This window comes from Erythrolamprus reginae, chromosome 3, assembly GCF_031021105.1.
Source record: "Erythrolamprus reginae isolate rEryReg1 chromosome 3, rEryReg1.hap1, whole genome shotgun sequence".
Classification (NCBI taxonomy): domain Eukaryota; kingdom Metazoa; phylum Chordata; class Lepidosauria; order Squamata; family Dipsadidae; genus Erythrolamprus; species Erythrolamprus reginae.
The window spans coordinates 228,321,493-228,393,581 of record NC_091952.1 but is presented as its reverse complement, the minus strand read 5'-3'; the positions used below and the strand labels follow the sequence as shown (position 1 = coordinate 228,393,581).

At 40.7% G+C, this 72,089-nt stretch overlaps 1 protein-coding gene across 2 annotated transcripts; it reads left to right on the top strand.

Moving 5' to 3' along the window:
* Positions 1-13,439: 13,439 nt before the first annotated feature.
* On the top strand, positions 13,440-70,016 carry NIPAL2 (NIPA like domain containing 2). 2 transcript variants are annotated; one of them, XM_070748087.1, is made up of 11 exons: positions 13,440-13,678; positions 22,750-22,818; positions 24,980-25,151; positions 32,250-32,309; positions 37,334-37,455; positions 50,342-50,438; positions 54,112-54,247; positions 57,626-57,714; positions 65,520-65,583; positions 69,466-69,560; positions 69,895-70,016. In XM_070748087.1, the coding sequence occupies exons 1-11, from the start codon at positions 13,547-13,549 to the stop codon at positions 69,996-69,998; spliced, it is 1,140 nt and encodes a 379-aa protein (XP_070604188.1). In that variant the 5' UTR covers positions 13,440-13,546; the 3' UTR covers positions 69,999-70,016. The 2 variants fall into 2 exon arrangements, with proteins under 2 accessions (XP_070604188.1, XP_070604187.1); XM_070748086.1 differs by lacking the exon at positions 32,250-32,309 and having other exon boundaries at positions 13,456-13,678.
* Positions 70,017-72,089: the final 2,073 nt, after the last annotated feature.

The following is a 72,089-nucleotide window of genomic DNA, read 5'->3' as shown; positions in this document are numbered from 1 at the left end:
CTCCTTGCCTTTTGTAAGCTACTTAAAACCCACCTATGTCGCCAGGATATGGGGTAACTGAGTTACTCCTAGGCTATGTTAGATTTGTGTATGGTATGACTGAGTTGTATGGTTTTAATAATAGGGTTTTTAATGTGTTTTTTAATATATTGGATTTGTGACTTTGTATTCTGTTGTGAGCTGCTCCGAGTCCTCAGAGAGGGGCGGCATACAAATCTAATGAATAATAATAATAATAATAATAATAATAATAATAATAATAATAATAATAATTATTATTATTATTATTATTATTATTATTATTATTATTATTATTATTATTACAGCATATTAGAAATCTACATAAAAAACAGTATTCTAAAAAACCCAGTTAAAATTAAGCAAGCAGATTCACACATCACACATCCAACATTCATTCATTGGGCAGGGCAAGATGTCAAAGTTTCAATGGCCCCAAGCCTGCCGGCGGACGTAGCTTTTCAAACCTTTGCAGAAGGCAAGTAGAGTGGTGGCAGTACAGATCTCTGTGGGGAGCTTGTTGCAAAGGGCCGGGGCAGCCACAGAGAAGGCTCTTCCCCTAGGCCCCACCAGACGATATTGTCTGACTGACAGGACCTGGAGAAGGCCAACTCTGTGGGACCTGACTGACCACTGGGATGTATGAGGCAGAAGATGGTCCCATAAGTAATCTGGTCAGATGCTTTTATAGGTCATAACCAACACTTTGAATTGTGTTCGGAGCTCAATCGGCAACCAGTGCAGGACACAGAGTGCTATAGAGACACGGGCATATCTCAGAAGGCCCATGATTGTCGCATGACTGCATTCTGTATTACCTGTAGTCTCTGAACACTCTTCAAAGGTAGCTCCATGTAGAGAGCATCCTGGGCATCATTTGCCGTGATCAACAATCCCTCCCTTTTTAAAAATGCCATTTACTGCATCTGTGGGTACTGAAAGTCAAGGGACAAATTATATAGTGGATTTATTTTTCTGAAAGCAAACACAGGGATTGCTGGACCGAACAAGGATGTCAAATTATCTGGAGCCGAATGCCAGCCTTTCCAAACCTGGGGCCAATCTATATCATTTCAGATTACCGCTGAAACCAAATCATACGATTTGTATGAAAAACAAACATTCTCCTTGTCCACAGAACTTTCATGGGAACATGCAACTCAAAATGATAAAACGAATAACCAGTAACAAAGTTAAGAAGAATTTGTTATGCAAGGCTTATGTTCAACATATTTAAAAACGACTTGGATGTGGATTTAGAAAATACGATATGCAAACGTGCAGATGACAGGAACATTGGGAGATGGCAAAGACTTCAGAAGACAGCATCAGGGTCAGGAGAATCTTGACAAGCTGAAACATTGGCAGAAATCAGGAAGATGGATTTCAACAGCAACAAATGCTAAATGCTACTTTGGGTAGGAAAAAGGCAGCAGATGTGGGATAGAACCTTCCTGCACATGCAAACAGGATGTGAGTGTATCATAAGTTGAACATCAGCCAACAATATGATGCAGCCTAGAACAGCATCCACATTTTTTTTTACAGCTGCAGTCAAGATCAATAAACATTATCATTCTTCTCTGTATTGCATTATTTAAACTAGGGGTCTCCAAGCTTGGTAACTTTAAGACTTGTGGACTTCAACTCCTAGAGTTCCACAACCAGCTTTTTTTATTTATTTATTTATTTATTTATTTATTTATTTATTTATTTATTTATTTATTTATTTATTTATTTATTTATTTATTTATTTATTTATTTATTTATTCATTCATTCATTCATTTTGTCCAATACACAATGAGGGTTTTAGTGGGTATATATGTGTGTGTGTGTGTGTGTGTGTGTGTGTGTGTTTTCGTAGATTTTCACGGGTACAGGTATGATGGTCTTGGTATATTCGGGTTTCTTCCCGTGTAGGATTTGGAACTACACAGTTTCTACACAACAGGCAATTGCTGAGCCATCAAACCACACCCAGCCACCAGTATTTATAGAAGGAAGGCAGCTCAGGTCTCGCTGTGTTCGCCCTAGAACAAGGACAGAAACACCAGCCTGAAGATGACTAGTTAGACCCTTGTCGAAACGTCGCCAGAAATTTCCAAATCCTACACGGGAAGAAACCCTCTTCAGGCTGGTGTTTCTGTCCTTGTGCTAAGGCGAACACTGCGAGACCTAAGCTGCCTTCCTTCTATAAATACTGGTGGCTGGGGGTGGTTTGATGGCTCAGCAATTGCCTGCTGTGTAGAAACTTCCTGGTGAGTCAGTGGGGTAACATCTGGGGTCGTTGATGTAGCTGAAGTATGCTGATTAGTTAATGGTTGTTGATTAGGCGTGATATCCTGAGTAGTAATAGTAGTAGTAGTAGTAGTAGTAGTAGTAGTAGTAGTTTTAAAAAAAACATATAGCCCCTCCCTGGTACAGAGCTGGAGGGATCAAGGTCTGGTGGCTCAACTGCTCATTCTCTGCCTTACAAGGCAGAGGCTGCCAGATCAAATCCCAGTAAGGAAGGGTGTGGCTAGCTGATGAGGCCAGAACAAGGCTGAAATGGTACCATCCTAGTCTCCCTTAATTTTAAAATTTCAGCTAAAAACATTTGATACATACATACATACATACATACATACATACATACATACATATATATGTTTTCGTAGATTTTCACGGGTACAGGTATGACGGTCTTGGTATATTCGGGTTTCTTCCCATGTAGGATTTGGAAATTTCTGGCGACGTTTCGACGAGGTCCCACTCATCATCTTCAGGCTGGTGTTTCTGTCCTTGTTCTAAGGCGAACACTGCGAGACCTGAGCTGCCTTCCTTCTATAAATACTGGTGGCTGGGTGTGGTTTGATGGCTCAGCAATTGCCTGCTGTGTAGAAGCTTCCTGGTGAGTCAGTGGGGTAACAATTGGGGTCGTTGATGTAGCTGAGGTATGCTGATTAGTTAATGGTTGTCCAACTATTCAGGATATCACGCCGAATCTACAACCATTAACTAATCAGCATACCTCAGCTACATCAACGACCCCAATTGTCACCCCACTGACTCACCAGGAAGCAGGCAATTGCTGAACCATCAAACCACACCCAGCCACCAGTATTTATAGAAGGCACTGATTTAAGTGATAGTGCCTGCTTAAAATGAATCAGATTAAAGAGGGGGGGAAATTGCACCAAATTGTAATTAATGTTTCAATGCCTTCTCTCTCTTTAATGTTTCAATCTCTTCTCTGCCATGGATGCTTATTAAACAGATATCTTGACATAATTCAGGAATCAGTGACTCCATTCATAATAAATGCTATTTCAGGTTTTTTAATCACTTTGTCAAGCAAATCAATATTGCCTGGTGGACCCATAACCTGAAACCATATCTCCGAGACCGCCTTCTGATGCACGAATCCCAGCGACCGATTAGGTCCCACAGAGTCAGCCTTCTCCGGGTCCCGTCAACTAAACAACGTCGGTTGGCGGGCCCCAGTGGAAGACCCTTCTCTGTGGCGGCTCCGACTCTCTGGAACCAGCTCCCCCCAGAGATTAGAACTGCCCCTACCCTCCTTGCCTTTCGTAAACTCCTCAAAACCCACCTTTGTCGTCAGGCATGGGGGAATTGAGATATCTCCCCCGGGCCTATACAATTTATGTATGGTATGTTTGTAGGTATGCCTGCTTAAAATGGTTTTTTTTTAACTATTTTAAATTGTAAATTATTAGATTTGTCATGAACTGTTTTATTGTGTTGTGAGCCGCCCCGAGTCTATGGAAAGGGGCGGAATACAAATCTAATAAATAAATAAATATGAATTTAAATATGAATTTAAATCCAGCACAAACAAATCACACTTTAAGGCTTTGTATTATATGTGAACAAGAGGCAAACAAAAGAAATTACGATATTGTCCTATGTGTCATGACATCATCAAGCCAACGACATGAATTATGTAATTTGTGCCAACCATATCATAATGCTACACATTATGTAAAGACAGAGTTTAGGAGTGACATAATTTCAGATCAGATCAAAGCCCCAGAATTTGTTTATTAATAAACATGTCTACCACGTAGAGAAGTCGATACGAAAAATCTTCCTTTAAGCCTAATCTTTTCTCTGACATCTAGTTTCGGTGTTCAAAGACATGTTCAGTACAAAACAATCATAATTTATATTCATTTACTTACAGTATGACATACAGCATAGCCAAGCAAAATGACATTGGCTTTGCAGTTACAGCTCAATTAGCCCTTGATTTTAACAAAAGAGCTTGTTTGACAGTCAGCTGTCAAGGTTTAAAAGAGGTCCATTATATGATTGTTCCTTGCATTAAATTCTGGATTAAAATTACATTTAAATTTCACTTCCTTTACTCCATCCTGCTTTTGATTATCTTTAAGAATAGTTGATGGTCTTGTGACTTGGACCTTTTCAAAAATGTAATATTTTGTGTACATGGACTGGAATTTTATATGAAATTGTGGGTTTGATCTTTGACCTCTGTTTACTATAATACTGATTTCTCTCTAATTTGATAGCATAGCGTCCCTACTAGTACAGTGGTTTACTGTAAACAAGCTGCTCACTTTACATAGCTATGTTTGGTGAGCTCTTAAGTGAAGAAGTATGCATGGTGTATACTTTGGATGCTGTAGTATACCATAGGAATAATAAAACCCACATAATAACTGTTCAGCTTCACAGGTAACATACACATTTGAAAAAATGTGATTGCACGCCTATTACGAGGGGTGGGGGGAACCCACAGTTCAGTGGGAGGTTACCTTCATGCAGCTCTACACAGAACTAGGAGAATTTTAAATTTTATTTTAGAGCCAGCTTGGTCTACCAATATTGGTTAAAGCATCAGGCTAGAAACTGTGAGTTCTAGTTCCGCCTTAGGTCTGAAAATTGGCTTTGTGATTTTGGGCTGGTCACTGTCTCTCAGCCCAACTCAACTCACAGTTGTGGTGGTGGTGGGGAATAGCAGGAGAAAGGAGTATGAGCTATGTTCACTCTTTTGAGTTATTCAAAAAATAATAAATATATATATATAAATGTACCCTAATGAATTTGATGGGGGCATCTCCCAGATAAATATATAGCCTTCTGCCGCATGAATCCCAGTGACCAGTTAGGTCCCACAGAGTGGGCCTTCTCCGGGTCCCCTCAACTAAGCAATGTTGTTTGGCGGGACCCAGGGGAAGAGCCTTCTCTGTGGCGGCCCCGGCCCTCTGGAACCAACTCCCCCCAGAGATTAGAATAACCCCCACTCTCCTTGCCTTTTGTAAGCTCCTTAAAACCCACCTCTGCCGTCAGACATGGGGGAACTGAGATATTCTTTCTCCCTAGGCTTCTACAATTTATGCATGGTATGTTTGTATGTATTATTGGTTTTATAACAAGGGTTTTTAGCTGTTTTAGTATTGGATTGTCATATGCTGTTTTTACCACTGTTGTTAGCCGCCCCGAATCCACGGAGAGGGGCGGCATACAAATCAAATAAATAAATAAATAAATAAATAAATAAATAAATAAATAAATAAATAAATAAATAAATAAATAAATAAATAAATAAATAAATAAATAAATAAATAAATAAATAAATAAATAAATAAATAAATAAATAAATAAATAAATAAATAAATAAATAGATAAATAGATAAATAGATAAATAGATAAATAAATAGATAAATAAATAGATAAATAGATAAATAGATAAATAGATAAATAGATAAATAAATAAATAAATAAATAAACAAACAAACAAACAAACAAACAAACAAACAAACAAACAAGTTGCTGCCCCCACGGAGGGGACAGCGGACACAGTGGGGGTTGTAGGTTTATGCACTATTTATTGAATACTTAATCATTTTTTATTGTCCTTCCTTCTCTAGTACCTTAGTATGATCCTTAATTTCTTTAGGAGATATTATATAGGAAATAATTAAACAGTATGTAAGAACATAAGAACATAAAAAGAGCCATGTTGAATCAGGCCAAAGCCCATCGAGTCCAGCAGTCTGTGCCACCAATTGTCCATGGGGATCTTGAGCAGAAAGAGAAGGCAAAACCCTCCCTTTCCCTTGACCCCCAACAAATGGTACCCAAGGGAATCCTGCCTGCCTCAAACAACATAGAGGCGACACATGGACATCTGTTTCAATAACCACTGATACACTTGGTATCCATGAATCTGTCTAATCTTGCCTTGAAACTATCCACGACCTCTTCTGGAAGTGAATTCCATAAACCAACGACCCTCTGGGTGAAGAAATATTTTCCTTTATTTGTCCTCACTTTCTTACCTATGAGATTTAGGGAGTGCCCCCTCATCCTAGTATTGTGTGATAGAGAAAATATTTTTTCTCTATCCACCTTTTCTATCCCATGCACGATTTTATACACTTTTATACATTTTATACACTTCAATCAAGTCAAGGGTTTTTACCCATAAAAGCTTTAATCATTTTAATCATTATCTAGAACTGAACTTTTATAGCAATTAAAGAAAATTGAGCTGCTTGCCTAATCTGTTATCATCCTGAACCTGGTGGGCTCAGTACAAAACCTTAAAACATTACTGTGCTCTTCAATACATAATGCAGTCTATCATTATTCCTTTTTGTGGCTATTCAAATAAGGTGACTTAATCAACTGAAAAAGAGTCCAAGGACCTACAGTACAGTAATACCTCATGATACGAACTTAATTGGTGCAAGGAGGAGGTTCGTATGATGAAAGGTTCATAAGACGAAACATTGTTTCCCATAGGAAACAATGTAAAGTCAATTAATCCGTGCAACCAAAAAAACCTCCGCAAAAAAACGGCTTTCGGCGACTGCTGGGAAGCGGCGCGGCTGTTTTAAAAGGTGACAGCCGGCCTGGGGGGCTTCCCAGCACCCCCCCGAACCCGGGTTCGGGGTTCGGGGGGTGCTGGGAAGCCCCCCAGGCCGGCTGCGACCTTTTAAAACAGCCGCGCGGCTTCCCAGCTGTCTCCGAACGCCGAACGCGGAAATTCGGCTTTGGCGTTCGGCTTCAGGAGACAGCTGGGAAGTGGCACGGCTGTTTTAAAAGGTCGCAGCCGGCCTGGGGGGCTTCCCAGCACCCCCCGAACCCCGAACCCGGGGTTCAGAAAAATTTTGCCTCTTCTTACGAACTTTGTTCGAGTTACGAAGCGGCGTTCGGGAGGCTTCTGGGAAGCCCCGCCGCCCGGCTGTCACCTTTTAAAACAGCCGCGCGGCTTCCCAGCAGTCTCCGAACGCCGGTTCGTAACTCGAAAAAAGTTCGTAAGAAGAGGCAAAATTTTTCTGAACTCCGGGTTCGTATCACGAGTTGTTCGTAAGACGAGGGGTTCGTATCTTGAGGTACCACTGTATTTGAAAATTTATCTTGGTTGGTAAGCCACTCCCACCCAGTCACATGACTTTTAAGCCACTACCACCCCGATTACATGATTGTCAAGCCACTCCCACCTGTCACATGGCTGGCAAGCCACTCCTACCCGATCCCATGACCATCAAGCCACACCCACAAAATAAGCCACACCCACAACGTGGCAGTAAAATTTTTTGGCAGCCCATCACTGTATGTACCGGATTATAGATTTAATCGATGTTTTATCACTTTACATTATTCAGAACATGAAAAATCTATAATTTCCTCATTTTATTACCAACCCAAATCTCTGTTAGAACAGCTTCATCATTCAAGACATGAAGAGAATGTGTTTGAAATATGTTGGACAATACAGAAAACACAAACATGGAAAGAAATGGCAGTTGTGATACTGTTGTGGATTTTTGCTGTCTTTTCTCATTTATTGATTGTAAACCTTTTTGTCAGGTAATGCAAAATAGATTCCATTTACAAATGAGGCTGTCTCCACTGGTTTGCAATTTGACACAGCTTTACACAGTTTAGACAGCAAATAGCTATAATATTTGTATGCGGAGTTTTCCTATTTTTCCTATTTGTAACCACCGCAGCAGTAATACAATATGAACCATGAAGAATCTAACCAAACAGGTCTTTCAACTTGATATATATTGACATAGTCTAAATGTTTTGATTTCAATAATCATTCACTTTTTTAAAAAAAAAAAATGTTCTTTTCATTAAGTTTACTCCAGTTCCCATTCTGTTCTCCAGTCATCACATTTTTTTGTTGTTGCATTTATTACATGCATTCAAGTATTCATGGAGAAAGCCCTTGCTATCCTGTGCAGGGGTGGGTTCCCATTGGTTCAGACCAGAAGTGACATGCTGATGACATCACAATAGCATCACGGATTTGATTCAATTGATCCCCGTCCGTGGGCGGCGCCATCTTTTTTTTCCAGAATGTTTTACTGTTTTGAAGGTTTTTACTCTACTGCTGCTTGAAAAAGGGCCTCCCTGTCTGCCCCCAGGTTTATTTTTACCTTTATTCCTGCACCTGAAGCAAAGCTGATCAGCTCTTCAGCTGTGTTTTGTATTTATTATTTATTTGTTTGTTTGTTTGCTTGCTTGCTTGCTTGCTTGCTTGCTTGCTTGCTTGCTTGCTTGCTTGCTTGCTTGCTTGCTTGCTTGCTTGCTTGCTTGCTTGCTTGCTTATTTATTTATTTATTTATTTATAGATTTGTATGCCGCCCCTCTCCGTAGACTCGGGGCGGCTCACGGCAACAATAAAACAATGTACAACAAACCTAATAATTTAAAAAACAGTAAAAACCCTTTTATTAAAAGCAGAAATACACACAAACATACCATGCACAAACTGTATAGGCCCGGGGGAGATGTCTTTTAAGGAGTTTATTAAATTTGGCGGGACCCAGGGGAAGAGCCTTCTCTGTGGCGGCCCCGACCCTCTGGAACCAACTCCCCACAGAGATCAGAATTGCCCCCACCCTCCTCGCCTTTCGTAAGCTCCTTAAAACCCACCTCTGTCGTCAGGCATGGGGGAACTGAGATATTCCCTTCCCCCTAGGCCTATACAATTTGTGCATAGCAAGGTATAGCAAGGGACTACTGTAAACCAATAAATCAATAAATCAATAAATCAATAAATCAATAAATCAATAAATCAATAAATCAATAAATCAATAAATCAATAAATCAATAAATCAATAAATCAATAAATCAATAAATCAATAAATCAATAAATCAATAAATCAATACATCAATACATCAATACATCAATACATCAATACATCAATACATCAATAAATCAATAAATAATTGTAGCTACTGAGCATGCGCGGAGCGAGTGAGCGCAAAACATTGCAACCAGGCAGGGGTTGCCGCTCCCGCCACTCCAGTGCACAGTGCATGCAGCTCCCCATCTCCGTCATGCCACATGTGTGCGTCGTGAGATTTTACTTCTGTGCATGCGCAGGAAGAAAAATCTTGTGAGGGGTCGTGCACATGCATGAGATTCCGGTGGTTTGTTTGCTTCTGCGCATGCACAGAAACAGAAAACCAGCGAAATCTCACACACGCATGCGCATATCCTCATGAGATTTTTCTTCCTGCGCATGAAGAAAAATGTCCACGCAAAATCTTGCTCGGACATTCATGAACACATGCTAGATCCACGAAACTGCACATGCAGCTCAATGTTCACTATCGGCAGGATGGTGTTGACTGTACCAGCAGTAACCTGCTACTGGTCGCAATGCGAACTGGTGGCAAAAGTAAGTAAGGGAGTCGGGGTGGCGCAGAAGGTAGAATGCTGTACTGCAGGCCACTGAAGCTGACTGTAGATCTGCAGGTCAGCGGTTCAAATCTCATCACCGGCTCAAGGTTGACTCAGCCTTCCATCCTTCCGAGGTGGGTAAAATGAGGACCCGGATTGTGGGGGCAATATGCTGGCTATTGCTAACATGTTGTAAGCCGCCCTGAGTCTAAGAAGAAGGGCGACATACAAATTATTATTATTATTATTATTATTATTATTATTATTATTATTATTAATTCCGACTTCAGACTGACCGAATTCTGAAGTATAACACACCAGACATTGTGATTGTGGAGAAAAAGAAAGTATGGATCATCGACCTCGCCATCCCGGGGGACAGCAGAATTGAGGAGAAGCAGCTAGAGAAATTAGTGAAATACGAAGATCTAAAAATCGAGCTGCAACGACTCTGGCATAAGCCAGTGAAAGTGGTCCTAGTGGTACTGCATGTTGGGCGCAGTACCAAAGGATCTCAGCGGACATTTGAAAACCATTGGAATTGACAAAATCTCCATCTGTCAATTGCAAAAGGCCGCTTTACTGGGATCGGCAAACATAATTCGCCGCTACATCACGCAGTCCCAGGTGCTTGAGAAGCGCCCGACTGGTGGTGAAATATGAAATCCAGCATAGTGATCTCGTTTGCTGTGTTGTACTGACATAATAATAATAATAATAATAATAATAATAATAATAATAATAATAATAATAATAATAATTCAATGGATGGATGGATGGGTGGATGGATGGATGGATAGATAGATAGATAGATAGATAGATAGATAGATAGATAGATAGATAGATAGATAGATAAATGGAACCCACCCCTGATCCTGCACATGGCTCAACTGCTTAAATCACACCACATCATTGCATTTCCTTGCCTTTGCTCTCTTTCCTCATACTTCCCCTTCTAATTACGGTTATAAATATTTCTCAGTAGTAATACGAGTGCTTCCTGCCAAAGGAGCCATGAGTTCTTTCTCACAGTCAATGAGCTGAGATGCATTAAAAGAGACTGCCGCTATTATTATGGCTGGATGGCTTGTGTTTCTGGGATTCTTGCCCAGTAATAATAACCGAGCCTGGAGGAGAGCAAAGATTGGCTGCCAATCTCATTACTCAAAGAGTTTTGCCTGACAATATGGTCTCCCTGTGCCCCTGCGTAAGCAAGGGGCAGCTGCTTTGTAGCCATGGGGTATGGGCAGTATTAAGTCTCAGAGCATGAAGTCTCAAAGAAATGACATTATTTTCTAAATGTTACTGGCATTTTTCCCCCCTTTAATTTTTATTCCTAAATGATAGCTAATTTCCCAATGACAGAAAACTAGCATTCTGCAGGCCCACAGCTATTTATTAAGCATCTGCTCCCATCCTCCTAGGCCAAAGGCCAATGGACCATGTTGTCTGAAGAAATTCCATATAGTAGCCCTTCAGGGATTCCTATCGTATCAAGTCTTCTTGGATTGGATGACACCAAGACCCAGTTTTGTTGTACTGTCATGAATTGCGGACTGGGTTTGAACAACTCGTCCAATCTTCTGTAACTGTGTTCAACATAGTATACTAAATAGGAATGATCAGTACTGCTGAAATGAATGAATGGTAATGTTAAGAGGAATGTGAGGTTCTGCTCTTCTTATATGATCCCAATATACAGTCCACCCAAACGTTTCCCAAAGGGAGGAGTGTTCTGTGCATGGCCCTCGGAGCGAACCCATCGATTCAAAAGTCCCTTATTTCATGGTAAAATCAAACTCTTTATTGATAAAATCACACATAGCGAAAACAGATTTGATTACAACAAGGAAAGGGAGTGATTTTTCTCTCCAGAGCTAAGCATCAACAATTTGTTTGTTTGTTTGTTTGTTTGTTGATTTGATTTGATTTGATTTGATTTGATTTGATTTGATTTGATTTGATTTGATTTGATTTGATTTGATTTGATTTGATTTGATTTGATTTGATTTGATTTGATTTGATTTGATTTGATTTGATTTGATTTGATTTGATTTGATTTGATTTGATTTGATTCGATTCGATTCGATTCGATTCGATTTGAATGCCGCCCTCTCCGGAGACTCAGAGTGGCTTACAACAACAATACATGGTACAAATCTAATGGTTAAAAAACAATTTAACAATGTCTGGAAAACTTTGTCTAATCAGCATTCCTTAGATAACGTCCATTTATCATTCAAGAATATGAATGAGTCCTCGGAGAAGAGCAGTATAGAAATCAAATCAAATCAAATCATGCCCCAGGGAATGGGGAGGTGGATGCAGGGGAAACTTCAACATGTTACAGGCCTGAGTTATTGCCGACAGAGTCAGTTCAGAGTTTAGTTTCCTCTGGCGAAGAAGAAGGTGGGAGTGACTCAGCAGAGGAGGGCTTGGCACACAGCCCAGGCAGTCAATCTCCCTTATCTTTCATTGATTCGGATGAAGACGTCTTGGACCCACACAAGCGCAGAATTATGCGTAGAAGAGATCAAGTAAGGACATATTACAGGAGATAAGAGCGGCCACCTGTGTTTGGGTGGGGCTCCAGTAATTAGGGCTGCTGCTATAAATAGCAGCATGTGGGTTTGGCCGTTGTGGAAGAGTATCTGATCGCAGTTCGTCAGGAATCCTGTGTTGCTGGTTTCTGGACTTTGTTTGTTGATTTTTCACGCCTTTGAAAACAAAGCAGAGCAATGTGTGTGTGTCTCACTTCGTTGGAAGAAGAAGGGGTGTGAAGTTTCTTCACAGCTGCTAGCTAAGTACTTAATGACTGCTTAAGGTTAATTGTACAGACTACCCGGTTGTTTTGGGACGAGTGCTCTTTGCAATACAAAAAGTGTGCTTAGTTTATTTTGAATTTTGGGATAAAGAACATTGTTTTGAATTTTCAAACATGTGTGTGTCTGAAATTTGTACCCTTGAATTTTCGGGAGGCTCCTACCAGAGAGCCCGGCAGAACAGAATATAGGAGAGACAATAGGACAGGGGTCAGAAGGCACTCTAGTGCACTTATGCACACCCCTTATTGACCTCTTAGGAATCTGGAGAGGTCAACTGTGGATGGTCTAAGGGTAAAATGTTGGGGGTTAGGGGATGACACTACAGAGTCCGGTAATGAGTTCCATGCTTCAACAACTCTATTATTATTACTATTATTATTATTATTATTATTATTATTATTATTATTATTATTATTATTATTAATTAGATTTGTATGCCACCCCTCTCTGTGGACTCAGGGCTATTACTACACTCGTATTTTTTACAGTCACTTTTAGAGCATTTAATATTGAGCTTGAATCTGTTATGCGCTCTTGTGTTGTTGTAGTTGAAGCTGAAGTAGTCGTTGATAGGCAGGACGTTGCAACATATGATCTTGTAGGCAATACTTAGATCATGTTTAAGGCGGCGTAGTTCTAAGCTTTCTAGGCCCAGGATTGTACGGTATTCTGTTACTTACAAGGTCCCTTCCAACTCTGTTAATCTGTATTTGTATCTACTCATTTAACAGAAGTCAGACAGGTTTATCCTCTGTAGCTATTCAAAGATTAGTAAAATTCACCTGCCAAAACAAACATTTCCTGTTGCAGCAAAGCGTCTCGTCTTGCTTTGCTGGCATTCTGCTTTCTCCCAGATTCACGCCCCTTCCAGTCCCTGATTCTCTTTTGGATCAACCCCACCCCGTGTACAAACACCTGCTGCGAAAACATCCGTCCCACGAAGGCAAGATCCCATCGCCCCGGTCCCAGGAAGTTCACCTGGGCTTAAAAACTGGTTTCTTCGGCTTCCAGCGTCGTTTTGGGGAGTTCATGCAGCTGAAGAGCCCAGGGGCCGAAGGAGAGACTATGGGATTGTCTCACTTTCTCCAAAACACCAGTCTGGGAGGGAGGACCAGCAGGCGTGAGTTTCTCTCTCAAGGCTGGTATTTTGAAAATGAACAGGTAAGGAGAAGAGGGGCTGGTACGGAGGGCTTCCTCTCGATCTCTCTCTAAGGGCAGAGTTTCTCAACCCCGGAAAATGTAAGAGGGGTGGGCTTTATCTCACAGAAATCCCTGCTGGCTGAAGAATTCTGAGATTTGAAGCCACCTGTCTTAACGTAGCTGAGGTTGAGAAATATTGCTTAGAGCAGGGGGTCTCCAACCTTGGCAACTTGAAGACTTGTGGACTTCAACTCCCAGAATTCCTCAGCCATCAAAGCTTGAAGTGCACAAGTCTTAAAGTTTCCAAGGTTGGAGACCTCTGGCATAAAGATCTCTGAAGTAAGAGCCATTAAAGACCCTCCCCAGGAAGGGGCTTTCTTCAAGTAAGGTGAGAACCAGTGGTGGGTTCCTATGAGTACGAACCAGTAGAAAAAATTTGAATTTCTTTCTTTTTTTCCTTTTAAGACCACGCACGAATCCCAGCGACCAGTTAGGCCTTCTCTGGGTCCCGTCGACTAAACAATGTCTTCGGAGAGGGGCGGCATACAAATCTAATAAATTATTATTATTATTATTATTATTATTATTATTATTATTATTATTATTATTATAAGAGCCTTCTCTGTGGCGGCCCCGACCCTCTGGAACCAACTCCCCCCAGAGATCAGAATTGCCCCCACCCTCCTCGCCTTTCGCAAGCTCCTTAAAACCCACCTCTGTCATCAGGCATGGGGGAACTGAGATATGCCCTTCCCCCTAGGCCTATACAATTTATGCATGGTATGTTTGTGTGTGTGTTTGGTTTTTTTAAATTAGGGTTTTTAAAATTATTTTAAATATTAGATTTGTTATATGTTGTTTCACTATTGTTGTTAGTCGCCCCAAGTCTGCGGAGAGGGGTGGCATACAAATCTAATTAATAAATAAGTAATAAATAAAATAAATTGCTATGTGCTCAAATAAACCCAGTATAATTTACCAATTGGATCCTGTTCTTCACTCCATATCCCCCATCCCATATTTTGAGCATGTCCGGGTTCTTATTTCGAATTTGAATCCAGGCACCATTATAATCAAAGGAACAGAAAGGAGTTTGCTCCTGTGGTTAAGCATGTCTATTGGGGATTAAGCACGAGCCTTTGTAGAAAAACAAAACATGCATTACACCAATAAGAAATTTAAAATGGTAGATAAAATGACAATTTACCAACATGCTTTTTAGTCCAAATTTGCTGAAAATCTTAAATTTAAACAGAGAGGACTTCTTTTGGGAGCTCCTGAACTGGAGAATGTCCATTTTTAGAGACATAGAAACATAGAAGACTGACGGCAGAAAAAGACCTCATGATTCATCTAGTCTGCCCTTATACTATTTCCTGTATTTTTATCTTAGGATGGATATATGTTTATCCCAGGCATGTTTAAATTCAGTTACTGTGGATTTACCAACCACGTCTGCTGGAAGTTTGTTCCAAGGATCTACTACTCTTTCAGTAAAATAATATTTTCTCATGTTGCTTTTGATCTTTTCCCCAACTAACTTCAGATTGTGTCCCCTTGTTCTTGTGTTCACTTTCCTATTAAAAACATTTCTCTCCTGAACCTTATTTAACCCTTTGACATATTTAAATGTTTCGATCATGTCCCCCCTTTTCCTCCTGTCCCCCAGACCAGTGTTTTTCAACCAGTGTGCCGTGGCACACTAGTGTGCCGCGAGACATGGTCAGGTGTGCCGCGAAAAAGGAAGCTCAGGTTCCAGTCTTGCAACTTTTTGCTGAGAGAGAGACACAGAGAGAGAAAGAAAGCAAGAGAGAGGGAGAAAGTGATAGAGAAAGAGTGAGAGAGAGAGAGAGAAAGCAAGAGAGAGAGAGAGAGCAAAAGGGGAGGAAAAAAAGAGAAATGAGAAAATGATTGAGACAGAGAATGAGAGGAAAGAGAGAAACAAAAGAGAGAGAGAAGTGACTCTTGATTTAAAGCATATGATAAAAAGCACCTAAAGAATAAGAGAGAGAAAAACCCCAGTCCTCACCTGTTTCTGGAAATGGTTCAAGAGTGTGTACACACACACACACACACACACACACACACACACACACACACACACAAGGGTGGGGAGGAGACAGGGATGGAAAAAGAGAGGAAAGTGTCTTAGGGTGTCATTTTGTGTCATTTTGGTTGGTGGTGTGCCCCAGGATTTTAAAATGTAAAAAATGTGCCGCGGCTCAAAAAAGGTTGAAAATCACCGCTCCAGACTATACAGATTGAGTTCATTAAGTCTTTCCTGATACGTTTTATGCTTAAGACCTTCCACCATTCTTGTAGCCCGTCTTTGGACCCGTTCAATTTTGTCAATATCTTTTTGTAGGTGAGGTCGTAATCTAGGACTGGGTAAATTATCATCTGTTGTTTATTGTTTTAATATTCCAGTTTAAGCATGGTTTTAAAAATTATTTTTAGTGTGAGCTTTGGTGTTAATGAACAATTGTCAATTTACCGAGGTATAAGACAAATCCTTAATGCTTCCCTACTATAACTGGACTTAAATTTGCCATAAGTCTTCAATAGTAAAATATAGTCTTCCATAGAGTTGGAAAAGACCTTTTAGGAAACTGAGTGTAACCTTCTGCTGTTTATTGTTTTAACATTCCAGTTCAAGCCTGGGTTTAAAAATTGCATTTATTTTATACGTTGTAATGATTGTTTTCAGGTGGGGAATGGAGGGAGGTGGGTTTGTTGGTACTGCATCTGTTGAGATGAGATTCAGTGATTTCTGATGGTCTAGAGCAGTGATTTTCAAACTTTTTTGAGCCGCGGCACATTTTTTACATTTACAAAACCATGGGGCACATTGAGGGGGGAGGGGGGGTGCTAAAAAAGTTTGGACAAAAAAATCCTCTCTCTTCCTCCCTTTCGCTCTATTTCTCTCTCCCTCTTTCTCTCCCTTCCTCTTTTTTCCTCTCTTCCTTCTTTCCTCTTTTTTGCTCTTTTTCTCTCTCCCTACCTCCCTGTCTTTCTCTCTCTCTCTCTCTCTTGCTTTCTTTCTCTCTTGTTCTCTTTCTCTCTTGCTTTCTTTCTCTCTTGCTCTTTCTTTCTTTCTCTTGTTTTCTTTCTCTCTTGTTCTCTTTCTCTCTTGCTTTCTTTCTCTCTCTTGCTGGCTTTCTCTCATTTTCTTTCTCTCTTGCTCTTTCTTTCTTTCTCTTGTTTTCTTTCTCTCTTGTTCTCTTTCTCTCTTGCTTGCTTTCTCTCTCTTGCTTGCTTTCTCTCTTGCTTTCTTTCTCTCTTGCTCTTGCTTTCTCTCTTTCTCTTTCTTTCTTTCTTTCTCTTGTTTTCTTTCTCTCTCTGAGCTTCGCGGCACACCTGACCATGTCTCGCGGCACACTAGTGTGCCACGGCACACTGGCTGAAAAACACTGGTCTAGAGCAGTGTTTGCCAACCTTGGCAACTTGAAGATATTTGGACTTCAACTCCCAGAATTCCCCAGCCAGCAGTCCCTGGCTGGGGAATTCTGGGAGTTGAAGTCCAAATATCTTCAAGTTGCCAAGGTTGGCAAACACTGGTCTAGAGACGTCTGTTCAGGATCCACGTATCTTTTGTGCTGCTAAGAGAATGGTTCATATTCATTGCCCTATTCATATTCCAGTTTTGCATAAGAGCCAACTTTTCTCTTTTGAAAATTCAGGGTTATTTCAAAAGATGTTGCACAGTTTTTAAACACCATTTATAGAAGTTTAGTTTAAAATAATGTAACTTTGAATGTTTCTGCTCAGTCCTCTGGAGACTTAAGGCAGCGGCTCCCAGCCTTTTGGGCACCAGGGATCAGTTCCATGGAGCAAGATTTTGCCATGGACTGAATGGGGGTTTTGCAGATGGGGCTTTTCTTGTTTGCACAGCCCAGTTCCTGACATGCTGCGGATCGATGCCAGTCCATGGATCAGGGATTGTAGACCCCCCTGCCTTATGGCACATTAAAAGAAAAACCTATCATACAGATTATTTATTATAGAAACGTAGAAGACTGACAGCATAAAAAGACCTCATGATCCATCTAGTCTGCCCTTATACTATTTTCTGTATTTTATCTTAGGATGCATATATGTTTATCCCAGGCATGTTTAAATTCAGTTACTGTGGATTTATCTACCACGTCTGCTGGAAGTTTGTTCCAAGGATCTACTACTCTTTCAGTAAAATAATATTTTCTCATGTTGCTTTTGATCTTTCCCCCAACTAAATTCAGATTGTGCCCCCTTGTTCTTGTGTTCACTTTCCTATTAAAAACACTTCCCTCCTGGACCTTATTTAACCCTTTAACATATTTAAATGTTTCTATCATGTCCCCCCTTTTCCTTCTGTCCTCCAGACTATACAGATTGAGTTCATTAAGTCTTTCCTGATACGTTTTATGCTTAAGACCTTCCACCATTCTTGTAGCCCGTCTTTGGACCCGTTCAATTTTGTCAATATCTTTTTGTAGGTGAAGTCTCCAGAACATAACACAGTATTCCAAATGTGGTCTCACCAGCACTCTATATAGCGGGACCATAATCTCCCTCTTCCTGCTTGTTATACCTCTCGCTATGCAGCCAAGCATCCTACTTGCTTTCCCTACTACCTGCCTGCACTGTTCACCGATTTTGAGACTGTCAGAAATCACTACCCCTAAATCCTTTTCTTCTGAAGTTTTTGCTAACACAGAACTGCCAATACAATACTCAGATTGAGGATTCCTTTTCCCCAAGTACATTATTTTACATTTGGAAACATTAAACTGAAGTTTCCATTGCTTTGACCATTTATCTAGTAAAGCTAAATCGTTTACCATATTACAGACGCCTCCAGGAATATCAACCCTATTGCACACTTTAGAGTCATCGGCAAATAGGCAAACCTTCCCTACCAAACCTTCCCCTATGTCACTCACAAACATATTAAAAAGAATAGGACCCAGAAAAGACCCTTGTGGCACACCACTTGTAACCTGTCTCTGCTCAGAATACTCGCCATTAACAATAACTCTCTGATGTCTACGCTTCAGCCAGCTGCAAATCCATTGAACCATCCAGGGATTAAGTCCAATCTTCACTAATTTATCTATCAGCTCTTTATGTGGAACCGTATCAAAGGCTTTGCTGAAGTCCAGATAGGCAATATCCATGGCACCACCTTGATCCAACACCTTTGTGATTTATTATTTATTTATTATTTGGATTTATTTGCCGCCCCTCTCCGAGGACTCGGGGTGGCTTCCAACATATAAAAAGGCAATATACATCAAAATCCTATAAATTAACATTAGAAGTTACATCTAAAAACCAAGGAACCAATTAAAATACACACATGTCCATTCAATCAACAAACCCACTATACATTCATTGACTAGGGGGCAGAATCTAATGACCCCAAGCTTAGCGGCATAGGTGAGTCTTTAGACTCTTACAAAAGGCAAGGAGGGTGGGGGCAGTACAAATCTCTGGGAGGAGCTGATTCCAGAGGGCCTGGCCCCCCACAGAGAACGCTCTTCCCCTAGGTCCCGTGAAGCGATATTTTTCTAGTTGACGAGAGCTGTAGAAGGCCAACTCTATGAGACCTAGCTGCTGGGATTCATGCAGCAGGAGGTGTCCCGTAAGATTAACCGCTTTTATCTGTTTATCTCTTTCCCTTTTATTCTAGTTCTGGTGTATAAGATTTTTCAATAGCTGCAGCCTGATTGCCAATCAGATTTGCTATTTGATTATTATCCAAATGAGTTTGTACAATGTCAGGAAACACTCTTGGTCATATTTTTTCCCCTACTGGCATAGTGCCATTTGACACTTTTTTCCAGAGAGTATACACAGTTCTTGGAATTGTTATTTGGAATAATGCTCTCTTCCCAAGTCCTTTCTTCTTTAGGGACAAATAAAGCTTTATAACAAGGCAGGCAGACACACACATGTAGTCAAAGAGCGCTGGCTATTTTAGTAGCAACCCCAGAGCTTGTTTAAAATTTGATGTCACTTGTGCGTCTTCCCAAGTCAATTCATAAAATAATGTGATCTAAGAAAAATTTAAAAATCAAATGATTTTATTTTAAAAAAATAGAAGTACACTATAGGTAGTCCTCAGCTGACAAACACCATTGAGTCCAAAAGTTATGTTGTTAAGTGAGAAATTGGTTAAATGAGTTTGCATGGATATAGACACCAGAAATCTTATTGAATTGAATACAGTTCATCTGTCTGGAACTCACACCGCATTTCGGACATAAACACTCTAGAAAATGTCCAGAGATACTTTACTAGAAGAGCCCTCCACTCCTCCACTTGCAACAGAATACCCTACGCAACTGGACTTACAATCCTAGGTTTAGAAAACTTAGAACTACTGTATGTCGCCTTAAACAAGACTTAGACTAACAATACTGGGTCTAGAAAGTTTAGAACTACGACGCCTAAAACACGATCTAAGTATTGCCCATAAGATCATATGCTGCAATGTCCTGCCTGTCAATGACTATTTCACCTTCAACCGCAACAACACAAGAGCACACAACAGATTCAAACTTAATGTTAACCACTCCAAACTTGACTGTAAAAAATATGACTTTAACAATCGAGTTGTCGAAGCGTGGAACTCATTACTGGCCTCGGTAGGGTTAACCCCTAACCCCCAACATTTTTCCCTTAGACCTCTCCAGGTTCCTAAAAGGTCAGTAAGGGGCATACATAAGTGCACCAGTGTGCCTTTCGTCCCCTGTCCAATTGTCTCTCGTTTATCTCATATATCTTTTCTTCCTTTCATATATCTTTTCCTCTATTTTTATAACTTTTCTTCTATTCTTTTCTTTATATATATTACTACATGTCTATTCTCTTCAATATGTATTGTGTATTGGACAAATAAATAAATAAAAATAAAAATAAATAAGCATAGCCCATAAAATCATCTGCTACAACGTCCTTCCTGTCAATGACTACTTCAGCTTCAACCACAATAACACACGAGCACACAACACATAAAAGCTTAAAGTAAACCGCTCCAAACTGCATGAATTACGACTTTTGTAACAGAGTAGTTGATGCATGGAACTGACTACCTGACTCTGTAGTATCATCACCTAACTACGAAAACTTTATCCTTAGACTATCTCCTGATTCCTAAGTGGTCAGTAAGGGGCGTGCATAAGTGCACCAGCATGCCTACTGTCCCCTGTCCTAATGCTTCTTTCTTACTAACATGTATATAAACATTGTTATATTTTTGTATACTACCAGTACGTACTGGACAAAACAAATAAATACATAAATAAATCTTCTCCCTTGGGAGGCTGCCACAGAGAGAAGGGGGGTCAAGCTATTTTCCAAACCACCTGAAGGCCAGACAGGGAATAATGGATGGAAACTGAACAAGAGATATTCAACCTGGAAATAAGGATACATTTTATGACAGAGCCAGCAACCAATGGAACAGCTTGCCTTCAGAAATGGTGGGAGCTTCATCATTGGAAGCTTTCAGGAAGAGACTGGGCTGCCATTTGTCAAAAATGGTGCAGATGACTTACAAGCAGTGATGGGCTCCTACGGGTACGGTCAAGTACGCAGTACCGGTAGCAAAATTTGGAGCTCCACCCCAGAGCACCCAATTTGCACTGAAAGAGGTTGAAACATAGAAACATAGAAGACTGACGGCAGAAAAAGACCTCATGGTCCATCTAGTCTGCCCTTATACTATTTCCTGTATTTTATCTTACAACATCCCAGGGATGTTTAAATTCAGTTATTGTGGATTTATCTACCACATCTGCTGGAAGTTTGTTTCAAGGATCTACTACTCTTTCAGTAAAATAATATTTTCTCACGTTGCTTTTGATCTTTCCCCCAACTAACTTCAGATTGTGTCCCCTTGTTCTTTTGTTCACTTTCCTATTAAAAACAGTTCCCTCCTGAACCTTATTTAACCCTTTAACATATTTAAATGTTTCTATCATGTCCCTCCTTTTCCTTCTGTCCTCCAGACTATACAGATTGAGTTCATTAAGTATTTCCTGATACTTTCCTGAAACAAAGTGCATAAGCCACACCCACAGTGTGGCAGTAAAAGTTTTGGTAGCCCATCACTGATCTGTAGCTACAGAAGTTAGACAAGTGTATCCTATATATCCTATGTAGCTATTCAAAGATTACCGAAGTTCACCTGCCTAAACAAACAGTTTACGACTTTTGCTTGTTAAGTGATTCACTGCGGTTCTTAAGTTAGTAACAGCGTTGTTGGGTGACTCTCCTTCTCCCCCACTGACTTTGCTTTCAGCAGGTCGCAAAAGGAGATCACACAACTCTGGGACACTGCAATTGTTATAAATGTGAATCCGTTGTCAAGCATCAGAATGTAAATCACATGACTATGGTGATGCTGCAGCGGTCATAAGTGTGAAAAATGGTCGTAAATCACTTTTTTCCAGTGCTGTTGTAACTTTGAATGGTCACTAAATGAATTATTATAAGTGTATAGGAATAGATACCAGAAAGGCATCTATTCTATTGCTGCTGTGAGCCGCCCCGAGTCTGCAGAGAGGGGCGGCATACAAATTTAATTAATAAATTAATAATAATAATAATAATAATAATAATAATAATAATAATAATAATAATTGAGCAGAATTGAGGAGAAGCAGCTAGAGAAATTAGTGAAATATGAAGATCTAAAAATCGAGCTGCAACGACTCTGGCATAAGTCCGTGAAAGTGGTCCCAGTGGTACTTGGCACGCTGGGCGCAGTGCCAAAGGATCTCAGCGGACATTTGAAAACCATTGGAATTGACAAAATCTCCATCTGTCAATTGCAAAAGGCCGCTTTACTGGGATCGGCAAACATAATTCGCCACTACATCACGCAGTCCTAGGTGCTTAGGAAACGCCCAACTGGTGATGAAATACGAAATCCAGCATAATGATCTCGTTTGCTGTGTTGTATTGACATAATAATAATAATAGTGATGATGATGATGATAATGATGATGATGATGATGATAATAATAATAATAATAATAATAATAATAATAATAATAATGTTTGAAAATTTTATCTGACTGACTGATTATATGTATTATTTTCAGACTTTACTCTTGGGCATCTTATTGGCAATCACAGGAAACATTTTCATCAGCATCTCCTTGAATCTGCAGGTATGAAAAACTTAATTGTATTGCAAGCTGTGGAACTACAGTGTGTGTAGACTGGAAGGGAAGCCTTAGATGAAATTGGAATTTGGTCACACTTAAGCAGGTTTTTTAAACTAATAGAGTTGGTGGGACACCTTAATGTAACTGATTTCAGTAAGATTGACTAAGTCTAGTATTGGTTGATGTTGCTCTTGAGATAAAGTACTGTTGAGCTGCATTGTAGTTGCAATGCGGTTACTTTATGTATTCATATATTATTTATACATTTGTAAAACATGGCCCATACTTCTTTCTGATTTATGTAAATATGCATAAGTGCAATGCAAAACATATGTTGGGCAATGCATGGGCAAAAACATCTTAATGTAGAATTATAACCATAAGAATAAGAAATGCTTATAAAATCATTTGCAATAAAATTAAACCCATGCACTAAAATGCAATGCAATGCATATCTTTTGGAATTAATGTGTGTGTTTTATAGCATTACACCCTGTATTAACATCAGCTTTTGGAGTGGCAAGTTATAAATTCATAAATTTAATGAAATAAATAAACTATAGGAACAACTCCTACGTTAAAGCAGATTTCAATTATTTGTATTCCAAGAATCAATGAAAAGTAGTCAATTCTTATAAAAGGTCTCAATTGTATTTTTCACACACACACACCCCATGACTGAATAATTTGGTCAATTTATCTTGCCAATTGATCCATCTAACAATTGATAGATGCTTCTGTATTATGTTTATGCTACCAGTCTTACGAAACTTGAAAGACGTATCATCTTCAAGATACAAATCTTAGAAATGAAATAACTTACAAAAAGGTTTAAAACCTAATAGCAGCTTGGAGAGGGAAAGAGAAAAGGCAAACAGCTCTGTTCTTGCTAATGGAAATTTCTCCTGGGTCAAGATCATTTCTCAATTGATACTCATGGGCAAACACAACAAATATTCTCTTTAATTATTTTTATAAGTCCTTTTAATTGTATTATCCAGGCATTCCATGTTCCCCTCATTCAACTCATCACTGAAGCTTCCTTTCTGATTTCTTAAAACAAAATGCTTATCTTGGCATTGATGTAAGACCTCCCTTAAATATTCAAAGTTTCTGAAATATTTATGTTTGAAAGTCCAAAATACCGAAGCATTACAAACTTCTGACACAGAACACTAACTCTTGTTTCCTGATGTTTTTGTTCTATAAATTCTTATTTAGGGATCAAAGAGCCATAGTGCCAGAGGTGAAATGCTCCCAGTTCACCCATGCCTGTCAGTCATCGGAGAGCCAGTCGCAAAGGGAGCGTGAGGCTCCGCCCACCCACCAGGATGCTGCCATTTGAGTTCTTTTACCCGCTGTGCATGCACATAATGCTTTGCGCATGCACATAGGTAAAAGAACCCAAGTGGTGATGTCCGGGCAGGTGGGCAGGGCCTCACACTCCCTTTGTGACCAGCTCTCCAATGACTGACAGGCATGAGGAAACCAGGAGTATTTCACCCTTGCACAGTTTATTTTATTTTATTTATTTATTTATTCATTTGTCCAATACATAAATACATAGGAAGAAAATAGACATGTGATAATATAAAAGAGGGTGAAGGTGAACTTAGAGGAGAGGATATATGAAAGGAAGAGAATATATAAGATAGGTGAAAGAAAGGAAAGACAATTGGACAGGGGATGAAAGGCACACTAGTGCACTTATGTACGCCCCTTACTGGCCTCTTAGGAACCTGGAGAGGTCAATCGTGGAGAGTCTAAGGGAGAAATGTTGGGAGTTAGGGGTTGACACTACTGAGTCAGGTAATGAGTTCCATGCTTCGACAACTCGATTGCTGAAGTCATATTTTTTACAGTCATGTTTGGAGTGGTTAATATTAAGTTTGAATCTGTTGCGTGCTCTTGTGTTGTTGCGATTGAAGCTGAAGTAGTCATTGATAGGTAGAACGTTGCAGCATATGATCTTGTGGGCAATACTTAAATCGTGTTTTAGGCATCGTAGTTCTAAGCTTTCAAGACCAAGGATTCGTGGAGAGTCTAAGGGACAAGTATTATTTTACAAAGGTGGAAAAATATTTGTGGTAGCATTTTAATGCTCACTTACCATTAATCTATTGATTAATCTATTATATCTTTCATTCTCATATCTTACTTTCAGAAATATTCCCATCTTCGGTTGACCCAGCAAGTCATTCACAAACCTTGTTACAGAAGCAAACTCTGGTGGAGTGGAATTATATTTATGGGAATTGGAGAAATTGGGAACTTTGCGGCCTATGGATTTGCTCCAGTCATGGTTGTTGCGCCTTTAGGAAGTGTGGCTGTCATTGGTGAGACTTCCTCTCCTTTGCTTTATGTGTATCAGTCAGAGTGAACTCAGACGATACTGTGGAGCCCTTGCTGCCTTCTGAACTTCTTTGTTTTCCTGAAGACATTTCATTACCCAGCAAGGTAACATCATTAGTTCTAGAAGGGAATGGAATGACATAATTGTGTAATGAAATGTTTACAAGAAAACAGCCAAGGTCAGACAGTACCAGGGTGAGGTCAACAGTAGATAGTCTAAGGCAGTGGTGACGAACCTTTTCTTCCTCGGGTGCCGAAAGAGCGTGGGTCTATGCTATCGTGCACGCATGAGTGCCCACACCCATAATTCAATGCCAGGGGAAGGTGAAAACAGCTTCTCTCACCCCCTGGGGGCCTTCTGTAGCCTGGAAACGGCCTGTTTCCCAACTTCTGGTGGGCCCTGTAGGCTCATGTTTCTCTCTCCCCAGACTCCAAAGGCTTCCCTGGAGCTGGGGGAGGGTGAAAATGCCCTCCCCCATTCCTCCAGAGGCTCTCTGAAAGCCCAAAACACCCTCCCAGAGCCTCTATGTGAGCCAAAAATTAGCTGGCTGGCACACACATGCATGTTGGAGCTGAGGTAGGGCAACAGTTCATGTGCCAGCAGATACTGCTCCGCGTACCATCTGTGGCATCCGTGCCATAGGTTCTCCATCACTGGTCTAAGATTAAAGTTTTGAGGGTTTGGAGAAGAAACCACAGAGCCATGTAGTGTATTCCAGGCATTGACCACTCTGTTGCTGAAATCGTATTTAGCCTCATTTTGAGTTTGCTATTCAGGTTTCCCCAAAATTAAGACCCTTTCTTATGTTTTTTTGAACCCTGAAATAAGCACTTGGCCTTATTGCCATGCAATCAAAAGTCCATTTGGGCTTATTATTAGGCAACAGTCTTATTTTGGGGGGAAACAGGGTATTAATGTTCTCACACATGTGACAGTTTTCAGTTTTCAGACAAATGGCAGTCCTAGGAAAAATAATTCCATGCAGATGTCTTACTGTTGTCAACTTGTTCCTGCCAGGCTGAATACTGTCTTTGTTCTGAAACAGTAAAAGCAGAAGCAGTGCATGGTTGGTACATGTGATTGGTTCCACAAGCTGAAGCAGCTTTGGATGCTACTGAAAACAAGGGCTGATGTTAGTTAAACTCCAAGTCTTAGATTTCAAAATACTGTACAGTATTACAACCAAGGTGCCTTTATTTATAATGAAATAAAACATTGGCTGACATGAAAATGGTCAACAAACTGAATTTTAACTATGGGAGATCTTGCATGAGTTGGTGCCTAATTTTCATAGCCACCACACAATATTTTTTTTATTTATTTATTTATTTATTTATTCATTCATTCATTCATTCATTCATTCATTTGTCCAATACACAAATACATAGGAAGAAAAATAGACATGTAGTAATATATATAAGGGTAAAAGTGAACTTAGAGGAGGGAATATATATGAAAGGAAGAGAATATATATGATAGGTGAAAGAAAGGAAAGACAATTGGACAGGGGACGAAAGGCACACCAGTGCACTTATGTACGCCCCTTACTGGCCTCTTAGGAACCTGGAAAGGTCAATCGTGGAGAGTCTAAGGGAGAAATGTTGGGGATTAGGGGTTGACACAATTGAGTCCGGCAATGAGTTCCACGCTTCGATAACTCGATTGTTGAAATCATATTTTTTACAGTCAAGTTTGGAGCGGTTCGTATTAAGTTTGAATCTGTTGCATGCTCTTGTGTTGTTGCGGTTGAAGCTGAAGTAGTCATTGACCAGTAGGACGTTGCAGCATATGATCTTGTGGGCAATACTCAAATTGTGTTTTAGGCGCCGTAGTTCTAGGCTTTCAAGGCCCAGGATTGTTAGTCTATTTCCGTAGGATATTCTGTTTCAAGTGGAGGAGTGAAGGGCTCTTCTGGTGAAATATCTTTGGACATTTTCAAGGGTGTTCCAGACAGATGAGCAGTAGTCTAGGATGGGTCTGGCAAAAGTTTTGTAGGCTCTTGTGAGTAGTGTGAGATTGCCTGAGCAGAAGCTGCGTAGGATCAGGTTAACAACTCTAGAAGCTTTTTTGGCGATATTGTTGCAGTGGGCTTTAACACTTAGTTGATAAGTTATATCAGAACTGTATTGCTGTATATGGCTGATGCATTTTTGCATTATAAAAAAATAAAGGGGACACTTAAACAACACCATATAACTCCAAGTAAATCAAACTTCTGTGAAATCAAACTGTCCACTTAGGAAGCAACACTGATTATCAGTTTTGTGCTCTCCAAAAGCACAATACAAAATCTTCCACATAGATTGGTCCTTTTTGAGGGAAAAGCTATCATAGCTTCTTTCTCACTAATACATAATTTTCAATACGGAGGCTATTTGGGACTCAAGTCTGTTCCCCAACTTCTGCAGGCCAAGGGGATCCATTTGAGATGCAAGACTGCAATTGTGATGTGAGTGGCTCTTGGAAGGAATCTTGATTTATATTCTGGAGTGTTTCCCTTCCACATTCACTCCCTTCTATCATTCCGCTGTAGTTTAACATTGCTTGGATACCAGTACTTTTGCATGCGAAAGCTGTCAGCCTAAATGTTTCACATGAAGTGATGATCTAAGTAGATATATATTTTAAGTGCATCTCCAAAAGGATCACATTTTTGTAATCTGCATATAGAACCCGGTAGCTCTTCACAGCTAATATATTTAAAGTACTTAAAGGTGGGGGGATTATATTTCCCGGGGAAAGAGAATTCCTAAAAAACACACATTTTTGCAGGTGACTCTCTTTTGAATCCCCCTGAGAGCAAGTCATTTTTCTATTTTTACGGGTCATTGGCAAAATAAAATATGCTGGATATATTTTTCTTAAAAGGGAACAGCTGAAGTAAGCAGATTGCCCGAATTTAAAACCTTCTTGCGAGGAATCATGAGAAATAATCTCCCAAAGACTGCCAAAGAGTTAATATAAAGCCTGGTGAGAGCTTGCAGCAGATTGAAACAAAAATTAAGTGGTAGAATCCTAGGAAGATGCAAGTGATAATATTTGAGAGTTTGGCTGCTGTACCGTACACAAATAATATGCAACAGTTTGTTATAACAGTGCAGTATTATTTTTTTCTATCTGTGCTAATTACCTGCAGTGAGATCTTACATAATAGGTTTGTCTTCTCTGCGCTTATTATAATTACATCAAGTATTTACCCAATGCTTATAAAAACAAATGCTGTGAGTTGCTACCATCATCATGAGATATATAACAGTGTAATCAGACTGATGCTTGTCACCAACTAGAGGATATTTAAGAGATAGTTGAATTTCAGTAGCTGGGAATAGAAGAGGAATGTAAGTCACAGAATTTGACATGTTGTATTATTTATTTATTTATTTATTTATTTTATTTTATTTATTTATTTATTTATTTATTTTGTCCAATACACAATGAGGGTCCCATTTCGGCCTTGTTCTGGCCTCATCAGCTAACCACAACCTTCCTTACTGGGATTCGATCTGGCAGCCTCCGCCTTGTAAGGCAGAGAATGAGCAGTTGAGCCACCAGACCTGATCCCTCTAGCTCTGTACCAGGGAGGGGCTATCTGTTTTTTTTATGTCGGATCACCCTGGTATATTGAAGGAACGTCACAGCTCCTTTTTGCCTCTAGGCCCAACCCAGGACCATTTCAAGGCAGTTAATTTATTCATAGCCGACAACTACATACAGAATATAGTTGTCGGCTATGAATAAATTAACTGCCTTGAAATGGTCCTGGGTTGGGCCTAGAGGCAAAAAGGAGCTGTGACGTTCCTTCAATATACCAGGGTGATCCAACATAAAAAAACATATATATGTGTGTGTGTGTGTGTGTGTGTGTGTGTGTGTCACATGGGTTGGTTTTTTTTTGCTGAATTTGAAAATTAAGGGAGACTAGGATAGATCTATTTCGGCTTTATTTTGGCCTCATCAGCTAGCCATACCCACTGGGACTTGAACCTGCAACCTTTGCCTTGTAAGGCAGAGAATTATCCTCTAGGCTACAGTATCCAATCCCTTCATATACACATAGTAAAATACATGATGAAGGTTATAGAGGAGATACTCATAGTAAAATATATCTAAGAAATAATAGAAAAGAAGATATAGTAATAGAACATATCAATGAAAGAATAGAAGAAGAGATATAGGAATAGAAGAAAGGAATAGGAGATATAGGAGAGCAATAGGACAGGAGACGGAAGGCACTCTAGTGACACTAGAACCTGTGGCCAGGTATGAGCCCGATAGAGATATGCAACTGATGAAAAGAAAGAAACTGTGATGGTCCTGAACAGATTAATGTGTAAGAGAACGAATATGCTATGTAAATGTTGCCTTGGCAAGCACAATCAGTTGGCTTTCATCCAGCTCTCTCAGCATGACTCACTTTAAATTATAGATGCGAAGACGAGGAATGCATCAAAACAGGAGCTTGATAAAGGGCGAGGGTTTTTTTGAAGAAGCCATCTGAGTGGACATAATTAATTCTTTTCACTGGTTTCTTAGTTGATTATTGCTTTGTACAGGCAAAATCTCTGCACTTGGTTATTCATTTTTACTCGCTTTAATTTAACCGTGTCAGAATTACAAATGGACTGAAAGCCTGACTATTAGGATCTTCTACATCTTTGCTCAGCAACACAGTGGGCACAGATTCCCAAAGCTAAACGGAAGAAAATGTTTTATTAGAAATGGCCCACGTTTTACAAGGTTGCCAAGATTTCATCGCTGTTTTCCCATGGGATTTGAATGCCAAAATATTGTGAACTTGCAGGCATTAAGAAAAAAAGTTAATTAGAACTTTTATGCATTGACGGCCACCCCATCGTGCAAAATTGCACAGTAGTTTCCACTCCATAGAGTTAAATCAGTGAACTAATAGGGGAGTAATTGAAACACTTCAGAGGCTGCTGTTAAGTTTTCTTTCTTTAATTTACGATTTGTACACCACCAGCTACAAAGGGGTTTCGGGCAATTTGCAGCCATAAAAATTCCTAATTAAAACTACCTTTGGAATCTCCCAAACCAGGGGTTTTCAACCTTGGCAACTTTAAGACTTGTGGATTTTAAAACTTTGCTGGCTGAGGAATTCTGGAAGTTGAAGTTCACAAGTCTTAAATTTGCCAAAGTTGGAGATCCCTGTCCCAAACAGCGCCATCCGCAGGAAAAATGTAACCCAGCATCTTTCTTTTTTATGTACATTGCCGCACGAATCCCAGCGACTGATTAGGTCCCGTCGACTAAACAATGCCGTTTGGCGGGTCCTAGGGGAAGAGCCTTCTCTGTGGCAGCCCCGACCCTCTGGAACCAGCTCCCCCCTGAGATTAGAACTGCCCCCACCCTCCTTGCCTTTCGTAAACTCCTTAAAACCCACCTCTGCCATCAGGCATGGGGGAACTGAAATAACTTCCCCAGGCCTATATTGTTTATGTATGGTATGTTGTGTGCATGTTTTTTAAATTATGGGTTTTTAGTTTTAATTATTAGATTCGTATTGTACATTGTTTTTTCTATTACTGTTGTGAGCCGCCCCGAGTCTACGAAGAGGGGCAGCATACAAATTTAATAAATAAATAAATAAACAAACAAACAAACAAACAAACTGTACAGAGAGTCCTTGATTAGGATACCATAACCAACATCTTAATTCCCATTGCGCTGCTCCTAAACAATGGCGTAGTCCTATATCCTTAAGAAATTTGATAGATGTTGTCCGATTTCTTCAAACTTAAAAGTTCTGAACAGTAAACTATTTACCATGGTTAAGCAGACCAGAATGCCTATTGCAATAGCCAAATGCTGAAAGGATTTAGTTGATAGAGCCTTACAGTTTCAAACCTTCCCCTAGGCCAGTAGTTCTCAACCTTTCTAATGCCACAACCCCTTAATACAATTCCTCATGTTGTGGTGACCCCCAACCATAAGTCTAGCACCAATTCTCCCAACAGAGCTTTAAGCTGATCGGCAGGAAGGTCAGAGCCCACTCTCCCTTGTAAAAAACTGATTGGTCAGATTGTAAAAACATGTTCCAAGGCGTCAGAATAGAAGCTTTAGTTCCTAACACCATGGGAAATTTGTCTTTTCCCATGGTCTTAGGTGACCCCTGTGAAATGGTCGTTTGACCCCCGAAGGAGTCTCAATCCCCAGGTTGAGAACCACTGCCCTAGCCAGTGAAGGGCTACCAAACCTTTTACTACCACACTGTAGGCGTGGCTTATGCAGGATGCCCTGCATTTTATTTCAACATCTTTCAATACAAATTGGGTGCTCTGGGGTGGAGCTCTATTTTTGCTACCCCATTGCATCCCCCCCGCGGTCCGGGCAGCAGCCCATCCCTGTAGGCAACCTATGTTGGGTACTTTTTTTAGATGTCCCAAATTTCTCCATTAATCCACTTAGATTTGCCTATCACACTGTCTAAATAATTTATCAAGGTTGATTACATTTATATATAGTACATGTATATAATCTGTTGTGGTTAGCTCTGGCCCAGCTCCTGCCCCAAGGAATGTGGAGGTGGAGGTGGGAGGAGACATCCACATGCCGCAGGCCTGTTTTGCTTCCAGTAGAATCTGACCAAGGAAGCATGAGTGACAGGGAAGAGGGGAGTTGGCAGACAGCCCAGGAGGAGATCAATCATCTGTATCATCCTTGGATTCTGAACAGGAATTAATGATACATCCATGCATGTGTAGAGTGATACATAGGAGACAACAACTGAAGGATTATTACAAGAGAAAATGAGGCCACCTGTGGTTGGGTGGTGCTGCTGTAACTAGTGCTACAGATAAGTGCAGCCTGATGTGTTAGCCTCCTGGCAGTTAATCTGATTCATTCTATTGTGAAGATCGTGGTTTTTTGCTGTTCAGGATTGTGTGTGTGGACTCTCTGGACTTTAGAATTGGACTCAATTTCCCAGTTATTGGGTGAGCAATTGGATTGCATTTAACCTGTGCCTTGTGTGTACCTGAAAATCCCTTTGACATTTAAAAAGGGAGCTGTTTCTGTTTTTCTGTTTATAAAAATTTACATAATATTAATATTTCTTCCTCAGGTAGTGCAGTTATAGCTGTCTTATTCCTAAAAGAGAATTTTAGATCTCAAAGTATATTGGGTAAGTACCATAAACAGTCATTGCCAAATTATTGATGTATTGTTTCTTCTGAAAATATTAACTTTGCAAACACATCACCTTTACTGTAATTCAGCACAATTTAATAATTAATATAAATGGGATGTTTCCACTCCCCTTTTTATACTAATTTGGTCACTTATAAATATATTTTAATAAGTTTTTGCAATAAATCAAACTTTTCTTAACTATTGCAAACAATTTTATATAATCAATCTAAATTGATTAATGTATAATTGGTTAATAATTATTCCCTTTAAATATCTTTATTCTTTTAGATAAATTAACAGTCCAGTGCTATTTTTGGCACTGAAATCACAGCAGTCATTTGCAAATATAACATATTAAAGATGACTGAGGGTCTCACATTTTATTACCACAATCTTTTTTGTAGCATCTGCTTATATTTCTAAGTGAGACATTCTGATTTATTTTCCTTCTTAGGAATAAACTCCAGAATCAAATTCAGAAGCTAATTGTGGGGGGAAAGAAGCTATATAGGGAACATATATAGTTTATGATTTATTCTTCGGAGAGGGGTGGCATACAAATCTAATAAATTATTATTATTATTATTATTATTATTATTATTATTCATAAATTTTATATCTTTATTACTTTGCTGATAAGTGAACTAATTATTTTTAAAGGAATGGCTTGGGAAGTATTGATTGATTTTATTTTATTTTATTTTATTGGATTTGTATGCCGCACCTCTCCGTAGACTCAGGGCGGCTAAAAACAGTAGTAAACAGCATATGACAATCCAATATAAACAGTTAAAAACCCCTATTGTAAAACCAATATACATATAGACATACCATGCATAAAATTGTAAAGGCCTAGGGGGAAAGAGTATCTCAATTCCCCCATGCCTGGCAGCAGAGGTGGGTTTTAAGAAGCTTACGAAAGGCAAGGAGGGTGGGAGGAATTCTAATCTCTGGGGGGAGTTGGTTCCAGAGGGCCGGGGCCGCCACAGAGAAGGCTCTTCCCCTGGGTCCCGCCAAGCGACATTGTTTAGTTGATGGGACCCGGAGAAGACCTAACTGGTCGCTGGGGTTCATGCAGCAGAAGGCGGTCCCTGAGATAGTCTGGTCCGGTGCCATGAACTATGCATATGTTCAAGATTTTTTGCCCAATAAATAATAAAAAAGCATGCCTATGAGAATTGAACAAAAACCAAGAAATAGTGTATTTTACACCCACCACGGATAGTTGATGCATAAAGAGTATGAGTCATAACTGCATGTAAAATTCTCCAGATTCACTGTAAAAAAAACCCTGATATTAGGATGCTTGCAAAGAAAGCGTTGAAAGTATAATTGTTCTGCTTCTGCCTTATGCCAGATAGAATCATCTCCATTTTGTGTTTCTCCATTGGTACCTGAGTCTTTTCCCTTTTCAGCAAAATTTGTTAAGAAGAACAGGATGAAAATGGCAAAAGGGGTATTCTGACTGATAGCGTTAACCCCATAGTTCCCTCTAAGCTGAGCAGTGAGCAATCGCTCACTTAAAAATCATCATCAACTCAAGAGTTTTCAAAACCTGCCCAGAAGCCGAGAGGGAAAGAGTGAGAGGGAAGGAGAGAGAGAGGAAGAGAGAGAAACAGATAGAAAAAAGAAAGGAAGGAAAAGAGAAAGAAAAAGAATGGGAGTAAGGAAGAGAGAAAGAAAATCAAAATCTAGTTTGAAACTAGCTCAACTATTTAAGTGGCATTTTGATATTGATAGAGTTGCCCTATTATGAGTTCACTGTTATAGACACATAGTACAGTATTTTATTTTGAAATTCTCTGAGGCAAAACAGGGTGGGTTTTTTATTTGTTTGTTTGTTTGTTTGTTTGTTTGTTTGTTTGCTTGCTTGCTTGCTTGCTTGCTTGCTTGCTTGCTTGCTTGCTTGCTTGCTTGCTTGCTTGCTTGCTTGCTTGCTTGCTTGCTTGCTTGCTTGCTTGTTTGTTTGTTTATTTATTTATTTATTATTTCTGTGCCGCCCAGTCCCAAAGGGACTGCCGCTCAGACACTATACTTTTCCCCCCACCCCCCCACCCAAAAAATAGACGGGACGCTGGTTAACCCTGAAAAATAGTGTGAACATATCCGTCAGAGCCTTTCCAAAAAGTTAGTGTCAACTAGTAACATGTCAACGAAAAGGCCCAAACTGCCAAACATACAAGGAGTGACATATTCTCTTATTTAATGTTTGATAACATTAGGTTTAATTTAAAATTAAATGTTGTCCAGTTATACTTACTTCCTGATTGCACTGAAGCTCCCAAGTTAATCTTTCCTTCTTCTGCTCCAGGTCCCCTACTTTAGATACCTTCTACAGCAGAGGTACCAAACTTGGCAACTTTAAGACTTGTGGATTCCAGCTCCCAGAATTCTCCAGCTAACTATGCTGGCTGGAGAATTCTGGGACTTGAAATCCACAAGTCTTAAAGTTGCCAAGTTTGAAGACCTCTGTTCGACAGTATCTTATTGCTTCCTAATTCTGATTATGACCATGTTGTGAGCATCTGCTTGACTAGGGTGGAAAACAGGATCCCTGGAGAAACTTTTCATTAAGTTCAACAAGGCTGGTCATTATTAAATGTTATTAGTCCCAGTAGAGGAGAGTTTATTTGTTGGATTTGTATGCCGCCCCTCTCCCTAGACTCGGGGAGTTCTCGGAGAGGGGCGGCATACAAATCTATTAAATTAAATTAAATTAAATTAAATTAAATTTTCTGTTTATTGCATATTTATAATTAAGCATTGAACAGATATAAAATAAAATGGCATTTAATGCAATGATGACCACCTTATCCAGTATTATAAAATTAGAAGCACCCAAACCATAAATCCATGACATATACTGACATCCATACATTTAAAACAACAGGCAAGAATTTATATATTCATTGATTTTAAAGAAAGCTCACAAGGGGCTCATGAAGGGCAAATATTTGTAGTGTCTTTGTAACCTCTGACTCCAAGTGTCATCTTGGTTGGAGTCAATTCCAATAACCCAATGGCAAAGGCAACTGTGATGGGGTTGATCCAGATGGTAGAACAATGTGAACTTGACTGGTAATTATGTCAAGAACTTAGCTCAAGAGACTAGCTGCTGTGGCCTAGAGGTGGAGCTCTTGCCTTACAATCAGGAGGTTGTGAGTTTGATCCTAGGTAGAGGCAGATGTAGGGTCTCCTGTTTGGGCAAGGGGATTAGACTAGATGACCTGAAAGGTCCCTTCCAAATCTGTTAATCAGGTGCAGCATGTGAATTTTGGGGGTTAGTTATGAGAAGCCACAACTACCCATCACTTCTTCCTCTTCAAACGAAACAAATCACATGCTTTTTCTGCCCAAACTTACCATCTTCATGGAAACCTCATCTTCCATGAAGTACTCCCCTTTTGCACTAATTAGAAGAAATGACTTTGGACAGCCTGGTGTTCTCCAGATATTTTGGAGTTATAAGTCTCCTAGGAAGCTGGTTTTTTAGTTCCTATGTGAATAAACAAGCAGATAATACAGCCTGCGGAATAGTCTCTGTGTAGATATTTGCACTAAAGGTTATTACCTTTAAAACCTAACATGGCTTAGGATCAGACTATTTACAGGACCACCTGCTACCTCATAACTCCCAGTGGCCAATAAGGAACCACAGAGTTGCCTTCTCCATGTCCCGTTGGCCAAACGATGTTGGTGGGACCGCGGGGAAGGGCTCTGATGCTTTGGAACCAACTGCTTCTGGAGACTCTACCAGCCTTCTGGAAAGCCATTAAGACCTGGCTTTTCCAGCAGGCCTGGGACCATGAATGATTGAGAGTATGGATGGCTTTTACGGGCTATTACAGTATTATGCTTTTTTCATTTTTATTGTTGTTGATGTTGCAACCTATTTTTACACTGCTTTTTAATTGTTGTTACTGCTGTGAGCCACCCAGAGTCCACAGCATATAAACTTTACTAAATAAATAAACTTGGAATACGTAGTTGATTAATGGGAGGTACAGAGAATTTATTTTTCAGCTGATCAGGTTCCTTTAAGTGCTTCTCATAGTTTGAAGCCCCAGTCTGTGCTGATTTATTTCTGTGAGTATCTCTGCCACAGAGGTTTTTAACGATGTGGCTGCATTCCATTAACATTAGCAATATCATGACAAAGAGGATGAGTACTAGGAGGATTTGCGTAAGCACATAAATACTTTATAGAGTTCTGCCACGCCTCTGCATTTTTCTCCTCCTTTTCAAATAATCCCAGTAATACTCTGTGCAGTCTTTTGTACGCCTGATATTCTCCATGGATTAACTGTGGAAGCAAAGGATGTTAAACTCAAAAGAAAGAAGATGTGTGTTTTTCTGTTTAAAGAAACCTTATTTAATGTTTACATATTGTTGACAAATAAAATTCTGAAAAAATAAACAATAAACCTTTTAGGTCCTTTCTATTAACGTTTACAAAATTGCTACATAATAATGATTTCCTCATTTTTTAAAAAAGAAATCAAGGTTACTTGGGGGGGGGGGGGTTTCCTGTAGTTATGTATGGTATAAAAATAAAATAAATGGATTTTCCCTTTGGAATAGATTTCATCATCATTTACCAGAAAAGATAACAATCTCTATATAAAATAAAATATAAATAAATATAAATAAATATTAAAAAGTTATTCATGTATATGTGATATATTGAAGTTGCTTATATCAATTTTAACATCTCATTTTGTTTATCTTCTTTGTTTGGGTTTGAAATTGATTTAGTAATTTAATTATCTATTGCAGTGTTTCCCAACCTTGGCAACTTGAAGATATTTGGACTTCAACTCCCAGAATTCCCCAGCCAGCAAATGCTGGCTGGGGAATTCTGGGAGTTGAAGTCCAGATATCTTCAAGTTGCCAAGGTTGGGAAACACTGATCTATTGGACAGATTTATATTATGATTTTTAAAAATACGTTAATTTTTTGTGCGTTTTTTAAATGCATGTAGAAGAAAAAAAATGTTTATTTAAATATGTTTCCAGGTGGAACAGTGATGCTGGTGGGAATGTTTCTGTTGGTGACTTTTGCGCCTCACATTATCCAAAAAGTCACAGCAAGGACAATACAGAGCGATTTAGTTAGTTGGCAGTTCTTGATTTATATGGTGAGTAGAAAATTCTTAATTCAGTATATAGAAGCAAGACATGTAACCACTTTTTACACCCTACAGTAGTCTGTGTCTGTTCCTGTTTATGCTTCTAGCCAGTTTTACCTTTTTCTTGATTATTTCACCCTGTTTCTCCTTCCATCCCATTTCTTTTTCTGTTATCTCAGGGGCTTTGATTGTGGATGGGGCCATGTTGCATGCATAAAGATTGCTGCTCTCAAATGCTACATGAAGGTCCAATTTGAGCATTCTTTAAAGGCCTACATGGCATTGGGCCAGAATACATCCAGAACCGCCTTCTACCGCACGAATCCCAGCGGCCGATAAGGTCCCACAGAGTTGGCCTTCTCCGGGTCCCGTCGACCAAACAATGTCATTTGGCGGGCCCCAGGGGAACAGCCTTCTCTGTGGCGGCCCCGACCCTCTGGAATCAACTCCCCCCAGAGATTAGAACGGCCCCCACCCTGCTTGTCTTTCGCAAATTACTCAAGACCCACCTTTGTCGCCAGGCATGGGGAATTAGGATATTCCTTCCCCATGGCCATTACAAGTTATGTATGGTATGTTTGTGTGTATGTTTGGTTTTTATAATAAGGGTTTTTAGTTGTTTTATTAAATTGGATTGTTACATGTTGTTTTTTACCATTGTTGTTAGCCGCTCCGAGTCTGCGGAGAGGGGCGGCATACAAATCCAATAAATAAATAAATAAATAATTCTGGTAAAGAGTCAAAAGTTAGTTCTCTTGTAACACATTCTCTTGGAGAAGGATGTTGATACAAGCAGTCCTGGACTTACAATAGTTAGTGACCATTCAAAGTTACAACCGCACTGAAATAGGGGACTTATAACCATTCTTATAACTTTATAACCTTGCCTTTCGCAAACTTCTTAAAACCCACCTCTGTCGTCAGGCGTGGGGAAATTGATTCCCCTGGGCCCTCTCTGCTTTATGTATGGTTTGTATGAGATGTATGATTGCTTTTATATTAAGGGTTTTTAAATTGTCTTTTTTAACTATTAGATTTGTATTGTTTTGCTGTTGTAAGCCGCTCCGAGTCTCCAGAGAGGGGCGGCATACAAATCTAATTAATAATAATAATAATAATAATAATAATAATAATAATAATAATAATAATAATAATAATAATTCACACTTACAATAATGGTCACATGATCAAAATTCAGGTGCTCAGCAACTGAGTCATATTGATGGCCTTCTACGGGTCCCGTTGACCAAACAATGTCGTTTGGCGGGCTCCAGGGGAAGAGTCTTCTCTGTGGTGGCCCCGGCCCTCTGGAATCAACTCCCCCCGGAGATTAGAATGGCCCCCACCCTCCTTGTCTTTCGCAAATTACTCAAGACCCACCTATATCGCCAGGAATGGGGGAACTGAGACACCTCCTCCAGGCTTTTATATTTTATGTTTGGTATGTATGTGTTGTATGGTTTTAATTGCTGGGGCTTTATATATCTTTTCTTTTAATATTAGATTTGTATCACTGTTATAATGTTTTTATTATAGTTGTGAGCTGCCCTGAGTCTTCGGAGAGGGGCGGCATACAAATCTAATAAATTATTATTATTATTATTATTATTATTATTATTATTATTATTATTATTATATTCCCTTTTGCGACTTTCTGATAAGCAACATCAATGGGGAATCCAGACTCACTTAACAACCATGTTACTAACTTAACAATTACAATGATTTGCTCCAACACTGTGGAATAGAATAGAATTTTTATTGGCCAAGTGTGATTGGACACACAAGGAAGGTCATAAAATAGGGCAAAACTCACTTGACAAATGTCTCTCTTAGCAACATACAATTTCAGCTCAACTATGGTTAGTAAGTTGTGGATGACCTGTATTTTTCCCACTTCAGCAGCTATTATATGCACATTCCTTGGGTGGGATGAAAGCAATTTTATGAGTCTCTGTGGCGCAGTGGTTAGAGTGCAGTACTCCAAGCTGCTTTTGCTGACTGTTGTTTGTAGTTCACCAATCTCACCAGGCTCAAGGTTGACTCAGCCTTCCATCCTTCCGAGGTGGGTAAAATGACTACCCCAATTGTTGGGGGCCATATGCTGACTCTGTAAACCACTTAGAGAGGGCTGTAAAAACACTACGAAGCAGTGTAAGTCTAAGTGCTATTGCTAAGGGCTATTGCTAATTTTTGAGTGCTTCTCCATAAGAAACAATGCAGCTTTTTTTAAAAAAGCTAGTCTATTTTCACCAAGATAGAATAGAAGAATAGAATAGAAGTTTTTATTGGCCAAGTGTGATTGGACACACAAGGAATTTGTCTTTGGTGCATATGCTCTCAGTGTACATAAAAGAGGGAGATTGTGATCCCCTTATATAGAGCGCTGGTGAGACCACATTTGGAATACTGTGTTCAGTTCTGGAGACCTCACCTACAAAAAGATATTGACAAAACTGAACGGGTCCAAAGACGGGCTACAAGAATGATGGAAGGTCTTAAGCATAAAACGTATCAGGAAAGACTTAATGAACTCAATCTGTATAGTCTGGAGGACAGGAGGAAAAGGGGGGACATGATCGAAACATTTAAATATGTTAAAAGGTTAAATAAGGTTCAGGAGGGAAGTGTTTTTAATAGGAAAATGAACACAAGAACAAGGGGACACAATCTGAAGTTAGTTGGGGGAAAGATCAAAAGCAACATGAGAAAATATTATTTCACTGAAAGAGTGGTAGATCCTTGGAACAAACTTCCAGCAGACGTGGTTGGTAAATCCACAGTAACTGAATTTAAACATGCCTGGGATAAACATGTATCCATTGTAAGATGAAATACAGGAAATAGTATGAGGGCAGACTAGATGGACCATGAGGTCTTTTTCTGCCGTCAGTCTTCTATGTTTCTATGTTTCTATGTTTCTAGAAAATAAAAGTTTGTCAAGAATCGTGTGATACAACACTTAATGATTGTCATAGGGTACAAATAAGCAATCAAATCATATTAGGGACCAGTCAATATAAATCATAAGAATACAAGCAACAAAGCTATAGTCATACAGTCATTTGTGGGAGGAGATGGGTGATGGGAACAATGAGAAGATTAATAGTAGTGCAGACTTAGTAAATAGTTTGACAGTGTTGAGGGAGTTATTTGTTGAGCAGAGTGATGGTGTTTGGGGAAAAAACCTGTCCTTGTGTCTAGTTGTTCTGATAGAACAAAAGATAAAGGTTAGCGTAACCAAAGTGATATTTAATTTTTGCATAGATTTAAGGGGGCTTTTTAAAATTTGCATTTTGCTGAGAAGTATAGGGTTTTTTTTAAAGAAAAAACACTGACTCATTTTATCAATCATGCTATAGCTACCATGTGTTTCCAATCTCAAAATGGGGGCGCAAGCTCTCCTGCTGATTTTCAATAAGCTCAAACAGGATGCCAGGTCCACAATAAGGGAACAAAAAAAAAAGCAACTTACAGGAGCTACATATAAGTGCAAGTATGAAGTGGAAAAAGACATTTGCAACACTTCGACCAATGCCAACTGTAGGTTCTGGTGGATGATCTCTATGAATTACATTCATATGAGAAAAAATGTACCATGGTGAGTAGCAGGATGGTTTAATCTGGAAAGGGGAAGGGGCATTTGCACAGGAGAGAGGAAGCAGATTCATCTAATCTGTATTAAATGTGCGTTTATTAATTTAAAACAGGGAGCCAATGTTTTCTTGTTTGAAACTCTTCTTGTTCCTACAGAATTGTAAGTGAAAATTTGCCTTGCCAAAAATTTTCTAGCCTTTAGATGAGGGTTGTCAAACTCAAGGCTCGGGGCCCGGATCCTGCCAGTGGTGTGTTTAGAGCTGGACTGCGGGGCCACCTTGAAAACAACGGACTGGCACATGGCCCTCCCAAGCTCTGTTTTTGCTGAAAACAGCTTGCAGGGGCTGCGTGCGGCACTCCTAAGGTCCGTTTTCACTGGCAGAGGGTTGCAGGAGGCCATTGCAGTTGGAAACGGAGCTCAGGAGCCCATTTTCGCCGGCAGAATGCTCAGGCCACCACGGGAGCCCTGGACATAAGTGACATCAAGCTAGCCATGCCCATCCAGGCCCCCTGAGGTCAAACACAACCCTGATGCGGCTCTCAATGAAATTGAGTTTGACACCCCTGTTTTCGACTGACCCAAGAAAGTTTAGACTTAGAGTTAGGAATTTCAAATTCTATGTGTTGAAGCTGAACTAAACAAAGATTATCTATACCAAATTATATTGGTCCAATTAATACCAATTATTGATTTCTAGCCAGTATTGGGCTATCCCCAGTACGCCTGGGATTGCCGATCCGGTAGCGGAAACGGCAATGCGTGCACATCTGTGCGTCCCCGCCACATGCACCCCCATGCATGAATTTCACTGAAAATTGCCAAAACTTTGTGCAAGGATGCTCACACGTGTGAGATTTCGGCAATTTTGGGGCTTTCTTTGCTTCTGCCCATGCGCAGAGGCAATCTTTATCTCTCCGTCTTTTTATCACTCTGTCTAGACATCCGTCTATCATCTATTATCTAGCATTTAGTGTACGTCTGTCTATCTGTCTATCTGCAGTTTTTATCTCTGTGTATTTTGTATCTATACATCCATCCATCCATTTATCACCTCTTGTCTGTCTGTCTGTCTATCAGCCATCTTTATCTATCTATTTATCTAGTCAGCTATCTATCTGGCTATCTGGCTATCTCTCTCTCTCTCTCTCTCTCTCTTCCTCTCTCTCTCTCTCTCTTCCTCTCTCTCTCTCTCTGTATCTATCTACCTACCTATCATCTACCTACCTACCTACCTATCTATCTATCTATCTATCTATCTTATCCATGTAGTTGTCAATCTGTGAATCTATCTGTCTATCAGCAATCTTTATATCTCTATTTATCCATCTGTCTTTTTGTCTGTCTGTTTATCTGTCTGTCTGTCTATCTATTTATCTATTTATTTATCTATCTATCTATCTCAGGGGTGTCAAATTCATGGTGTCACAGCAGCGTCACATGACATATCAGGACTTTTCCTTCCTTTTGCTAAAGTGACTCATCTGCCCCGTGGGCCGCGAGTTTGACACCCCTGATCCATCACCAATCTAACTAATTTATATGACCACCCATGAAATAAAAGAGCAATTGTACATTGTACAACGATCTTCACTCACTGCCATTTGTGAAGGTGAGAGCATGATTTGTTTTTAAAAAATGGTTCAGAGAAGAAATAACAGTGAGAATGGTGCCTTTCATATCTATAAGAGCTGAAAGGTGTACATGAAATCAGTCTTTGTTTAAAAGAAGGGGGGAAAAGCTTTCCCTCCGTGTCTATTATCTTGCTTTGGGGGAAATTGCTTTGCAAGTATAATTTATATTTCTGTTGCCTCTGGGACAAATTGTATGAAGTTCAGCTGAAAAATTACTTGAGACCGGGGAGGCGAAAGAAAAATAGGGATTGCTTACCCACTCATTTGTCATACTACAAACGGATTTTTGTATTAAAGTGGCACCAAATGTTTATAAATGAATCCCCCTCACATAGAGCCATATAAACCATAAAATACAGTTGTAGATGAAATAAATTTATTTAATTGGAATGTAAAGACAAGAAGGGAGAAGAAGCAGCTCTTTTATGAAAAATAGGCAGGGGAAACACCATGATCATGAAGGTGGTTTACCCAGAGTGAGGCTGATGATAATCCATTGCACTCCAGGTGTGCTGACCCCTGCAATTTCCCCAAATGTGGGAAACTCAATAGCATAAGGAAGCTCAAACAGCCCAAGAAGCTGCTGGTACAGTTCTACAGAGGAATCATTGAGTTTGTCATCTGCACCTCTATAACTGTCTGGTTTGGTTCTGCAACCCAACAAGACAGACACAGACTTCAGAGCAGAATCAGAACTGCAGAAAAAACAATTGCTGCCAACCTGCCTTCCATTGAGGACCTGTATACTGCACGAGTCAAAAAGAGGGCTGTGAAAATATTTACTGATCCCTCACATCCTGAACATAAATGGTTTCAACTCGTGTCCTCAAAATATCACTACAGAGCACTGTACACCAAGACAACTAGACACAAAGACAGTTTTTCCCCAAATACCATCACTCTGCTAAACAAATAATTCCTTCAACATTGTCAAACTATTTATTAAGTCTGCACTTCCATTGCTATTTTTTTCTCATCATTCCTATCACCCATCTCCTCCCACTCATGACTGTATGACTGTAACTTGTTGCGTATAGTCAATGAAGCAGTGGAAGTGATGTGCCGGTGCCTGGAGGCTGTTGGGGCCTGGATGGGTGTCAACAGACTCAAACTCAACCCAGATAAGACGGAGTGGCTGTGGGTTTTGCCTCCCAAGGACAATCCCATCTGTCCGTCCATTACCCTGGGGGGGGGGAATTATTGACCCCCTCAGAGAGGATCCGCAACTTGGGCGTCCTCCTTGATCCACAGCTCACATTAGAGAACCATCTTTCAGCTGTGGCGAGGGGGGCGTTTGCCCAGGTTCGCCTGGTGCACCAGTTGCGGCCCTATCTGGACCGGGACTCATTGCTCACAGTCACTCATGCCCTCATCACCTCGAGGTTCGACTACTGTAATGCGCTCTACATGGGGCTACCTTTGAAAAGTGTTCGGAAACTTCAGATCGTGCAGAATGCAGCTGCGAGAGCAGTCATGGGATTACCTAGGTATGCCCATGTTTCACCATCACTCTGCAGTCTGCATTGGCTGCCGATCAATTTCCGGTCACAATTCAAAGTGTTGGTTATGACCTTTAAAGCCCTTCATGGCACTGGACCAGAATATCTCCAAGACCGCCTCCTGCCGCACGAATCCCAGCGACCGATTAGGTCCCACAGAGTGGGCCTTCTCCGGGTCCCGTCAACTAAACAATGTTGGTTGGTGGGCCCCAGGGGAAGAGCCTTCTCTGTGGTGGCACCGGCTCTCTGGAACCAACTCCCCTCAGAGATTAGAACTGCCCCTACTCTTCCTGCCTTCCGTAAATTCCTTAAAACCCACCTTTGCCGTCAGGCATGGGGGAATTGAAACACCTCCCCCGGGCATGTTCAATTTATACATGGTATGCTTGTGTGTATGTCTGTTAGTATATGGGGTTCTTTTAAATATTTAAATATTTTAAAGTTATTTGGATTATTTATGATTTGTTTATCTTGTTGTGAGCCGCCCCGAGTCTTCGGAGAGGGGCGGCATACAAATCTAAATAATAAATAAATAAATAAATAAATAAATAAATAAATTTGTGGTAGTGGGGGACTGTGCTCACAGTTTCCCCTGTGTTGTGGTTCAGCCTGAGCAAGATCAAAGACCAGCTACGTCTCTGCTGGCTCCATGCCCGGGGGAGGCTGAGAGCAGAGAGGAGAGTTCTTGGCAGCCAGCCAGGGGAGATAGCAGTCAGGAAAGTGATGAGGAAGAAAGGCCTGGGAGCCCTGGGGAAGGGCTATCTCGAGCAAGTAGCTTGGATTCTCTGGAGTCCCTGGAGTCATTGGATGACGAAGCACAAGCTATCATTAGTATGTGACAGAGACGCATATATCAAAGGAGAAATCAATTGCGTAGATATTATCAGCGCTGAATGAGGAACACCTGGGGGTTGGGTGTGGTCCTCATTAGCAGGGAAGGGTGTATAAGGCATGCGAACCCTTTCGGCAGCATGGAGTGTTATCAGAGTGGAGTTGCTGTTATCTGCATTTTCTCTCAGCGTTTTTGTTCCTGGCTCGTGGCCCAGCAGTCTTGAAGACCCGTGGGAGGTGTATGTCTGTTATCTCAACAGCCTCGTCTGGCATTAAGGATCCTGTGTTTCTGTATGAACAATTGCCTTCATGTATCTATTTGTAGTTCCAGTGTTTTCCTGATTTGTAAGGACATTTTCTGTTGGCTTCTTTTCTCTTTACCATTATAAAACTGTGTTTGGATTCAACCGGTGTGTCTGGCTTATCTTTTTGGGTTGGTCATAGCTTCCGGAGTGACCCAGACAGAACACCCCTGAGGGGAAAAAAATGAAAATGAAAAATAGGACAGTGAATGATTATAGCCCTTGAGTTGATTCAGATTTTTCCTTTCTAAACACCACTATTAAAATACATGTTGAAAAGCCTAAAGTAAGAAGTGTCTCGGAATGCTGATAGACAAAATCAATCTTTTTTAAAGAGAAGACTACATGACTTACCGATAGAGGAGAATATTTATAGGTCAGAATTGAACTGTGTGGTCTTTGGTGCTGCCTAGGTGTGGCTGTTTTCTTGCAGACATTTCATTACCAAACTAGGTAATATCATCAGTTCACTGATGATGATTTCATTACCTAGTTTGGTAATGAAATGTTTTCAAGAAAACAGCTACACTCAGACAGCACCAAAGGTCCCACACTCCTTAATTTGCATTTCACACATTAAGTTATCATATCTTCAGTTATCATTGAATTACAGGCTTCTCTGATTTTTGTCAATGCAGTTTTTGGCTCAAAACACACTTACAAAAACATACCTTAGCAGGAAATCTAAATCTAAATTTTCATCCAAAATTTGAATCTGGAAAATGGAATGGAACAGATTTATGACCAAACACATGTGAAACTCATCTGGGTAAAAAAAACCCGAGCTGTGGATTAGAAGAAGTGGCAATTAGTTTATCGGCTATGGCAGTGTTTCCCAACCTTGGCCAGTTAAAGATATCTGGACTTCAATTCCCAGAATTCCCGAGCCAGCATTCCCTGGCTGGGGAATTCTGGGAGTTGAAGTCTAAATATCTTCAAGTGGCCAAGGTTGGGAAGCACTGGGCTATGGTTTGGAGTCATAGGTCAGAGCATGGAGACATTTATTATTTATTTATTTATTTATTGGATTTGTATGCCACCCCTCTCCGCAGACTCGGGGCGGCTAACAACAATGATAAAAAAACAGCATATAACAATCCAATAATAAAACAACTAAAAACCCTTATTATAAAACCAAACATACACACAAACATACCATGCATAACTTGTAATGGCCTAGGGGGAAGGAATATCTCAACTCCCCCATGCCTGGCGGTATAAGTGAGTCTTGAGTAGTTTACGAAAGACAGGGAGGGTGGGGGCAGGTCTAATCTCTGGGGGCATTGGTTCCAGAGGGCCGCGGCCACCACAGAGAAGGCTCTTCCCCTGGGGCCTGCCAAATGACATTGTTTAGTCGACGGGACCCAGAGAAGGCCAACTCTGTGGGACCTTATCGGTCGCTGGGATTCGTGCGGTAGCAGGCGGTTCCAGAGGTAATCTGAATGAATGTATTCTTCTTGCTTTGCACAATTCCCAAGAAAAAGATTCTTAACTTGGAGCATTGGTTTAGATACAGATATTTCCAGAATCATTTCCAGCTATCGCCAAGTAAAAGAATCAACTGTCAAGAAAATATGTTTCTGAGATCTTAAAAATAATATGCTTGTGAGATCTTAAAAATGCTGTTTACCCAACTCTTTAGATTTATGCTGAATGGTGAAATCCTGAATTAAGCCAATTTTCTAATCAAAGAAAATATACTGCTTTAAAAAAATAAAGGGAACACTCCAATCATAGTTCCCTCTAAGCTGAGCAGTGAGCAATCACTCACTTAAAAATCATCATCAACTCAGAGTTTTCCAAACCTGCCCAGAAGCCGAGAGAGAAAGAGTGAGAGGGAAGGAGAGAGAGAGGAAGAGAGAAAGAGAGAGAAACAGATAGAAAAAAGAGAGGAAGGAAAAGAGAAAGAAAAATAATGGGAGTAAGGAAGAGAGAAAGAAAATCAAAATCTAGTTTGAAACTAGCTCAACTATTTAAGTGGCATTTTGATGTTGATAGAGTTGCCCTATTATGAGCTCACTGTTATAGACACACAGTACAGTATTTTATTTTGAAATTCTCTGAGGCAAAACAGGGTGGGTTTTTTATTTATCTGTTTGTTTGTTTGTTTGTTTGTTTATTATTTCTGTGCCGCCCAGTCCCAAAGGGACTGCCGCTCAGACACTATACTTTTCCGCCCACCCCCCCAAAAAATTAGAGGGAACACTGACTCCAATAACACATCCTAGATCTGATTGAATGAAATATTCTCATTGAATATTTTGTTCTGTACAAAGTTGAATGTGCACAACAACATGTGAAATTGAATGTCAGTCAGTGCTGCTTCCCAAGTGGACAGTTTGATTTCACAGAAGTTTGATTTACTTGGAGTTATATTGTGTTGTTTAAGTGTTCCCTTTATTTTTATTTTTTGAACAGTGTACTCCAGAACTACAGCAGTAATACTTCAGATCGTGCAGAATGCAGCTGCGAGAGCAATCACGGGCTTTCCAAAATATTAAATTTAACGTAGTTGGGGTCTAAGTAATGGATGACTGGGATAATCAAAATTTGGGTTATGAATGGAATGATTGGTATGATTGCATGGGTGGGGGTGGGGGGGTTATGGTATGGATGAATTCATTGATAGTAGTGTGAATGAGAGGTTTGGCCCACCTGACGCTCGGGAGGTGGGAGAGGAAGGGGCACCGATCTCTGGGGGGGCAGGGGGTCGGAATATCCCTGTGTTGCTGGGGCACCGGCTCTCTGGAACCACCGGCCCTCTGGAACGCAACCACCAGTTGCGGCCCTATCTGGACCAGGACTCATTGCTCACAGTCACTCATGCCCTCATCACCTCGAGGTTCGACTACTGTAATGCGCTCTACATGGGGCTACCTTTGAAAAGTGTTCGGAAACTTCAGATCGTGCAGAATGCAGCTGCGAGAGCAGTCATGGGATTACCTAGGTATGCCCATGTTTCACCATCACTCTGCAGTCTGCATTGGCTGCCGATCAATTTCCGGTCACAATTCAAAGTGTTGGTTATGACCTTTAAAGCCCTTCATGGCACTGGACCAGAATATCTCCAAGACCGCCTCCTGCCACACGAATCCCAGCGACCGATTAGGTCCCACAGAGTGGGCCTTCTCCGGGTCCCGTCAACTAAACAATGTTGGTTGGCGGGCCCCAGGGGAAGAGCCTTCTCTGTGGCGGCACCAGCTCTCTGGAACCAACTCCCCCCAGAGATTAGAACTGCCCCTACTCTTCCTGCCTTCCGTAAACTCCTTAAAACCCACCTTTGCCGTCAGGCATGGGGGAACTGAAACACCTCCCCCTGGGCACGTTTAATTTATGCATGGTATGTCTGTGTGTATGTCTGTTAGCATATGGGGTTTTTAAATATTTAAATATTTTAAAGTTATTTGGATTATTTATGATTTGTTTATCTTGTTGTGAGCCGCCCCGAGTCTTCGGAGAGGGGCGGCATACAAATCTAAGTAATAAATAAATAATAAATAAATAAAATATGCCCATGTTACTCCAACACTCCGCAGTCTGCATTGGTTGCCGATCAGTTTCCGGTCACAATTCAAACTGTTGGTGATCACCTATAAAGCCCTTCATGGCACGGGACCAGGGTATCTACGAGACCGCCTTCTGCCGCACGAATCCCAGCGACCGGTTAGGTCCCACAGAGTTGGTCTCCTCCGGGTCCCGTCAACTAAACAATGTTGTTTGGCGGGACCCAGAGGAAGAGCCTTCTCTGTGGCAGCTCTGACCCTCTGGAACCAGCTCCCTCCAGAGATTAGAAGTGCCCCCACCCTCCTTGCCTTTCGTAAACTCCTTAAAACCCACCTGTCGTCAGGCGTGGGGGAACTGAAACATCTCCCCCTGCCTATGTAGTTCTTTGTGTATGATATGACTGTATGTATGTTTAAAAATATATATATATTGGGGTTTCTTGTTTTTTAGACTTTTTAAATGTATTATTGTTATTTTAGATTCTAACTATTGGATTTGTAATTATATATTGTTTTTATCATTTCTGTAAGCCTCCCCGAGTCTATGGAGAGGGGCGGCATACAAATCTAATAAATAATAATAATAATAATAATAATAATAATAATAATAATAAGTAATACTATAAAGATACTCTAGAATAGTCTCCCCAAATTTGGTGCCCCCTGGATTTATACATCACCCAATCTTTTAAGGTTCAGCCAGGATGGCCATGCACGTGGAAGCTTTAGACCAGCATAGCTGGAGGAGATCAAATTGGTGAAAGCCGAAATTCAGTAGCTAATTCCAGAGCCATCTATGGCCCAGATGAAAACTACTTTGAATAGGAAAGTCATGCAATTTGGGGTGTTGCCGCTAGCTGTAAGACTTCAGGTCTAGGCTATATGTAGTGTTACGGCAGTCCCATCTGTAAAATGTCTTTCAAAGCAACCTTTCCTTAGCATACGATTAAATCCTGCTGTATATTTTTCTTTTATGCAACCTTTTGACAAGCAGTTGGCTAGGCAATGATTGAAAGCCAGCATATGGTTACAAATGCATTGCAGGTGTGTTGAAAGTTTATTCTATCTTTTTAAGAGCTTAAGAAGAAGGTAGCTGAATACTGTAATATGAATGATGAACAAGATAGGCCATAGTTTAAGAATCAGAGTCTACAGCATGCTTATGCAGGAGTATTTTCATTGCACTTAGATTATATTTGGCTTTCTTTATTTCCTTTCCTAACCAAGATGATTGTGTACATTTATGGCTCAGCATTATTAAAGTTGGATGCCTTTGTTTGCCAGATTATTATAGCAAATCTCCCCTTCCCCCAGAGCTCCTTCCTTTGTTTAAATCTTTCAAGGCACGTGAAAGGGTAAGATAACATAGGGAAAATGGGGATTTATTTTTGCCTTTGGAAATGTTTATGTAGATAATTGCTTGATAAATGTGGCGATGTTGCTCTTCTTACTCATCTTAAAAGAGGAAAGTAGATCGTGTTAAAGATTCTGTTTAACAATTGAAGCTTGTTGTCTTTTTTTCTATTTTCAGATGGTGGAAATAGTTGCTTTCTGCGTTCTTTTGTATTTCTACAAGAGAAAAGAAGCAAAGCACATTGTGATTTTGTTAACAATAGTAGCACTGCTAGGTAAGAATGTGGTTCAGTTTGTTGCAGTTGTTTTTTAAGTACAGCGATACCTCGTCTTACAAACCCCTGATCATACAAACTTTTCGAGATACAAACCCGGGGTTTACGATTTTTTCACCTCTTCTTCCAAACTATTTTCACTTTACAAACCCAAGCCGCCGCTCTGGGATGCCCTGCCTCCAGACATCTGTTGCCAGTGAAGTGCCCGTTTTTGTGCTGCTGGGATTCCCCTGAGGCTCCCCTCCATGGGAAACATCACCTCCAGACTTCTGTGTTTTTGTGATGCTGCAGGGGAATGCCAGCAGCGCAAAAACGAGCGCTTCGCTGGCAACAGAAGTCCGGAGGTGGAGTTTCCCAGCGAGGGGAACCTCAGCGAAATTGCAGCATCACAAAAACACAGAAGTCCGGAGGTGGGGTTTCGAGGACTTCCATGTTTTTGCGATGCTGCAATTTCGCTGCGGCTCCCCTCGCTAGGCTCCCAACCTCCAAACTTCCGTTGCCAGCGAAGCACCCATTTTTGCACTGCTGAGATTCCCCTGCAGCATCACAAAAACACGGAAGTCCAGAAGTGGGGTTTCCCATGGAGGGGAGCCTCAGGGGAATCCCAGCAGCGCAGAAACGGGTGCTTCGGCTGGCAAAAGAAGTGAGTTTGGAGCTTCGATGCATTAATCGCTTTTCCATTGATTCCTATGGGAAACATTGTTTCATCTTACAAACTTTTCACCTTGCAAACTTCGTCACGGAACCAATTAAGTTTGTAAGATGAGGTATCACTGTATATACACACATTTTGGTGGCTGGTGGCACGCAGAGCCACATCAGAGGCACACGAGATGTTCCCCTATGTCAGCCCCAGCATGCATGTGGGCGCTGGCTCTTGTGGTTTGCTTCAGGCCAGCTCCTGTGGTGGCTGATTTTGACGCAGAAGAGTGGGAACCGTCTGTTTACAGAAATTCAGTCTGGCTGGAGGACTGAATCGGATAGTGAACCAGAAGTAGGGGTCCGTTCAAGTGCGAGGATGAAAGAGCTCACCTTCTCTGCCGGGACTTCTCCAGTTCCTGCTTCCCTGATTAATCATGAGGAAAGCAGGAACCAGAGGAGTCCCGGCAGATTTATTTTATTTATTCATTCATTTATTTATTAGATTTGTATACCGCCCCTCTCCGAAGACTCGGGACGGCTAACAACAATAAAAAAGACAATGTGAACAAATCTAATATTAAAAATAATCTAAAAAACCCCTATTTAAAGAACCAATCATACATACAAGAATACCATATATAAATTCTATAAGCCTAGGGGGAAGGGAAAATTTCAATTCCCCCATGCCTGATGCCAGAGGTGGGTTTTAAGGAGCTTGCGAAAGGCAAGGAGGGTGGAGGCAACTCTGATATCTGGGGGGAGCTGGTTCCAGAGGGTCGGGGCCGCCACAGAGAAGGCTCTTCTCCTGGGTCCCGCCAAACGACATTGTTTAGTAGATGGGATCCCGAGAAGGCCAACTCTGTGGGACCTAACCGGTCGCTGGGATTCGTGCGGCAGAAGGCGGTCCCGGAGATATTCTGGTCCGATGCCATGAAGGGCTTTATAGGTCATAACCAACACTTTGAATTGTGACCGAAAATTGATCGGCAACCAATGCAGACTGCAGAGTGTTGGTGTAACATGGGCATACCTTGGGAAGCCCATGATTGCTCTTGCAGCTGCATTCTGCGATGCAGTGAGCTCTTTCATCCTCGCCCTGGGGCAGACCTCGACCTCCTACCAAGAGTGGCTGAGCACAGAAACCATGCAAACACTCCAGGCAGTGACTGTGGTGCACTCTGTTGCTGTAAAGTAAACAATTAGGGGTCTGTAGAGTGGGTCTGGGTGTTTAGGTCAGGCCAGGGTCTGGGTCTTTACAGTATTGGGTAGAACTGAGTTAATTATATTAGTCCGGCCCTCTAAAATCATCCCAATTTCTTATGCGGCCCCATGGCAAAATTACCCCTGGTCTAGATCCTTCTGTATCTTGAGCCTATCTAGCAAAATGACTCATCGCACAGCACTTTGCTTCATGCTTAATCTGGGATTATGGTATGGTTAGAATCAAGAAGCAAATCAAGGACAATTAAAAGAATTTCTTTATCATCTGCTTTCAAAGCAATGTCATTTTTTCCCCCAGCTTCCTGCCCTTGTAGCTAAGTAGAAATTGTTATCAGAGTCTACAGACCAATCCATCCTCTTTTGGTCCTACATTAACTAGAAAAATAATTGCTGCATTTTAAATAATTGATGCTTTTAGGGGCTCCCTGGGCCTGATAGGAGTGAAAATGGTCTCACCATCTCCGATAATACCATCAGTTTTAATGCCTTCACTTCTAGCAATGCATCTGTCAGCAAGCAGAATGGAAGCGGCAGGTTTTATTGGGAAAAAATTACATCAGTTGACTCTCTCGTTCCACAAAGCCACATGCCAACATTTTAACTTGCTGAGGTCTACCCTCTGTTATTTTACCTTGGTTCTCATGTTGGACAAAAGAATTGCAGAACAGTGCCAAACATCTGAAATTGCCCCTGTGAATAAAAGCGCAACCACAAATTATATACACACAGAGAAAGGTTGTACTGTATTATGGAAAAATTCCATTTTTCAGTTAATATTTAAGTAGGCTTAACAAAGAGGCACATATTGCATATATTAGTGGTGCAATTTATGGCTGTGGGGAGGCTGGATAACTTTGTCACCACAAGTAGAGAATTAGGAACAAACAAGATTATGTTTTCTTTTATATATCTTGACAAAATATCATTTTGTTCTTCAGATGAATTCAGTGGTGTGATTAGATGAATTATATTATTTAGATGAATGAGGTGGAATTAGATGAAAAAGAAAGACTAGTGGTTATATACTGATCAAGTATGCGTGGGGTACCCCAGGGCTCTGTTTTAGGCCCAGTCCTCTTCAACATCTTCATCCATGATTTAGATGATGGGATAGCTGGGGAACTCATCAAATTGGCAGATGACACCAAACTGGCAGGAATAGCCAACAGTCCGGAAGACAGACTCAAGATACAGAAGGATTTTGACAGATTTGAACATTGGGTGCTATCTAACAAAATGAAATTCAATGGTGAAAAAAGTAAGGTTCTACATTTAGGCAAGGAAAACAAAATGCACAAGTACAGTTTATGTAGTAACTTATATAGTATATATATATAGTATGTACATGCATATATATCGTAGATTTTCACGGGTACAGATATGACGGTGTTGGCATATTTGGGTTTCTTCCTGTGTAGGATTCAGAAATTTCTGGTGACCTTTCGACGAGGTCCCACTTGTCATCTTCAGGCTGGTGCTTCTGTCCTTGTTCTAGGGCAAACACAGCGAGACCTGAGCTGCCCTCCCTCTATAAATACTGGTGGGTGGGTGTGGTTTGATGGCTCAGCAGCTGCATGCTGTGTTGAAACTTCCTGGTGAGTCAGTGGGGTAACACCCGGGGTTGATGATGTAACTGAGCTATGCTGATTAGTTGATGTTTGTGGATTAAAAGTTTTCAGTAGAAGGACATTGGTAGTTATTATGTTTTGAACTCTATGAGCATACTTAGCAATTTTTCATCATTGGTTAGTTGATAAAATTGTATTTATTAATATTCTGTTTTCATCGGCTTCCTTTTATTTTTCTCCAGCATCTCTGACCATCATCTCAGTGAAAGCAGTGGCAACCATGTTGACATTTTCTGTGGAGGGAAACATGCAGCTAACCTACCCTATTTTCTATCTTATGCTCATTGTAATGATGTCAACTTGTATATTTCAACTCAAGTAAGTTTTTAGAAAATGTATATTAATGTACTATTTTCTCCATTTTCTTTTAATGCTTGGTATTATAACTTAAAAGAACAACCAGGTCCTGCCAAACTGGGACACAGATGCATTTATGAGTTTCTCTCCTAGTTTTTATTATTATTATTATTATTATTATTATTATTATTATTATTATTATTATTATTATTATTTATTGGATTTGTATGCCGCCTCACTCCGTAGACTCGGGGCGGCTAACAACACTGGTAAAAACAACATGCGACAATCCAATACTAAAACAGCTAAAAATCCTTATTTTAAAACCAATCATACATACAAACATACCATACATAAATTGTAGAAGCCTAGCGGGAAAGAATATCTCAGTTCCCCCATGCCTGATGGCAGAGGTGGGTTTTAAGGAGCTTACGAAAGGCAAGAAGGGTGGGGGCTATTCTAATCTCTGGGGGAAGTTGGTTCCAAATGGCATTGTTTAGTTGACGGGACCCGGAGAAGGCCCACTTTATGACTATGATGCTTTATCTTACTTTTAACCTAAAGTGATCAGATCATGTGTTACGTAAGGCGGGAGATCATCGGCGGCGGCGAGGGTGGGTGGGGAGTGGAGACAGACGATTGCCAAAACTCAAAACACTCAAAAAAGCTTGCCTGTTCTTCCCCATGAAGACATAGCTGGCAGAGGGTGGTGGCTTCGGCATCCGCAGGGCCCCTGTCTTGTAGGCGTCACTGGAGGGCTTGGAGGGCTGGCAGCGTCAGGATAGGTTTAGTCCGTTGGTTTGGGGCATGGAGGCGGCTTGGGTCGGCTTCCCGGAAGCCCAGTAGCAGCAGGGCTGGATGGGGGAGGGGCATCGCGGTGGTGGTGGGGCGCTGCGGAGCTGAAGTGAGCGATTGCGCTTCTGCAAACTGGCTGCCCAAAAAAGTGGGACTTTTTTAAAACAACGTGCGACGTGGGAAAAATCCCTAAAAAGCAGGACTGTCCCACTAAAAGCAGGACGTTTGGTCACCTTATTTTAACCAGGCAGGCAGGTTTTCGCGAACATACTTTTATGTTTCTCAGGGACTTCAAGCCAGCTACATCATTTTACTGCTTTGTTGAATCAACAAGGTGGGTTTTAGCTCTATGTTCAGTCATTAACATTCACTTTTTTGTTCATCTTAATCTCTTTCCTCCCTCTCTGCTTGGTTTTTGCAAGTTTGTTCCACCTTTTGTGGCCTCTCGAGGGCCTCCTGGTGCCAGGGGGAACTGTTTTTGTCCTCCCCAGGCATTGAATTATGGGTGTGGGCACTTTTTCTTTTATGTACGCTGAGAGCATATGCACCAAGACAAATTCCTTGTGTGTCCAATCACACTTGGCCAATAAAATTCCATTCTATTCTATTATGCACATGCGTACATCCTTGGCACCTGAGAAAAAAAAGGTTTACCATCACTGTTCTAGAGTACAGTGTTCCCTTATTTATTGCGGGAATTAGATTCCAGGACCACCCGCGATAAACAAAAATCCGCGAAGTAGCGATGCTATATTTATTTAAGTATTTATACACTCTTTTAAGGCTTTATATACCCTCCCCCACACTTTTACGCTACATAAACCTTTCCCATTCCCTTAATAACCATTCCCACACTGTTCCGTGCATGTATTGTACCTTTACACGTAATATAAAATGTTTTGAATTCCTAAACCTACGCCATGGAAATGATGCTCCACATGAAATGGCTGAGTGTAGGAGCAGACTCAGAGATGGGGAAACTGCGCACAGATGAAAAGTAAACAATGCCCTACTGTACTGAGCCAATCAGGGATTGGGATACAAAGCAGCACTCTCTGGTTGGTCACTTCTCCATCGATCAACCAATCATGTGTTGTTTACAATCTCATGTAGGCAAGTAGCATCTTAGGCGGGCGAGTTCTGCAGAAAACCCGCGAAGTAGCAAAAATCCGCGATATATTTTTTCCATTCATATTTTATAAAAACCTGCGATGCACCGAGTCCGCGAAAGGTGAACCGTGAAGTGGCAAAGGATCACTGTATGTTAATATTTAGTTTTATCCCTCTTTCCCTTCCATCTGCAAAACATCTCCTGGGCCATTGATTGCTACTCAACTCCAAATCATAAATGGAACCCATCCTCAAAGTAACTGTTGTTAAAGGGGTTTTTTTTCCCCCACTTGAGTTTCATCACCTTGTTTTCTCCAAATTTATCTTGTGTAGTTGTGGCTGAACAGTTCAGTGTTTGTTTCATGAGCCCAAAGTCCTTCCTTCTAAAATATGTAATGCTTACACGTTTCTTTTGCATATTTTAGAGCCTGAGTTTTATGATGAGGTTGGAGGAAAAGTTTCCTTTTGCAAGTCAACAGACATCATTTTAAAAACAATATTGTGTGGTGAGAAGCTTTTTTAGGATCAGCTAAAGATTTTAGCAAGTTATTTGCAGTGATCTCTGAGTTGTTTTGCAGATCTGACACATTTTCATGCAGTGGTAGCAAATATTTTCTTCCAGATCTTGCTTTGACATCAGCTATTTCATGTGACTTTGTTTCTCACAGTTGAAATTACTAGCTGGAAGCATTTAAATATTTTTTTATAGCCTTCCCATGCTTTTAAAGAGTGAATTATCTTTACTTTCCAATATGCAAACAGCTGCTTGGAAGATCCTGTAACTTTTGAATAGATAGAAAAATAATGATAGTCAAAGGTGCCAGAAACATCAAAATATATGTTGGTCTAGAAAAGTGTCTGATCTGGGTCAGTTGTCAATCGAGTCAATCTCTTTGGGCCTTATTAATGATTAATTATGATTAATTATTTTGTTTATAGGGGAATAGAATCAGCTGGGAGATTTTCAACTTCTGGACTTTATCTGCCATATTGTTATTGTTTTTAATTAAATACAGTGGTACCTCTACTAATGAACTTAATTTGTTCTGTGACCAGGTTCTTAAGTAGAAAAGTTTGTAAGAAGAAGCAATTTTCCCCATATGAATCAATGTAAAAGGAAATAATGTGTGTGATTGGGGAAACCACAGAGAGGGTGGAGGCCCAATTTCCTCCCAGAAGATTCCTAGAGAGGCCCCACAGAGGCTTCTCCCTGCCTTTTCCGGTTACAGTTTCGGAGGCTCAGGTTTTTAAAGTAGAAAATGGTTCTTGAGAAGAGGCATAAAAATCTTGAACACCCGGTTCTTATCTAGAAAAGTTCTTAAGTAGAGGTGTTCTTAGGTAGAGGTACCACTATATTTGTACTATAGGGTAAGGGTTTTTTTTTTCAAAATACAATGTTTTTACTATGGAAGAAGTGTTGAAATTCCTAAAAATGTAGGAATTATATCTTGGGATTTAAATTCTTACTATGTTACAGTGACATTCTTTTTACAGGTTCCTGAATGAAGCAATGGAGATCTATGGTTCAGCTGAAGTAATTCCACTGAACTATGTGCTCTCTACTCTTAGTTCTATCCTTGCAGGTAGGTGTTGATCAAATAAAGGCATCAGTCTTTGTTTTCCCCCTTTTCCACCAAATGGGAGACTAAAAGGGGAGACCTTCTACTTGGGGTTTTCTGGAATCATGGACTTTTCTACAGCCTCCTTTCAAGGAGTGAAATTCAATTTTTTCCCCTACCTGTTCTGTGGGTGTGGCTTGTTGGGTGTGGCAGGGGAAGGATATAGAATAGAAAAGGATTGAAAAGGATAGAATAGAATAGAATAGAATAGAATAGAACTTTATTGTCAAAGTGTGGTTGGACACAGAAAAAAATTGTCTTGGTGCACATGCTCTCAGTATATATAAAAGAAAAGATAAATCTCCATTCCCTCCCTACTCCAGAGGAAGGATACTGCAAAATTCCCATTCCCACCCAAGTTCAGAAACTTCAGATCGTGCAGAATGCAGCCGCGAGAGCCATCGTGGGGCTTCCAAGATTCGCCCATGTTTCTTCAACACTCCGTGGCTTGCATTGGTTGCCGATCAGTTTCCGGTCACAATTCAAAGTGTTGGTCGTGATCTTTAAAGCCCTACATGGCTTTGGACCACGCTACTTACGGAACCACCTGCTACCGCACGAATCCCAGCGACCGATAAGGTCCCACAGAGTTGGCCTTCTCCGGGTCCCGTCGACTAAACAATGTTGTTTGGCGGGCCCCAGGGGAAGAGCCTTCTCTGTGACGGCCCTGGCCTTCTGGAACCTACTCCCCCCGGAGATTGGAATTGCTCTCACCCTCCCTGTCTTTCGTAAACTACTCAAGACTCATTTATACAGCCAGGCATGGGGGAGTTGCGATATTCCTTCCCCCTAGGCCATTACAAGTTATGCATGGTATGTCTGTGTGTATGTTATAATAAGGGTTTTTAGTTGTTTTATTATTGGATTGTCACATGCTGTTTTTATCATTGTTGTTAGCCGCCCCGAGTCTACGGAGAGGGGCGGCATACAAATCCAATAAATTATTATTAAATTAAATTAATTATTTACTCCTGGGGGAAGAATATTGCAAAATCTCCAATCCTACGATATTTGCCAGTTCTCCAAACTACTCAAAATTTCCTCAACCAGTTCTCCAGAATCTGTCAGAGCCTGCTGGATTTCATCCCCTGATCTTTCCCAAAATCTCAAGTCCTTTAGGATTGGGGCTATAACTCCATTAATTCGCAAACATCAGATCTACTGCATAGTTGTAGTGGGAGCCATAGACCAATTAATATCGAGGGCAAAATTTGGAGCAGCTTGTTCAATAAGCAGAAAGTTGAGGCACAGAATTGATGAAAGGAGGCCCAACTCCCAGGGTTGCTCATTAACTTTGATGAAAGCGAATTAATGAATAGTAATTTTTTTAAAAAAAATAAAAATAAGGGAAGATTGAAGACCTCATACTTTAAAAGATGTTGGGCTCTTACCATAGAGTTTTCCCCAATGTGATTGGCTGACATAGGTACTGTTACACTAGAAATAAAAATTATTTTCACCGCTATCCCTAGGCTAGCTAAAATTGGCTTGTTGCAACAGAAAACCCTGAATGTAAAAATAAAAGTGAGTTTTGCAAGGGAATATTCTAGTACGTCCCCCTTTGTATTGTCACAGTATTCATGAAGAGGGACCAAAGACTTGGGATCTCTCTCTACCACCTATCTCAGGGGTCCTCAAACTGGGCAACTTTGTGGACTCCCAGAATTCTGGGAGTTGAAGTCCACAAGTCTTCAAATTGCCAAGTTTATCTTAATGATAAACAATTTCCCTGGAGGATGTGAAGCAATCAAAGAGAAGCATTTCTTAAATTCCATTCATCATCATCCATTAAAGACTATGTTTATCTCTGCCATTTTTGGATGTCTTAAAAATTATTTGTTTCTGGAACAAGTCTAATGGCTGAAGGTCCATTTTGAATAAGACAATTGAGTCATTGGGCACAAAAGCCTGAATATAATTTTCTCAGCAACTATGGTTTCCCTCTGTCTTGCTTTATTGGTTTATTACAAGTATTCGCATTGACACACAATGGATGTTTTTCTAATACACAATGTGGTTTTTCCATTCCCTTACTTGCTGAAGTAATTTCAGCACTAAAGCCATTGCCAGCCAACCATGTACTGAAGCAGTCCTATTCTGTTTCAACATGCTAAACTTGTAAGGCCAAGGTGAAGAAATTAGAAAGAATCCAAGGTCACTTCAAGTTACTTACATTTATCTTGGATGATGTGAAGTGGATATGATTGATAAGAGACTCGAGTTCCCAAGCACTCTGTGCTGAGGTAAGACAGAAGCGAGCAAAATGGGACCAATATACTAGATTTTCAGTGAGCCAAAAAGTTATTCTTACACTAAATTTTATGATCCCTTTAACACACACTGGTGTTTGTTCAGTCATTGGCTGTCCAAGAGATTTCCATTCAGGAATTCCATTATTTTATATGGATTACTTCTTTGGAGCTCACCAAAGTTTGGAAATACAGATTGATTCAGCAGCTGGGTAAAAATTGGTCTCTGTTATATGATCCAGAGGAAAGATTTACCCCCAAACAGCTGTAATGATGTAACCAAATGGAGAATTTGATTCTCTATGCTTCTGGGCCAACTCCTAAATATTCTTATTCACACTGAATTTGACTTGCATAAAGTGTCATTAAAATTTTTAAAAAGCAGTTTACCTATAGTCGTGAGGACGAACCTATGGCACATGTGACACAGGTGGCATGCAGAGCCATATCAGAGGACATGTGAGACTTTGCCATGCTTCAGCTCCAGCACACACAGGTACACTGGTCAGCTGATTTTTGGCCTTGGGAAAGGCTGTTTAGTCCCCTGGATGCTTCAGGGAAGCTTCCCTGAAGCCCTGCAGGCAAAAAAAAAATCCCCCAGTAGAACCAGAAATTCAGAAAAATGTACTTCTGCTTTGCCATTGTGCTGTTTTTTGCACTCCGGAGGGTTCAGGAAGCTTCTCGGAATCCTCTGAAGTGCAAAAAACCAGCCCGATAAGCAAACAGGAAGTGCATTTTCCAAACTTCCAGTTTGCCCGTTGTAGTGCTTTTTGTACTCCGGAGCTTCAAGAAGCTTCCCTGGATCCTCCGAAGTGCAAAAAACAGCCCAATAGGCAAACCGGAAGTGCATTTTCCAAACTTCCAGTTTGCCCGTAGTGCTGTTTTTTGCACTCCGCAGCCCCAGGCAGCTTCTTTGAACCCTCCGGAGTGCAAAAAACAACACAACGGCAAATCGGAAGTGCGTTTTCCTGAACTTCTGGTTTGCCTGTTTGGGCATTTTTTTCACCTACCAGGCTTCAGAAAGGCCCGTGCGCATGCGCGGAGGCAGCACAGGGGTCTGTGCACATACATGGGGGGGAGGGGGAGGGAAGGGGTGTGGATATGTGCACACATGCTAGCATACCCACATACCCCCTTTTGGTAAGCGAACCAAAAAAAGGTTCGTCATCACTGACCTATAGTGTATGCAGGCCAGATTTGTTATTGGGAAGCTGTTATCATTACTGTCAAGGAATGCCTGATACAAGAGGTCTTTTGCAGAAGAGATAATATTTGGAAAGGCTTGTAGTTTGCTGCATGTGTCCTTACATAGAAACATAGAAGTCTGACGGCAGAAAAAGACCTCATGGTCCATCTAGCCTGCCCTTATACTATTTTCTATATTTTATCTTAGGATGGATATATGTTTATCCCAGGCATGTTTAAATTCAGTTACTGTGGATTTATCTACCACGTCTGCTGGAAGTTTGTTCCAAGGATCTACTACTCTTTCAGTAAAATAATATTTTCTCATATTGCTTTTGATCTTTCCCCCAACTAACTTCAGATTGTGTCCCCTTGTTCTTGTGTTCACTTTCCTATTAAAAACACTTCCCTCCGGGACCTTATTTAACCCTTTAACATATTTAAATGTTTCGATCATGTCCCCCCTTTTCCTTCTGTCCTCCAGACTATACAGATTGAGTTCATTAAGTCTTTCCTGATACGTCCTTACTAGCCAAAAGCATCCATTAGTGTGCATAAGTGCACCAGCGTGCCTTCCATCCCCTGTCCTTAATGTTCTTCATTTTTACTAGTTGCATGTATTTGAGTACTATTATTTCTAATACTCTTTTTCAAATTTTTGACTTTTACTAGTATCATGTATCTTAATATTATCATATCTTCACTTGACAAAACAAACAAATAAATAAAAATAAATAAATAGTCCAGTGATGGCAAACCTTTTTTCCCTCGGGTACCAAAAGACCGTGGGTGTGCACTATCGTGCATGGCGAGTGCCCACACCCGTAATTCAATGCCTGGGGAGGACGAAAGCAGCTTCCCCATCTCCTGGAGGCCCTCTGGAAGCTGGAAATGGCCTATTTCCCAACTTCTGATGGGCCAAGTAGGCTCATGTTTCGCCCTCTCCAGGCTCCAAAGGCTTCTCTGGAGCCAGGGGAGAGTAAAAACTCCCTCCTTCATCCCCCCAGAGGTTCTCTGGAAGCCAAAAACACCCTCCCAGAGCCTCTGTGTGAGCCAAAAATCAGCTGATCGGCACACGCATGCATGTTGGATCTGAGCTATGGCAATCACTCATGTGCCAGCAGATATGGCCCCACATGCCACCTGTGGCACCCCTGCCATAGGTTTGCCATCACTGCATTAGTCCCTTGAAAATAACAGTAGTATGGTGGTATTGGGTTGGGGGCAGGGAAAATAAAGTCCAGAGATCCCAGCAGAGCCACCCTGTTGTGACCATATCTTGATATATTTTTTATACCCTCCCTAAGGGGTGCCATTGATAAATAGCAAAAAAAAAATCATCCCCATAAGCCACAAATGTAGACATGTGTTCTCACTTAAATCATAGTCATTGCTCTGGCTTGGGCATTCTTTCATCTGCATTCTATAACAGTGGTCATTTGAAATTTAGCATTCATACCCCACTACCAAATTGAGGCAGAACATCAAATGATTTCAAATGGGTGTCAAGTATCAAGTAATCTCTGAACAAGGCAGAGAAATTGCATGATTATAAACTTGTTAGGAAGCTCCTGATTTGTGTAATCAGCACAAAATGTATCGTGGCAATTAAAAACTTTTTAATTAGATGTAGTCAATTGGGCTTTTAATTTCAGGATAAAACCTTATTCTCATTTGCTCATGCTTAGAATATTCATTTTAATTATCTTTAAAAAACAACAACGTGAATGAACTGGAGGTTTTCAACAATTTGGTCCAGAGATCTAGAAATCCCTAGCTCCTTTGGATCTAGAGACCACTAACTCCTTTGGATCTAGAAACACCTAACTCCACTAGGAGTGACATGGTAGCATTGTTCCAATATCTCAGAGGCTGCCACAAAGAAGAGGGAGACAGGCTATTCTCCAAAGCACCTGAGGGCAGGACAAGAAGCAATGGGTGTAAACTAATTAAGGAGAGAAGCAACTTAAAACTAAGGAGAAATTTCTTGAGAGCTAGAAAAATTAACCAGTGGAACAACTTGCTTCCAGAAATTTATAACTGCTCCAACACTGGAAGTTTTTAAGAAGATATTGGACAACCACTTGTCTTTGCTGTCATCTTGGGCAGGGTGTTAGATGACTGTCGGGTGAGACCCTAATGAATAAGAGAATTCGGAAGTTTCTGACATATTTGAAATTCTTTGTTAATTTTGGGTGGGTGGGGGAGTTAACTGTACTTATCTTTATATCAGCAGTTACAGACCTGTAGAAATAAGGTTGTGCTTTTGACTTATTAATATTTAAAATGATAATTTTACCAACAGTGTGATACAGTTTACTAATTGTGATATTATATTTAGTTAGATTTTTATGGCTATTCTGCACTGTTCAATTTGGGCCTGGCACTAGCCAAAATGGAGAATTAGAGACAGTCAAGTCTAAGATGTTTTTTTTTAAATTACATTTCTTTGTCAGACTCAACTTTTTTTTATTTGACTATTGCCCTGTTTTGGCTCTTTTTCCTGTTCCTTAAATGTATTCTGAATACCCATTATGGAAGATTATGTGCATTCTTCACATGCTGTGAAATTTTTAGAGCTGGGCATACTTGCAACCTCCTCTTCTATGGTATAAAACACAATTCTTCAGATGATATTCCCATAATTTTCATTTTGAGATGAAATAGGAAAATTAACATGTTTCCTACATGAATACAGAAGTGACAGAAAAGTACCTTTTGGGATCTGAAATAGATACAAGTAGTCCTCATTTAGTGATCACAACTGAGACTAGCAATAGAATCATTAAGTAAAGTGTTCTTAAATGAAAATCCTATGACCACAGCTGTATTTATGACTTTACTTTAGGTTTTGTTTTACACCCCAAACGATACAAGACCAAACAGTTTTGTTCAGAGGAAAGTTTCTGGAATTCGGCTAACAGAGAAATTGAGTTAAATGGCAAATACAGTGATACCTTGTCTTACGAACTTAATTGGTTCCGGGACGAGGTTCGTAAGGTGAAACGTTCGTAATACAAAACAATGTTTCCCATATGAATCAATGGAAAAGCGATTAATGCATGCAAGCCCAAAACTCACCCCTTTTGCCAGCCGAAGCACCCGTTTTTGCACTGCTGGGATTCCCCTGAGGCTCCCCTCCATGGGAAACCCCACCTCCAGACTTCCGTGTTTTTGCGATGCTGTAGGGGAATCCCAGCAGGGAATCCCAGCAGTGCAAAAATGGGCAGTTCGCTGGCAACAGAAGTCTGGAGGTGGGGTTTGCCAGCGAGGGGAGCCTCAGTGAAATCGCAGCATCGCAAAAACACGGAAGTCCTCGAAACCCCACCTCCAGACTTCGGTGTTTTTGCAATGCTGCAATTTTGCTGATGCTCCCCTTGCTGGGAAACCCCACCTTCAGACTTCTGTTGCCAGTGAAGCGCCCGTTTCTGCGCTGCTAGGATTCCCCTGAGGCTCCCCCCCATGGGAAACCCCACCTCTGGACTTGTGTGTTTTTGCAATACTGCAGGGGAATCCCAGCAGTGCAAAAACGGGCACTTTGCTGGACAGAGAAAGGGGGGACATGATCGAAACCTTTAAATATGTTAAAGGGTTAAATAAGGTTCAGGAGGGAAGTGTTTTTAATAGGAAAGTTAACACAAGAGCAAGGGGGCACAATCTGAGGTTAGTTGGGGGAAAGATCAGAAGCAATGTGAGAAAATATTATTTTACTGAAAGAGTAGTAGATGCTTGGAACAAACTCCCAGCAGACGTGGTTGGTAAATCCACAGTAACTGAATTTAAACATGCCTGGGATAAACATATAGCCATCCTAAGATAAAATACAGGAAATAGTATAAGGGCATGAGGTCTTTTTCTGCCGTCAATCTTCTATGTTTCTATGTACCAGGTAGGAACCCACTACTGCTGTTAGTAAAACTAATAATAGTCTGATGAATGTCAGGTAGCAGTACAGCAACCATAGAATTCTAAACAGATGATGGAGTTTAACTTGCAACATTGCAACATCTCTAAACATTTTTTTAGAGATATGCTATTCTATGGAGAAAAGCAGCTCAGGAAGAGATAGCTTGCATGGAAATACAAATGGTTTAGATTCAGGACAATGATTGCTAACCGATTGTTGCGGCAGACCTGTGACAGAGAAAGACACTGCAAAGGTTATGAATGTGTATGTATTCTTTGCAAACTTATTTTTTCATCACTGTGATGGATAATTGAGAGAGAAAGATGAGAGATTTGCTTTGTTGACTAAGGCTGGAAGAAACGTCATTGCTTCCCAAAGTAACTGATTGTATTCAAGCGATGCTGTTTGGGATTTTGTCTCAATCCAAGGAGCCATGTTTTATCACGAGTTCCAAGGCGCAGGCTTCCTGAGCAGCTTCATGTCTCTGTTTGGGTAAGTAATTTACTTTCAAAATTACACTCAAGTTCTTAACTATGTTAAGGGGAGGAAGAAAGACGCAACAAATTCCACATAATGGTTCGAGTCAGTCTATAGTTGCAGAGGGTAATCTGGGCTTGCCTTTTTTGACTACAGCTTCTCACGCTAGAGGACAGCTTTAATAAGGATCACATGTGGGTTTTATTTCATTCAGTTTTCATTCCATGTATGAATGGGAGTTTTCATCCATCAATTAAACTGGGCAGGCTAAGCATTACAAACAATTGAGGATACATTAATAAATAACACAGGAAAGATAAATGAGAATTGAATATATTAAAACCACTAACACTGACACATAAAGCGAAAGCAAATTATTGAAGCACCAGGGTGGAGGTACACTTTTTCAGCTTAACCCTCTTAAAGATATTGCTGTGGAAGCTAGGAAGCATAATTCCCTCTAAGCTGAGCAGTGAGCAATCACTCACTTAAAAATCATCATCAACTCAGAGTTTTCCAAACCTGCCCAGAAGCCGAGAGGGAACGAGTGAGAGGGAAGGAGAGAGAGAGGAAGAGAGGAAGAGAGAGAAACAGATAGAAAAAAGAGAGGAAGGAAAAGAGAAAGAAAAAGAATGGGAGTAAGGAAGAGAGAAAGAAAATCAAAATCTAGTTTGAAACTAGCTCAACTATTTAAGTGGCATTTTGATATTGATAGAGTTGCCCTATTATGAGCTCACTGTTATAGACACACAGTACAGTATTTTATTTTGAAATTCTCTGAGGCAAAACAGGGTGGGTTTTTTATTTATCTGTTTGTTTGTTTGTTTGTTTGTTTGTTTGTTTGTTTGTTTATTATTTCTGTGCCACCCAGTCCCGAAGGGACTGCCGCTCAGACACTATACTTTTCCGCCCACCCCCCCAAAAAATTAGAGGGAACACTGCTAGGAAGGCTTCATTCCACGAGATTTTCTCAAAAAGAACTCTGGCCCCTTGTCCCTCGTTATGTCCAACCACTGAATAAGTTAATAACAGCTATTTAAATATCACACACTGATTGGTTCCTAGGCGGCTTCCAATACTAGCCACCGATTGGTCAGGAGTGACTGCCACCAAAAATAAATGGCTGTCACAGCCAGCCCTATATAAAGAGTGGCAGTGAGTTAGCACGGGCATGGTTGCTATTATACTTGTTGGTGTTACTTGCTGCTGTTTCAGCTATTGTTCAATAAATGCAATTTAGCTTCAACGGGTCCAGCCTAATCACTGACTTAACAGTGGCTACGAGGGTGTGCAAACCTTCACACAAACCCGCTGCTCCAATAGGCAGTCCTCTATGGGTCAGGCTCCGGAGTGCTTCAACCTTGAAAAAGAGACCTGGACCACATACATGTCTAAAGTTAGAATCTTCCTCAAAGCAAGCAACCTTCACGATGCCTCAACTTAACACTTGTAGTTACTTATTTCACTGTAGAGGGCTGCAGAACAATATCTAGCAAAGTATCAAATCCAGAAGAATTCAGCAATTACCGTATGTTTTTTTTAAAAGCCAAAATACAAAACAAATCATAGTAAAATAAAACCAAAAACCATATAAAAGCTAGTCAGAATAACATCCATTTTTGAGCAGCTTCTTACTTTATTCAATGTTCCTCAGAGGTGAATCTCCAATTGCTGGTAGCCCTTGACTTATGACAATAATTGAGTAGAAAATTATGGTTGTTAAACAGATTACCATATAATTGCATTCAATGTTGTAACCTTTTTTGTGATGGTTAAATGAATGCCAATAATGTCTTTAAGCAAACCTATTACTCTATTTTTCAGAGTATAAAATGCACCTTCCCCCCCAAAAAAGAGGGTCTTATACACCGAATATGCGCAATGTTTTTGCTGTCCCGAAGCCAAAAATGGGCCCGTTTTTCACAAAAATGGTCTGGGAAGCCTGCAGAGAGCTCCTGGGTGCTGGGAGATGGCAAAAATGGCCCTTTATTGTTTAAAAATAGGGGGGAAATGGACATTTTTCACAAAAACAGGGTCATTTTTGCTATCCCCAGCACCCAGGAGCTCCCTACAGCTTTCCCAGATCCTTTGCCCACCCCATTTGTGTAAAAAAATGGGACTTCAATTCCCATTCTTGAGCTAGCATGACTGGGGTAGGAATTCTGGGAGTTGAAGTCCACAAGTCTTAAAGCTGTCAAGTTTGAAGTTTGTAAAAAGTGTACATGGCTGTAAAAAGTATTCTGTTACACTGGTATTTTATTAAATAATATATTGCTACACCATTTGGTTCAGAATACATTTTCCCTTGTTTTCCACCTCTAAAATCTAAAGTCTTATACGTATTCCATTGTGTCTTATACTCCAAAATATACGGTATATCTGAGAGGTGGTTTTTTGGGGGGAAACCAGAGGCAAACACCAGTTTCTACCAAAAATTATGGTCAAGTCACTGCAGATGCTGTAAATGTGGACTGGTTGCCAAGCGCCCAAAATGTGATCACATGACCTGTGGGGGGATAGATGTGAGAAGTATCACAAGTAGCTCTGAGGAGGTTTGCTGTAATCAAGGGCAGGGGTCTCCAACCTTGGCAACTTTAAGACTTGTGGACTTCAACTCCCAGAGTTCCTCAGCCAGCTAAGCTGGCTGAGGAACTCTAGGAGTTGAAGTCCACAAGTCTTAAAGTTGCCAAGGTTGGAGACCAGCTAAGCTGCCAAGGTTGGAGACCAGCTAAACTGGCTGAGGAATTCTGGGAGTTGAAGTCCACAAGTCTTAAAGTTGCCAAGGTTGGAGACCAGCTAAGCTGCCAAGGTTGGAGACCAGCTAAACTGGCTGAGGAACTCTGGGAGTTGAAGTCCACAAGTCTTAAAGTTGCCAAGGTTGGAGACCAGCTAAACTGGCTGAGGAACTCTGGGAGTTGAAGTCCACAAGTCTTAAAGTTGCCAAGGTTGAAGACCAGCTAAACTGGCTGAGGAACTCTGGGAGTTGAAGTCCACAAGTCTTAAAGTTGCCAAGGTTGGAGACCCCTGATCAGGGATGTCAAACTGGCAGCCCATGGACCAAAGGGATTACACAAAGACCCTACCCCAGCTCAGCAAAGGGGAAAAACCCATAACGCCCGTGCTGTAACTGAACAGTCACTAAATTATTGGTCATAAATCAAGGACCATCTGTAGTTCACTTTTTAAAAATGCATCTCTGAGATAAGAAGGTTTAAGACACTCTTGAACTTACCAGAAACTGCAAGTGTACTTCAGTTATATAAACCACCCTTGCTTCGTTTTGTTGGTATGAGAAGAACAGGTATGGCCTGAGATGTATTATAAATTAACTGCTTTCAGCCCATTGTTTGAAGATTTCCTGAGGTAATTCAATTCAATTCAATTCAATTTATTAGATTTGTATGCCGCCCCTCTCCAAAGACTCGGGGCGGCTCACAACAATAATAAAAACAGTATAATAATGGAACAAATCTAATAATAAAATTATATTAAAAAACCCCAACAATTTAATAACCATACCACACATACATACCAAACATAAAATATAAGAAAGCCTGGGGGAGATGTCTTAGTTCCCCCATGCCTGGCGATATAGGTGGGTCTTCAGTAACTTGCGAAAGACAAGGAGGGTGGGGGCCGTTCTAATCTCCAGGGGGAGTTGGTTCCAGATGTTAGCTTTATCCTAGTTTCTGCCCTACGTGGCTTAGATAAAACTTGGCTTCCAAATTTTTCAGCAACAGAGAGAAGCTCACAATGAGCTCCATTGATTTGGGGCTTCATGTCCCATCATTCCCAGCCAGGATGGCCATTAGACTTGTGGGAGATGTGGGCTAAAACGTCTGGTAGACAGCTGGTTGTCGTTGCCTGAAAGTCACAAGTTTGACCACTGTTCTGCAGGTGTTCCCTGACGTTTATTGGCGTTTCTATAATAACCCAGAACAGAAGCAAGGAACATTTGACAACATTTTATATAGACTGTGAACACATTCCTGGTAAGTCAAAGTCTGGAAATATTTTGTCTGTCATTCCTATTCGCACAGCTGAAAAACAACCATTAGCGGGATGGCTGAAGAGAAAAACCACATCAGATACCTCTTCAAATCATCTTTAATAAAAATTACTTTTCACTTAATTTCTTTTCCTATTGCCAATGCGCTTTTCAAAAACAAAACCTTGAATTGTTTCCATCCCGTTGCCATTTTCTATTACAGCAAAACAAAGTGAAGCTTACAGTGAGAAGCTTTTTAGAAGGGACATAATTAAACATGTTGGGTTTGATTTATCATACTTGCTTCAAGCATTTTTATTGTTGCTTTAATCCCGCAGGGGAGAAGAAGAGCTGCACAATACAGCCAGATTCAAACAACCCATCCTATGGTTCTTTACATGAAGAAACTGTCGCTCTCAAAACTCTAACAACCAAAGATTAAAAGAATTTTTTTTAAAAATTCCGTTTATGTGTTTTGAATTCACTACCCTTCTCTCTTCTAATTGGGTATCAGATCATTTTATCCCCAAAGCGCCTGAATTTTTTTTCATAATCTTCCAGAATCTCCTGATATCATAAACTCAGTAATTGGCCGTCAAATTTTTTACTGCCACACTGTGGGTGTGGTTTATTTTGTGGGTGTGGCTTGATGATCGTGTGACTGGGTAGGTGTGGCTTGCTGGCCATGTGAGCAGATGGGAGGGGCTTGAACGATCATCGTTATTTAAGTGAACTGTTAAATCCTCGAGTTACAACTTCACTGGTGTTGCTCGCTAGGGTTACAATTTGCTTCGCATTTCACGCGCTCTCCTTCCTGGATCGGAGAGCTGAGCAGAGACTGGTAATCCAGGAAGTGACTGGTGCCGGTCAGCTGGAGCTGTGCACGGACATTCATTTCCGCCAGTGGAACTGCATTCCACCCCTTCCTGTCTACTGCCCACCCCTGCATAAACTGCAGTGCAAAGCAGTAATGCTGCTTGAAGAACAGCCCATTAAATTTGAATTGAGTCCGTATTGGGCTGCAGCATGGATGGTACACTGTACCAATAGGAAAAAGGGAGATGTGCACGAATCTCCACATCCCCAATGCAAGCATGCACATGTCCATGTGATATTCAACTTCTGTGCATGCACAGAAAGCAAAATCTCATGTGAGGACACTCACGCATGTGAGATTTCACCGATTTTTGGTGTTTTTTTGCTTCCACGCATGTGCAGAAGCAATTGCCGAAAATCAGCAAAATCGCACAAACGCGCAAGCATCTCGCATGGAATTTCACTTCCTGCACATGCGCAGAAGCCGAATCTCATGCCAGCATGCACATTTGCGCACAACAGACTTGCATGCGTGCCTGTGCCAATCACCGGAAGCACATTGGTAGTGCCAGCGATGGTGAGCCCTTCACTGAATCCCTTAGGACAGTGATGGCTAACTTTTATGGCACTGAGTGACGAAACTGGAGTGTGCCAGAACCTGAAAGAGAACAGCTGGCTGGTGCACATATATGCAGCAGCCAGCTGCCCTTCTGGATTCTGTCACATGCATGAGAGCCAGACAGAAGGTCCAACACGCATACACAATGACCAGATGCTCCCTTCCTGGTTCCGGCTTCCGACCTGCATGTGTGCGACAGAACCCGGATGAAAGCAACTGGCTGGCATCCGTAAGAATTTGAAAACACACTAATATCAGGTCCTCATTTTACCCACCTCGGAAGGATGGAAGGCTGAGTCAACCTTGAGCCGGTGGTGACTTTTGAACCATTAACCTGCAGATCTACAGTCAGCTTCAGTGGCCTGCAGTACTGCACTCTACCTGCTGCTCCACCTCGGCTCTATATTATTCTATTAATTGGCTTAGAAATGTTTTATAAAGTCTACCTTCTTATCAAAAATGTTGTAAGCCTCCCCAAGTCCACGGAGAGGGGCGGCATGTAAGTCCAATAAATAAATCAATAAATCAGCATTGGGTTCCTACCTGGACAGAGGGAGGACGGCAGACAAGTAGCAGAAATGGGGCTGCATGCACAATTCCAGGTGACCAATGGGCGCATGTGTCGAAGCAAAATTTAGCTTCTGTGCACGCCCAGAAAGAAAAATTTCATGAGAGGACGCATGTGTGTGAGATAGCTTGGTGATTTTCTCATGCGCCCGTGCGTCTTCTTGTGAGATTTGCTTCCTGCGCATGTGCAGAAGTGAAATATCGCTCTGATGCATTATTATTATTATTATTATTATTATTATTATTATTATTATTAGACTCGGGGCGACTCACAACAATAATAAAGACAACATAAGAACAAATCTAATAATTTAAAAAACACTAAAAACCCCATTATTAAAAGCAAATATACACACAAACATACCATGTATAAACTGTATAGGCCCGGGGGAGATGTGTCACTTCCCCCATGCCTGATGGCAGAGATGGGTCTTAAGAACTTTACAAAAGGCAAGGAGGGTGGGGGCAGTTCTAATCTCTGGGGGAAGCTGGTTCCAGAGGGTCGGGGCCGCCACAGAGAAGGCTCTTCTC

What these genes read in the sequence shown, in the direction of transcription:
- NIPAL2 (XM_070748087.1), top strand. Translation starts at nt 13,547, where the DNA reads ATGCAGCTGAAGAGCCCAGGGGCCGAAGGAGAGACTATGGGATTGTCT. An exon ending in AGGAAGTGTGGCTGTCATTG is followed by an intron (nt 25,152 to 32,249) that starts GTGAGACTTCCT and finishes TTTCTTCCTCAG; the next exon opens with GTAGTGCAGTTATAGCTGTC. An exon ending in ACTTGTATATTTCAACTCAA is followed by an intron (nt 54,248 to 57,625) that starts GTAAGTTTTTAG and finishes TTCTTTTTACAG; the next exon opens with GTTCCTGAATGAAGCAATGG.